Source organism: Bubalus kerabau, chromosome 23 (assembly GCF_029407905.1).
Source record: "Bubalus kerabau isolate K-KA32 ecotype Philippines breed swamp buffalo chromosome 23, PCC_UOA_SB_1v2, whole genome shotgun sequence".
NCBI lineage: Eukaryota > Metazoa > Chordata > Mammalia > Artiodactyla > Bovidae > Bubalus > Bubalus kerabau.
This window is the reverse complement of record NC_073646.1, coordinates 34,369,955-34,438,820: the sequence shown is the minus strand read 5'-3', so window position 1 is coordinate 34,438,820 and position 68,866 is coordinate 34,369,955. Positions and strand designations below refer to the sequence as shown.

The 68,866-nt window shown below is 53.3% G+C and overlaps 4 protein-coding genes and 1 long non-coding RNA gene across 5 annotated transcripts; 2 read left to right on the top strand and 3 right to left on the bottom strand.

The window, feature by feature from the left end:
* The first annotated feature begins 13,198 nt into the window (after positions 1–13,198).
* CLDN4 (claudin 4) lies at positions 13,199–15,391 on the top strand. Its single transcript, XM_055561630.1, has one exon. It carries the CDS (start codon positions 13,930–13,932, stop codon positions 14,557–14,559), a length of 630 nt encoding a protein of 209 aa, XP_055417605.1. The 5' UTR covers positions 13,199–13,929; the 3' UTR covers positions 14,560–15,391.
* An 899-nt stretch (positions 15,392–16,290) lies between these two features.
* Positions 16,291–20,657, bottom strand: METTL27 (methyltransferase like 27). The gene is given in 7 exon segments (XM_055561943.1): positions 16,291–16,538; positions 16,540–16,669; positions 18,658–18,750; positions 19,202–19,337; positions 19,550–19,678; positions 20,201–20,318; positions 20,611–20,657. Coding segments are annotated over 6 exon segments (795 nt in total). The 5' UTR covers position 20,318; positions 20,611–20,657; the 3' UTR covers positions 16,291–16,348.
* A 7,322-nt stretch (positions 20,658–27,979) lies between these two features.
* LOC129637661 (cytochrome c oxidase subunit NDUFA4-like) lies at positions 27,980–29,201 on the bottom strand. Its single transcript, XM_055561882.1, has 2 exons — positions 29,079–29,201; positions 27,980–28,123 (listed from the first exon to the last, which is right to left on the bottom strand). The coding sequence occupies exons 1-2, from the start codon at positions 29,199–29,201 to the stop codon at positions 27,980–27,982; spliced, it is 267 nt and encodes an 88-aa protein (XP_055417857.1).
* A 10,210-nt stretch (positions 29,202–39,411) lies between these two features.
* On the bottom strand, positions 39,412–56,865 carry LOC129637440 (uncharacterized). Its single transcript, XR_008707468.1, has 3 exons — positions 56,730–56,865; positions 41,895–42,088; positions 39,412–40,439 (listed from the first exon to the last, which is right to left on the bottom strand). It is a non-coding gene; the product is annotated as an uncharacterized LOC129637440 (long non-coding RNA).
* Positions 44,515–46,741, top strand: TMEM270 (transmembrane protein 270). The gene is made up of 3 exons (XM_055561597.1): positions 44,515–45,228; positions 45,867–46,286; positions 46,445–46,741. The coding sequence occupies exons 1-3, from the start codon at positions 45,157–45,159 to the stop codon at positions 46,739–46,741; spliced, it is 789 nt and encodes a 262-aa protein (XP_055417572.1). The 5' UTR covers positions 44,515–45,156.
* Positions 56,866–68,866: the final 12,001 nt, after the last annotated feature.

Below are 68,866 nucleotides of genomic sequence, written 5' to 3'. Positions count from 1 at the left end.
TCACTGAGCCCCCTCCCCTCACTGAGCCCCCTCCCCTCAGAGCCCCTCCCCTCACTGAGCCCCCTCCCCTCACCGAGCCCCCTCCCCTCACTGAGCCCCCTCCCCTCACCGAGCCCCTCCCCTCACTGAGTCCCTCCCCTCAGAGCCCCTCCCCTCACTGAGCCCCCTCCCCTCACTGAGTCCCTCCCCTCAGAGCCCCTCCCCTCACCGAGCCCCTCCCCTCACTGAGTCCCTCCCCTCAGAGCCCCTCCCCTCACTGAGCCCCCTCCCCTCACCGAGCCCCCTCCCCTCACTGAGCCCCCTCCCCTCACTGAATCCCTCCCCTCACTGAGCCCCCTCCCCTCACTGAGTCCCTCCCCTCAGAGCCCCTCCCCTCACTGAGCCCCCTCCCCTCACCGAGCCCCTCCCCTCACTGAGTCCCTCCCCTCAGAGCCCCTCCCCTCACTGAGCCCCCTCCCCTCACTGAGCCCCCTCCCCTCAGAGCCCCTCCCCTCACTGAGCCCCCTCCCCTCACCGAGCCCCCTCCCCTCACTGAGCCCCCTCCCCTCACTGAATCCCTCCCCTCACTGAGTCCCTCCCCTCAGAGCCCCTCCCCTCACTGAGCCCCCTCCCCTCACTGAGCCCCTCCCCTCACTGAGCCCCCTCCCCTCATTGAATCCCTCCCCTCACTGAGCCCCTCCCCTCACTGAGCCCCCTCCCCTCACTGAGCCCCTCCCCTCACTGAGCCCCCTCCCCTCATTGAATCCCTCCCCTCACCGAGCCCCCTCCCCTCACTGAGCGCCCTCCCGTCACTGAGTCCTCTCCCCTCAGAGGCCCTCCCCTCACTGAGCCCCCTCCCCGCACTGAGGCCTCTCTCCTCAAGAGGACCCCTTCCCTCACGAAGCCCCCTCCCCTCACGAGGACCCCTCCCCTCACGAGGACCCCTGCCCTCACGAGGACCCCTCTCCGAGTCCACTCTGCACCTCGTCTCTTCATCAAGCTCTTTTTCCCTGGGGGGCCACGGGCGTAATCGGGGGCGGGCGGGGCTCAGGGCAGCGATGGGTTGCGCCTGTGCCAGCTTGTCTTCCGTCTGGCTGGCTCTCCAACGCATCACGAACATGAGGGCCAGTGTTCCCGCCATCTTCCCAGGCCCAGGGGCTGGATGGGGAGGAGGGGAGACCAGGGGGCTGTGGCTGCCATCACCCCGGGGGGCTCCTGGACAGCCCCTGCCTCTCCTCCCCTTCTTTCTCTCTCCTCGCACAGGCACACGTTCACCTGCCTACTCGTCCTCCCCACACACACCACCCTCCTCCGTGGAGGGCCCGGGAGGAGCTCCCCTCCTCACTCCCGGGCCCCTGGTTCTCGGGTAGGTCGGAGCCTTAGTCTAGGCGCCCCTGCCCCTTCGGACCCGACAGACCCCCGCGGGGTACCTGGGCTTTCCCCGGGCACTTAGAGGCGGGCTGCAGTAACGCCCGACGCCACTGGGGGGCCCTCCTCTGCTGCTGGGGCCACAGCCGTCCATCAGGTATGGACGGTTGGACCTCACAGTCCTGCCCTGGATGGCCGCCTCTCCGACCTCTGCCTCAGGGCCTCGGCCACACTGGCTGTGCCCTCTGCAGACACCCAAGGGCGTCCACCTCAGGCCTGTCCAGCTGGGCCCTCCCTGGGGAATATGGGCCTCTGCCATGCATACAGCACTGATCAGCTTTTGTTTATCATCAGAGTGAAAAAAATCTGTAAACCCTAATGGCTCACCTTTGAGCCCTTTCCCTTCGCTGAACCCCAACTTAGGGGTACCTTGCACGGCCCCATCAGTTTTCTAATGGCCACAGCTCTTCATTCCTTCACCTTCTTTTGTGTGCATGTAGATCCAGGCGTGTCTGACTCATTGGGATCATATGGACGGTAGCCTGCCAGGCTCCTCTGTCCATGGGATTCTCCAGGCCAGAATACTGGAGTGGGTTGCCATACCCTCCTCCAGGGGATCTTCCCGACCTAGAGATCGAACCCGGGTCTTTCACATCTCCTGCATTGGCAGGTGGCTTCTTTACCACTAGTGCCACCTGGGAAGCTTACTTTGGCAGCGCGGATTTTTGAAATTCCCATCCACAGGGGGAGTATGCCTCAGAGGCTGCAGTGGCCACAAGCAAAGTCATGGGGGCGACACCTGAGAGGGCCAGACGTGGCAACAGACACACAACCATTGTGTCCCCCTCCACCCCACTACCCTCTTCTGGCATGCGGCACCACGACCAGGGCCTCTGTCTCCTGGCTGGGCATCCCAGCTCATTCTGGACAGGGGGTGGGGGGAGGGATCATTGCCTAGGACAGGCACCCTGAATTTCCACTATCCTGCTAGGTCCCCCCACTCTTTACCCCAGCCCTGCACCATCTGACCGCTCCTACGTGTCCACAGCGGGACTGGCAACCCTTGAAGACAGGGCCTGACGGTTTCTGAGTTTCTCTCCAGCTCCAGCAAGCTCCGGGTTCAGTCACATCTCGAAAACAAACAAATTTGAGCGTCTTAATGCTTGTTGCAGTGGTTACACACACTGCTGGGTTCAAATCCTGCCTCCACGAGCTGTGTGACCTGGTGGAAGTCACTTTAAATGCTCTAAGCTTTGGTTTCTACATTAGTAGACTGGGACGGTATCCCCCTCCCTTCCCTTTTTCAATGTTTATTTTTCAAAGAAAAACAGCAGCAGCCAATTGGAAACCTGTGTATTCTTCAATTCCAGTTTTGTTTAATTTAGAAATGACTTACTGATCCACTGTTTTAAACGCTCCTCTTTCCTCTTTAAATATTTATCTTTTACTTGTGTTGAATTCTTCAAAGGAGATTGTTTCAGTATATATCTCCAGGTCCTTGCTTTGCTACTTTTACCAAATACATAAAGAAAAATAAAAATGCAAAACGCAATTCCATCATGCACTCGTGCACGTTAAGGGCTCCAATCATCAAAAATAGAAAAGAGGGGACTTCTCTGGTGGTTCAGAGGCTAAGACTCTGCACCCCCAATGCAGGGGGGACCTGGGTTCCATATCTAATCAGGGAACTAGATCCTACGTGCTGTAACTAAGAGCTCACATGCTGCAACTAAAACACGGAATAACCAAATAAATAAAAGCAAAATATTTTTAAAAAATAGACAAAGGAAAACTTTTTGGAACAGCCAGTTAAGTGAATTAAAAAAAAGACTCACATGAATTTGGCTTCGTTGGGGCAGAAATCCATTCCTATTATCCATATCACAGGGTTGTGCAGGGTAACAGAGGTTGTGTGGGGCCTTCCTGGCACCTGATAGACATTTGACAAGTGATCATTATTATTTTGGGAGCAGGTCTACTGATAAATTGCGTTGGCCAAAAAGTTCAATTTGGTTTTAAGTAAAAATAAAAGACATATTTTGGGGGACTTCCCTGGTGGTGTGGTGGCTAAGACTCTGAGATCCCAATGCAGGGGGCCTGGATTCAATTCCTGGTCGAGGACCTATATCCCACGTGCCTCAACTGAGACCTGGTGCAGCCAAATAAATAAATAATACATATTAAAAAAAAAACATAATTTTCATTTTCACCAAGAGCTTTACTGAGCACTGTAAAACTGTGGTGCTAGAGAAGATTCTTGAGAGTCCTTTGGACAGCAAGGAGATCAGACCAGTCAGTTCTAAAGGAAATCTACCTTGAATATTCATTGGAAAGACTGATGCTGAGGTTGAAGGTCCAATACTTTGGCCACCTGATGGGAAGAGCCAACTCACTGGAAAAGACCCTGATGTTGGGAAAGATTGAAGGCAAGAGGAGAAGGGGGTGACAGAGAATGAGATGGCTGGATGGCAGCACTGACTCGCTGGACATGAGTTTGAGCAAACTCCAGGAGATACTGAAGGACAGGAAAACTTGGGGAAAAGAGTCGGACACAACTTAGCAAGTGAGCGACAACAGTTCACTAACTGAACGAACATTTTGGCCAACCCAATAATTCACATACTATACAATCCAATCATTTAAAGTGTATAACAAAATGGTTTTTAGTCTATTCAGAGTTTTTAGTCTATTCAGAGTTAGGCAACCATAACCACAGTCAGTTTTAGAACATTTTCATCATACCGAGGAGCAGCCCCATACCCTCTATGACCCTACCCCACGTCCTCTCCAGCCCTAAGTCACTCATCTATTTGCTGTCTCTCTAGATTTGCCTATTCTAGATGTTTCATGGAAACAGAATCATGCGCTATGTGACCTTTCTGTCTGACACTTGCGTTTAGCGTGTTTTCAAGGTTCATTCACGTTGTAGCATATATCAGCACTTCATTCCTTTTTATGGCTGAAAAATAATTCCAATGAATGAATATTGCCCACTTGGTTGATCAGTTCATCCTCTGATGGCCACTTGGGTTGTCTCCCCTTTGGCTATTGGAATTGTGCTGCTGTGAACATTCAGGTAGCTATTATTATTAATAATATAGATACTAGTATATAATACATTATCAATATATTGTATTATTATTCACATATTGTGTTATTATTAATAATATATTATTAATTAATAATAAGATAATGAGGCCTGAGCTCCCCAGACTGTCCAGAGCACAGAGAAGGGAAAGAGCCAGGGGGGTGTCATTTTGTACCAGATTTATCCCAGAGGGAAGTCCTGGGCCACAGAGTTACATGGGATGGGTGGGGGGTCCACCTCCCCATCAGCAGGGAAGCCTGGTGTATACAGATATAATTCAGGATATGAATGTGGACTAGAAGGCTGGGCCAGACTTTAGTACAGGGGAAGGATTGTTGGTGCCTGGGTTAGACTTCTGTGGGTGAGTTGGGGTTGGGAGCAAGTGGGTATGGAGGGTGAAGCCTGTAGGAGGCCAGCGAGGAGGATGAGGAAACAATGGCTGGTGTGAGTGTGTGTGAGTGATTATTGCCACATCAGTTTGCCTTTGCGCTCTCCCCTTCCCTATTCCCAGCAGCAGTAGGCTTGGGACTGGGGTGGGGCGGAAAAAGAGTCAAGGTCCCCCTGAGTTTGACCTTGAGGGAAAGGCCAAGGTCAAGAAGAGCTGGGAGTTGGTGTTCTGGACTGGGGACAGGAGGAATGGATGTGGGAGAGACTCCTCCATTGGGACACAATGACTATGGGGTGTGGGTGACTTGAGAGTGTGCCCTGTCAGGTGTCAGAGAAAGTTCCTACTGTGTGCTCCTACTGTGCATCCGCCACTGTTCACAGGATTCACCTTTTAGTTGATGACTGTAGGGTTCCTGGCCAGAGATTTCTGATGCCTGGGTGTGGCCGGGAGGTCACTGAGCCCCAGGCCCTGAAGGGGCCACCCACACTGGAGCTTGGAGGTTTCCAGGGCAACCAGGGCTTGGCCTTGACTTATGAGTCAAGAAAGCATTTCTCTCAATGTCCTGGGATGTTGAGTTTCCCTGATCAGAGATGGAGCTGCAGGAAGATCTGAGGTTGAGAACATTTGCTTCATATCGAAGAAATGTTAGCCAGCCTGGCAAAGAGCTGGAATGAGGTCGGTTAAAAGAATATTAAATACATATTAAAAATACATATTAAAACACACGGGACCCTTGGTGTACACCCGCGTGTGGGGGGGCAGCTTCATGCCGATGTGTGTGGTCTGAGTGGGCCCTGGAGGTAGACGGCTGTGGGGTGATGCTGAGGGGCAGTGACACGAAGCCAGTGGCAGCTGGCCAGCCCCCCGGGCACCTGCAGTCCCTCAGCATCATTGGAGGGAGGCAGGGAGTGGACGGCCAGAGAAGGGAGGGTGGGACCAAGGGCCTTGCGTGAGCTCTCAGGCCCATGACAGAAGCTCAAACCATGCAGGTTAAGCCCTGCTATAAAAAGCACCTTGAAAAGGAAAAAAAGTTCAAACTAACCACAAGCGTGGCTGCTCCCAGCTGATGGGGCAGGTCGGGGCCGGCTGCACCCTTCCCCAGGGCTAGACTGATCCAGAACTGGGAGCCAGCAGAGAATGAGGGCTGGGCCAGAGGGTATACCTGGCAGTGGCATAAAGATCTGCCTGATGAACTAGGCCCCAAGCGGGCCAGGGGTCAGGACCTGTGGGTGGTGTCTCCCCCATCCATGCCTGGAGGCTCTCGGACAGGAAGAAGTCTGGAGGGGCCGGAAGGCCAGGCCTGAGAGCCTTCTCACCAGAAGGAGAGCGCAATTAATATGATCTCTGAGTCACCCGGGGCTGGGGTGCCCCTTGTGATCCTTAGACTTCTGGTTTGGTCCCTGGCTTGTCACCGCTGACTCACTGGCTACCTACCTGGGAGTAGTACCCTGGCTGGCCTACTGGTTTCTGTCTTCCTTTCAGTGTGTCATGGAAGCAGAGATAGCTTTTCTGTAAGGCGGAGTCATCAGGTGTAAGCTGCCCAGGCTGCTGGGAGGGAAAACATGCTAGGTTCCAGGGTCCTCTGGGTTCTCCATGGAGTTCTCATTTCATGTTCCAGAGGTCTCCACTGGAGGGATGAGGAGGAGGTGAGTCAAGGTGACCCCAGCCCCTGGCTCTGTCCACTGAAGAGCTCAGTCTGTCTTGATCTGGGGCCAGCAGGGCTGCTGTGGGGTCAAGATGTCCCATAATGTCCTAAGGCTCCATCCATGTGTCTTCCCGTCCAGTTAAGAAGTCACAGCTAGCTGGGCCTGCCCTTGACTGTCCATGACTCCCCTGGGCCTCCAAGCTTTGAGCTGGGTACTAGTGGTTTTTCCTGATGTGCCCAACGTGCCTTTCAGACTCCACAAGCCCCCCAAAAGGCACCCCCAGTCTCCCCTGATCCTCTTTTTAGAGAACTCTCTCCTTTCCATAGACTTCCACGCTTTTACTCGCCTTTCACAGCTCTCCTCTCCCCTCTCCCTCCTCCAGGAAGTCTGCCTGGGGCCTCAAGATGCTGCTGCCTGTGGCTCCTCCAGAGACCTCACAGAGTGGCTTCTCTGGGCTAAGGAATTGTCTGTGTAGATCAGGGGGTCTCAAGGTCAGCTGTTGTTCATTTGCTAAGTTGTGTCTGACTCTGTGACCCCATGGACTGCAGCACATCGGGCTTCCCTGTCCTTCACCATCTCCCAGAGTTTGCTCAAATTCATATCCATTGACCTCAGGGTCAGGCACCAGCTCAGTTCCCCACTGTTCTCAATATTTTTGTGCCCCTGGAATGTCACCTGAGTTCTCCGAGCCTTAGTTTTCTCATCTCTGAAATGCCCTGCATGGTTTTGTAGTGAGATACGATAACTTGCGGAGAAGGCAATGGCACCCCACTCCAGTACTCTTGCCTGGAAAATCCCATGGATGGAGGAGCCTCGTAGGCTGTAGTCCGTGAGGTCGCTAAGAGTTGGACACGACTGAGTGACTTCACTTTGACTTTTCACTTTCATGCATCGGAGAAGGAAATGGCAACCCACTCCAGTGTTCTTGCCTGGAGAATCCCAGGGACGGGGGAGCCTGGTGGGCTGCCATCTATGAGGTCACACAGAGTTGGACATGACTGAAGCGACTTAGCAGCAGCAGCAGCAGCACAATAACTTGTCATAATACTAAGGCACGTAGCCTACTGCCTGGCCCAACTCTTGCTGACCAGTGGGAAGAGAGACCTGGTTGGAAGGCGGATTCTCTGGCTGGGGGGTCGAGGCAGGGAAGGTGTGGACTGGGCAGGACTGATCCCTCCAAAGGGTTATTGGCTCCTCAGGGATCCCCTGGCCTTTAGGTCCTCTTCTTCCTCTGCCTCTGGAAAACAGAAATCTTACAACCAGGAGACAGGGGTTGCTCTGAAGTGAGGTAGGGGGAGCAGGAGGGAGGGATGGGTTGGGGTAGGGGGGAAGGAGTTCTCCTGTCCCTGCAATGGACTCCTGTGAGAAGTAGGGGACAGCTTGTGAAGAGCAGACAGCAGGGTGGGACGGTGGGGATGGCTGCAGTCTTGCATAAATACAGGCTCTTTAAAACTGCCATGCAGAAGCTCAACTCAGGAGGACTAATTTAATGGAAAGTAATTAAAAACCGCTGGCTCAGCGCTAAAGAATCCACCTGCCAGGGCAGGAGATGCAGGAGGGGCAGGTTACATCCCTGGGTGGGGAAGATTCCCTGGAGGAGGAAATGGCAACCTATTGCAGTATTCTTGCCTGGGGGAATCCTATGGACAGAGGAGCCTGGCGGGTGACAGTCCATGGGGTCGAAAAACAATTAAAAACTCATTTTCACCCATCTTTCAGTCTCCTCCCCTTCACAGAACCCTTCCGCGCATCTGAGCCCCTCTCTCTCACCAAGCCCATTCAGAGCATCTGCAACCCCTACTCAGCCCCGCCTGGCCTGCGTGCGCTCTCTCTTTCTCTCTGAAGCCATCTCCACCCACACCCCACCCCTCATCCTTGTATCCTGTCCCGGGAAGTGCCGGCCTTGCCTGGACTATGGGACTGTGACCAGCAGCAAGGTCTTGCTCCTCCTCCTTGGAGATGCCACCCCACGCCCCACCTTCTCCCTCCATACACGTGGGGCCCAGCCTGGGGGCAGCAGTGGCTCAGCCAGTCCAGCCAGGCTGGGCAGCTGGGCCTCTTGTGCAACCAGGCCTGTCATTACCCCCTCCTGGGCCAACTGGGGAGGAGGGCCACCAGTGTGGGCTGTCAGGCCGCAGGCGGAAGGGCTACCCGCTCAACCGAGGGCCTGGCCTCCACTTCTGAGCCCAGAGCCCGTGGCTTTCTAGGGCCTGGGCTGGACCCTCCAGACCCTTGTCAGGGCAGCCAGAAGAATCTCAGTGGACTAAGTGGGCCTTGATTCCCTGTTTTCACGGAGCCTCCCAGTCTCAGAGGGAGATGCTGTCGTCCTCCTTGCCTGGATGAGAAAATTGGCTGAGCGAGTTTGAATCTATTGCCCAGTATCACAGAATCGGTAGTGACAGAGCTGGGACTCAACTGAAGGATGGTTGGGGTCGTCTTAGATGAGAGCCATGAAGACACCACATTCTGCTCCAGATTTCGGAAATACCAGCTGGGGACCCAGCCTTCCCAGCCAGCGCTGGGTCTTGCCTGCTGAAATCTCCATGGTTGCTAGAGCCATCAAGAGGTGGCCAGCGCACACCGGCCCGGGTTTGGACGTGAACACCCGTTTGCTGAAAGCATCTAGGAGATCCTGCTTCCGGGACAATCCAGGGAGATGGCTCACGTGATTCAGTGACACAGTCTTTACACTCACAGGGAATTAGGACGCCCCTTTGCAGATTATTTACTGAAACTTAAACAAATTTTTAACTTAATGACATTGTCTGTGGTTAAAAAACAACAGGATCTTAACTTGTGTCCGTGGGCAGAGAAGTTAATGAACTCCTGCAAAAACAAGTCATTTAGAACCAACTTTCGGCTAGACTAATTTTTCAGCTGAGAGTGAAACTGCTTCTTTTTTTCTTCAAAAAAGCCATTTGGTTTTATACTGATCAAAACGTTATGTCTGGTAGGGGAAGAATAAACTTTTTTTTTTCTTGGCTGCACTGCACAGCATGTGGGATCTTAGTTCCCTCACCAGGGATGGAAACTGCACCCCTTGCATTTGAAGCGTGGAATCTTTAACCACTGGATCACTAGGGAAGTCACAAGAAGAATGATTTTAAGCTGACACTGACTTACTGGCTTTGGAGTTCCAGGTCCCATAAGATGAGTGAAAGGGCCGAGACCTGGGTCTGCTCGACCCTCAGAGATTCTTCTGGATGCCTGGCAGGGGTCTGGTGGACCTGCACAGACCAGGGAGGGACAAAGAAGGTTCAGAAGGCAGCAGGGCGCCTCAGGGTTGGTTGAGACACTTTATCTGTCCCTTTCCCAGGGACACTCAGGGAGCTGGGTACGAGCACTGTGCGTGTGTGTGTGTGTGCTGTGATCAAAGACTTGGCTGAACCCCTGGGGCCCTGGGGACCCTGGTCTGAGAAGTCCTAGTGGAACCAGAGCTGAGGGGCTGTTGGTTTGGGACACGAACTTGGCTCTTTCCTCTTCAAGCTTTTCAGCTCACAAAGGATTTTCATATCCTCATCTTATTTCACATCTGGGAGAGGTGCTAATGCCTTCAGTTTTCAAAGAGAGGTGATGCTCAGATGTGGAGCTGGCTTCCCCCGAGGTCACAGGGCTGGTGAGAGGTTATGGGCAGGGATGGGTGATATGATCTGGTTGGGAAAGAGGGTTATCATAGATTAAAAAAACCAGCATGTGGTGGCTCAGTGGTAAAGAACCCGTCTGCCAAGGCAGGAGATGCGGGTTTGATCCCTGGGTTAGGAAGATCCCCTTGAGAAAGAAATGGCCACCCACTCGAGTATTCTTGCCTGGAAAATCCCATGGACAGAGGAGTCTGGTGGGCTATAGTGCATGGGGTCACAAAAGAGTTGGACATGACTTAGCACTTAGAAAAGTGTAAGACACAATTCTATTGGCATAAAATTAGTGTCTGTTGGGAGAAAGAAAAAGAAGTAAGTGCTAACCCTGCCCTCCCAGCCTCAAAAGCAAAAGTGATGAATGGCAGACACATTATTAAAGTGTCACAGTGAAAGGTTGTCTAAGCTGTTGGGAGGACCAGGCTTGGAGAGCCGGAGTGGGTGTAGCAGAAGTGTTCTGGCTTCGCTGGTGTTTTTCCTTTTCCTGGGAGGGACCCAGCCAGTGTCTCCTGGCATAAATGAAGCATCAACAAATAGCTCTCCAGCTCCACTCATGTGCAGAGGGTTCATGGCTCCCCCAGGACCGGCTCCTAATTATCTTTCATACCTGGGCACCTCCAGCTCTGCCTGAGCTCCCCCGCAGAGCCCCCCTACCCACCCCCCACACCTCCTCCCTTAGCTGTGGGCTTGTCCTCTGGGGCTCTCCTGCAGCTGTCCACCCCTCTAGCTCTCAGCCCCTCCCCAACCTCTGATGTGCTTGGCTGAGCTGGGAAGCACAGCTTCTTAGTCATTTCTGTTGGGCCACACATAGAAGGTTCTAGGGCCTGGCTGCTTCCCCACCCCCACTCCTGCTTCTCCAAGTGCCAGCTGACGGTGTCCCAGAACGAAAGCCGGAAGTTGGCAGGGGCTGTCGTGGGGTGAATGAAGGCCTGGCCATCTGGCCAATTCACTCCTGTAGGCAGAAACCTTACAGAAGGGCTGGGATGACCGGCCCGCCCCATGTTGGGCAAGCTCTCCCCCTCCCCAGCCCTCTCTAGGCCTCAGTTTACCCGTCTGTGCCGAGGCAGTAAGAGTCTTTGCCCGGCTCACTGATGGGCAGGCGGTGATCAGGTCATCCCAGAGAAGCACTTATCCTGCATCTCAAAGGGTAGTTATCTCTGTTGCTCAGTCCACAGCCTGTTTGCGTGCCGTTCCTCAAAGCCTTGTAAGGAAAATGCCAGGAAGGTGTGGTCCTGGCAGAAACCATCCCTGTTTGTGTTGCTGTGTGTGCTTGGGAGTGAGGCCGGGGGAGGGGAACCGGAATAATGCCTCCTGCCTTACTGAGCACCCAGTACGTGTCAAACCGGGCACTGAGCTCTGAGGCTGAATATCCTCAGGAGCCCCCAGCATCGTCCAGCCCCAGGCTTGACGCCCTGGGACGGAGGCTTTGTGTCTAATCTGACCCAGACAGCGTTCTTTGAGCTTCCTGAAAGAGAGCTTGCGTGACTTGGGTGGAAGCCTTCTGTGAGCTATCTGAAGCATGCTGATGGCCGGTGGAGCCCCCAGCCTTGTAGGGGAGACCGAAGTGTTTACAGTCAACCACAGTACAGGACTTCAGCTTCTCCATCAAGCTAGGTGATGCCCGCCAGCCCTGTGGTTCCAGGGGCCATCAGCACGCTTCAGATAGCTCACAGAAGGCTTCCACCCAAATCACGCAAGCTCTCTTTCAGGAAGCTCAAGGAACACTGTCTGGGTTGGATTATACACCCAGCTGCCCCAGGGCGTCAGGCATGGGGCTGGATGATGCTGGGGGCTCGGGGACTAATGGGAGCCCTGGCCCCTGGGATGAGCTCCCCAGCACATGGGGAGCTCTGCAGCACGTGGATCACGTGGGGTGCCCTTGATCCAGCCAGGATGAGCCCGGCCACTCTCTCTCACCTCCATAATGGCTGCTTCTTTAGGTTCCCAAAGTCCTCGGCCCTGAATCAGGCCCTTCCTGGTCCTCTGCCTGCTTTCATCTTCATTCTGTCTCCAGAGACTCCCCCTTCTTTTTTTTTTTATTTATTTTTGTATGTGGACCATTTAAAAAGTCTTTGTTGAATTCATTACAATACTGCTTCTGTTTTATGTTTTGGTTTTTTGGCCCAGGAGGCATGTGCGGTCTTAGCTCCCTGACCAGGGATCGAACCAGCATCCCCTGCGTTGGGAAGGGAAGTCTTACCCACCGGACCACCGGAGAAGTCCCCCAGAGAGCCACTCAGCCTGCATCCACTGCCTCTGTTCACAGCCCAGGGCTCCGCGGTGCCCGACACAGAGATTTCTGGCTCTTTCGCTCTGGCCCCTCCCCCACTTCCCCTGTCTCTGGTCAGACTGGATTCCTCTGAATCCGTCTGGCTCCCAGAACTGGCTGCATTTCCCCACCTCGGGCACCTTTGTCCTCACTGTCCCCTCTCTCTGTTCTCCTTCCCCTAGTCCAGCTGCCTTGCCCAACTCCAGGGGGACCCCTCCATGGAGATTTCTGTCCTCAGAGTCCTCTGCTGCACAACCCAAGAATTCAGTGCCGCCTGGAGTTGAGCCAGGCAGCTCCCCCTCCCAATCAGGCCCCCTCCCTGGCAACCCCACCTCCAACTCCATCTGATTTAACCCTCCCCTTCGAAGTCTAAGTCTCGTGGGACTTTGCTCCCACTCTGGCTTTATCGGAGGACCGCTGTGTGTATCTTCACTAAGTAAACACCTGTTTGTTGGGCTGAAGTCCCCACAGTCTGACCCATGGCTTTCTCTTGCTGACTTCCCCCACCACCTAGTTCTGGCCAAGCCAACTTAGCTCCAGCAGCAACTGGCTGAAACTTCCGAGCTTGGGGGTCCAGGGGTGGGTGGAGCAGGCTTCCTTCTCTCTTTGGCCAAAAAGGTGTCTCCTCCAACACCCATCCTCTGCAGGGCTGGGAAGCCAGGTGATGGTGGGGAGAGAGGAGGAGGGCAGGTGAGGGACCCAGGAGTCCTGGCGCCCCCCCAGCCCCTTGCTCCTTAAAACTGGACCTCACCAGGCCAATGTCCAGACCTCAGGTGAGGATGGTGGCTGGTGAGACTCTTAGCTATTAATAATTATCAGGCCAGTGATGAAGCTGATACAGACTCTTCCAACAGTAATCAAGGTGGGGCTGCTCTTCGGCATTTCCAGGACTCTATCCTCAGACCCTCTCCCTGAAGGTGGCCACACAATCCCCCACTCCCACCCCGTCCATCCATCGAAGCCTGGAATGAGGGAGCCCTGGGACGTGGGGATCCTTCTCTTCAGGTTCCCAAACCCAGCTGGGCCTGACTCCTCCTCTGGCCCCTCAGGGATGTCCAGGTGCTTGGAGGCTGTGACTCAGTGTCTGTCTCTTGGGTGACCTCAGCAGAGGCCTGGGGGCAGGGGGAAAGGGCAGTTTCCTCTGAGACTGGATCGTGACTCAGGGGCCCAGGGCTGGGACCTGAAAGTCCCTTTGTTGGCAGGCTCAGGAATCTAGAGGAACTGGTCAAGGGGCGGCTCCAGGGACTGAAACCCCTCCCTCGGCCCCCGCCCCTCCCACGGAGCACCATATAACCGCTCCAGTTTGGAGCCCGCGAGCTTGTGGCACCTGTTGGCAGGAAGAGAACTGGTCGGGTCACACTCGCTGGGTTTGTGTCTCTCTCGGGAGAGACGCCTGAAGCGGCTCCAACTGGCTTTGCCCCCGGACTTCCTCCCGGTGTAAGGCCTTGCTGCGAAGTAGCCGTCCGCGGCTCTTGGACTCCTACAGCCTCCAGAGCCGGATCCTCAGCGCCTTTTCAGGTCCTAGACGCGCCTCGCCTCTTCGCCGACGCTGAGCCATGGCTTCCATGGGGCTGCAGGTGATGGGCATCGCGCTGGCCGTGCTGGGCTGGCTGGGCGCCATCCTGAGCTGCGCGCTGCCCATGTGGCGCGTGACGGCCTTCATCGGCAGCAACATCGTCACGTCGCAGACCATCTGGGAGGGCCTGTGGATGAACTGCGTGGTGCAGAGCACCGGCCAGATGCAGTGCAAGGTGTACGACTCGCTGCTGGCGCTGCCGCAGGACCTGCAGGCGGCCCGCGCCCTCATCGTCATCTGTATCATCCTGGCCGTGTTTGGCGTGCTGTTGTCGGTGGTGGGCGGCAAGTGCACCAACTGCGTGGATGATGAGAGCTCCAAGGCCAAGATCATGATCGTGGCCGGCGTGGTGTTCCTGCTGGCCGGCCTGCTGGTGATGGTGCCCGTGTCCTGGACGGCTAACAACGTCATCCGCGACTTCTACAACCCCCTGGTGGCCTCGGGCCAGAAGCGGGAGATGGGGGCCTCGCTCTACGTGGGCTGGGCCGCCGCTGGCTTGCTGATCCTTGGGGGGGCCCTGCTCTGCTTCAACTGCCCGCCCCGCAACGACAAGCCCTACTCCGCTAAGTACTCCGCCGCCCGCTCGGCCCCAGCCAGCAACTACGTCTAAGGCACTACTGTTGACTCTTTTAAATTTTTTTTCCTTTCGTCTTTGTTTCTCCCTGGACTGAGCTCACTGCAATCTGTGACCCTAGGCGGATGGCCCAGCCATGGGCAGCGGGGGACCGGGTTAGCAGCCCCCAGAGCCTCCTGGCCCTCTCGGACACTTTCTCAAGGCCACTTCCAACACCAGCAAGGAGGAATGGAAAGAGACTCCTGGGCCACCCTCCTCTGAATGGCTGTGGATACAGGGGGCTGGCTCCTGCTGGCCAGGACAGTTCAGCCTTGACTTTGCTTGGGCTCTGCCTCTGAGTGGGTGCTCAGTGGACCATGGGGCCCACGTTGACCACCGTCCCCCTTCTTCGATCCTTCCTGCTCCCCTCTGCCAGCATTCTCTGGCTGGGCCAGTGAGCACTTAGGCTGGGTCTTGCCCATGGAAACCTGGGGTCATGAGAATGGCCGCCTTGCTCACCTACCTGCCCTTGGAGCTTAGTTGCACAGAGTGGACGGACAGGTTTAGAGGGGAGGGGTGGAGGTGCTACAAACTGGTTTGGGTAGTGGTGGGGGAGGAGGCCATAGAGGTGGCCCAAGCTGCCTGCACCCCTTCCAGCCCCCGACCGTGGCCCCCGGCCCCTTGATCCTGGCCACCTCTGGATCCTCTGCCCCTGCCAAGGTCATTGGCAGCCTGGAGAGGGCAGGGGGAATACTCTTTCTCTGGCCCTCATCCCAGGAAGTCCTGGGGCTTTCCCCTGCCTCCTATGTGGTTTCTGTTTTGTAATTTAAGCTATTTGTCACGGTAATTGCTATTATTTTCTACAATAAATGGGACCTGTGCACAGGAATTCTCTGTATTGATCTGATTTCAGTTGTGGACATGGGGCGGGGGGTGGGGTTGGAGGCCTGGGCAGGGGGTTGGTAAGGGGCAGGACCCCCATGGAGTGGCTAGGATGGGAAGACTTAACAAAACTGATATTGGGGAACTGTGAGGCATGGAAACTGGCCCTGACCTTTGTAGCCACCTTGCTCAAGCCCTCTGTTTGTCAGTGTAAAGCCCAGGATCCTCGTGAAGTGCTGGGGACCCTAGAAGGGAGGACAGAGGAGAACAGTCAGCCCTGGGGGATGGGCCATCTGCCTTCTCCCACTTTTGTTCCAGGTTTGTCTGGGCTGCCAGGCTGGTCGGCTCACCCTTCAGATCCTTTCTCCCAGCCTGTGCTCAGGCTGTCCCTGCCCTCAGCCTGGAATGTCTTTTTTCCCTCCTCCACCCTCTGAACCCTGTTAGTCTTGAAGGCCCGGCTCCACGCCTCCTCCTCCATGAAGCCTTCCTGAGGCTCCTGAATGGAGGAGTTATCATCGGCCCTGGGCACATCCCCACCTGTGCTGGTGCTGACTAGTCACCCAGGCCCTTTCACCTGCCCAGCTCTGGGGCAGCCTCCAAGCTACACTCTGAGATCCTCCACTCTGCATTCCAATCCCTTTAGAGATGAGGAAACCGAACCCAGGACACGTGAAAGTGTTTGGCCAGATGTGTGAGCACGGGTTCCTGGTCTGCGGGTTAGAGGGAGGGGGCCCTCCACGCTGGGAGGAGTCACGGAGTCGCGTCTGTGGCCCTGCGTGCCAAGGCCCAGGGACAGCCAGGGGTGGGGGCCCTCTTCGTCCTGTTTCTTCCCTCTGTCTCCCACTGGGACAGACGTCACTCTGGCGGGGGGGTGAGAAAAACCACAGCGCCAGAGTTCTGATGCCCACTTTGGGTCTCATTTAATAGGCACAGCTCTCCTGGGGGCAGGGGTGACTCACTGGTTTCATTTTACAGGCAAAGCAGAGGGTGAGGCCACAGGAGGGTTAGAGGCCAGCTGGGGGCTAGGCACCGGGCCTCCCTCCCTCAGCCTGGGCTGCCGCCTGCTTCCGGTACAGGTAGATGATACCGGAGATGAAGCCGTCGCTGTCGGAGGTGCCAGGCCCCACCTCGAGCTTGGAGGTGGCCAGTTCCCACCGGTCTACAGGCCGGGCCACCAGGCGTTCCCATGCCCCGGCCTGCTCCAGCCTGTCCAGGGTGGCCTCCAGCGCCTCTTTGTACCGCAGGTTGGATGGGTTAGTCCTGGTGGTCAGACACACCAGCCCACCTGGGGAGGGGTGGGAGAGGAGCAGGTGAGTGGGGGGAGGGCGGGAGCCAGGGACAGGGACGTTTGTCCCCTTCCCACTCACATCCTCACAGGCGGAAGTCCTCCCAGCTTTGAACGCAGGCCAGCTGTTTCCCATCTCCAAGCCTCTGGGGCTCACTGCCCCCTCCCCCAGGCATACCTTCTGCTCCCCCAGCTTGATGGCCTCCTATGTACCTTTCAAGGCTCAAGCATCCTTTCCGCTGGGAATTCTTGGCTGAATCCCCTTGACAGAGGGGGCTGCCTTCTCACTGCTCACCCAGTCTGTCTGCTGGAGGGTATGGTTGTGTCTGAACACTCATGGGCTTTGGACCTAGAGCAAGTCCCTTCACCTCTTGGCGCCTCAGTTTCCCAGCTTGCAAAGCGAGGAAGGTTACCCTGTCTCACAGGAAGGCCAGCACACTCAATAAGCACTGGCTGAATGAATGAGTGACCTCGTCCCTCCAGGTCTTCTCTAGGCACCTACTGTATGCCCAGCACGGGCTCAGATATACTCAGGAGAGATAGGGGTCTGGAAGGCTTCCTGGAGGAGGAGGTAAGGAGAAGCAGGGTGCTACTGGTGGAGAGGGGGCTTTGTAGAGGAAAGGCTCTGAAGCAGAAGAGCCTGTGACCTGTGGACAGGCAGATTGGCCAGCTAAGGGGTCTGGCAAGCCCAGGCTGGGCGAGGTGGCCTGGTCTTACTGATACAGGTAATGGAAGTTTCCTGTCCCCCTGAGCCTGATCACTACCTCTCTCTCTGACCCCAACACAATGTCCTTGCATCTGTCAGCCTCTGTGGTTCCCTGAGGGTGAAGCCTGCCCGGACCTGCCCTGATTTAACCACAGCCCCTTCTGGGCCCTGCGGGCAGGAGTAGATGAGGTTTTGCTGGGATGGGGCACCTTCGGGCTTCCAGATCCTGTGCTTCAGCCGGGTCTTAACCACAGAATCCTCATACTTCATCACCCTCCTTTCTGCCTGGGACTTTGCTTAGACTGTGCGCCTGGGTGTCACCCCCCCATACCAGAAGTGGGAGATGCCTCTCTTCCCTGAATTCTCGGAGGATTGAACACCCACATTCCTGGGGCCCACCTCCAGCCTGGTGTTTTTCCCCTGGCCCCTTCCCAGGGTGTGTGGGGTGCGTGTGTACCTTCTCTCCAGTCCAGAGGCTCCCATGGGGTAAGGCACACAGTAGGAACACAGTAACCACAATCCCCAGCTGCACACCAGCCCCGTGTGTGGAGTTTATAGAAAAGTGCTTATATCTATCAGCTCCATTTCACAGATAAGAAAACTGAGGCCTCGAAAGTGAAAGAGACTCCTCTAATGGCTGGCCCTGAGTTAGTGGGGAAGCTGGAAGATGAGGGAACTGAACTGAGCCCCTACTATGTGCCAGGATTGAAATACAGGCCTTATAGACACTGAGTGAGCAAGTGAAAATCATTCAGTCGTGTCCAACTTGTTGCGATTCCACAGACTATAGCCTGCCAGGCTCCTCTGTCCGTGGAATTCTCCAGGCAAGAATACTGGAGTAGGTAGTTAGTTATTCCCTTCTCCAGGGGATCTTCCTGATCCAGGGATCAAACCCAGGTCTCCCACATTGCAGGCAGATTCTTTACTGTCTGAGCCACCAGGGAAGCCCTGATAGACACTACTTCACCCAATTCTCACTGCAACGCTTGTGGGGAAGGGACTGTGGCATTCTGCTTATTGGTGAAGATGCAGAGGCCAAAAAGGAGTGGAGCTGTTTCCGGTTTCCCAATGGCTGAAAGGCAAGATGACCACCTGGGTCTGTTGATGGTGGCAGCTGAGGCCGAGGCTGGGCTGGAAGCTGGTGGCTGAGATGCTAGGCTGTGTGACCCCAGGCACAACCCCACCACACATCTCGCTTGGCCTGAGGGGTTCTGAGGCTTGTGTCTGTATGTGTGGAGAAGGGAAGGTGTGCGTGGGTGTGGTTGGATGGGCTGCTTCTCACCTGGCTTGGTAACTCGCAGGAGCTCAGGTATCGCGCTGCAGGGCACCTGGCCATCACTGAGGGCACCCACCATCAGCACCGCGTCAAAGGTCCCTGTGTGGGCGTGCGGATATGGTGTGGTGGTTTGGCTTCAGTGTGGCCTCAGACCACCCTGGAGGACGGTGTTCATGGTGGGGACTGGGGGGGGACCAGGCCTGCTGCTAGGGTCTGCAGGACCATGATCCCTGGAGGACGGTGTTCATGGTGGGGACTGGGGGGGGACCAGGCCTGCTGCTAGGGTCTGCAGGACCATGATCCCTGGGGCCATACGGCAGCTGTGGCTCAGTCCTGGACTGAGATAAGGTCGTGGGATGGAGGTTTCAGAGGAAGCATCTCATGCGAGATTGTCCCTCAATGAGAGATTGAGGGGCTCGGCATGGGAGGGGACTTGGGGAGGGCTAGGCAAGGGGGATGGCGTCTTGGCAAAAGGAAGGGGCTCTGTCAGCTGTCAGGTGGGCTAGGTCAGAGGGTGGGCCTTGGGCTGTCAAGGGGGGAGGGGAAGTACCTTCAGCGCTGGGTAGCGGCTCCTGGCCCAGGATGCAGAGGTTGAGGCACTGGTAGAGGCCGCGGGCCCGGGCCTGATCCAACATCCCTGGGCTTCCATCCACCCCATGCAGCTGGCGGAAGCCCCGAGCCTGCAGCTGGGGTGGGGGAACCCACTCACAGTTCACACCTGCCACCTCCCAGGTGGGTCCCCACGCCTCGAGGAGGACAGTGGGCCCCACGGTGGATGTGGCCCCAGTGTCTGGAAACAGTGAGTCTGAGCAGGCAAGTGGGGATCTGGGGCTGGGGTAGTAGGAATTTTCAGCAAGTAGGGGCTGATGGGAAGGAAGGGGATCTGGGGTGGCCTCACCTCTGCAGCCACAAGGCCAGTACCACAGGCCGCGTCCAGGATCAGGGCAGCATGGTGTGGACCCTGAAGGGCTTGCGTGAGGCAGTCAACTGCGAGGCGGGGAGCACGGTACTGCAGGGCAGCCACATCCTGGGGACAGGATGCTGAGCCAACCACCACCCCATGCTCCAGCATTTAGGGGTCCTTCTTGTGGGGTAGAGTCAACCAAGCCAAGCTGTATGTGTGTGCTGGGGGCCCAGGATCTGGTGGAACTACAGTGAGGGGAGACGCAGGTGTGAGGTACTTTTCTCTCTCAGTGGGCCCTTTCTGTGGGCCTTGGCATCGCTGTCTGCTTAATTCATTGTGATCGCTCACGGCACCTCATCCAGGCAGCTCCTCTGCCTGGACTCCTGTACCTTGGTGAGGAGGTCTTGGCTCCTAGTCTCTAGGGGCTGCCAATCTGGAAGAGGATCAGAGGGCAGGGCCACCGTGGTTGGGCTGAAGAGGAGTTGGATGGAGAGCAGACAGGGCTGGAGGTTGCACCCAGATCTTACTTCATTCTCACATTCATCTCCCTGGGATGATTCTAGGCTTACTATTCCGGCTTTACAGACAGGAAAACTGAGGCCAGGTGAGCGGAGGAGAGCAGAGGTGAGGACATGGCCGATTTACCTGGTCATAGTTCGGAGCCCATTGGTCATAGAAGTGAAGCTTGTGGGCCAGGTCAGTGATGCCATGCGAAGCCCCAACCAGCGCACGCACCTCGGGCAGGCTCCTGCCCTCCGCCATCCTGCTGTGGGGACATGGCCCACCTAAAGCTCTAACCCCCTCCCACCCTCGTGCGGAGCAGAGGAGGCTGTCAGGACGCGGCCTCTGCCCGGGGAACAATGCAATCCCATTTCACAGGAAGGAACACTGAGCACAGAGAGGGCGAGGCTGGACACCTGGGGGCTCAGGGCTGCGGAAGGGGTGTTTCTCGCGGTGGGGGAAAGGGGGATGACCTGCCCTCGTCTCCCAATCGGCCTTGGTGAGAGGGATTCCAGGGTAGAAGGGCCCTTAAGACGTAGGTGGTCAGAACTCACCGCCAATCTGACCCGCCAGGGAGGTGGGTGGGCTCCGGAACGCTGGGCGGGGCCTGTACTGCGAGCCTGGCCCCGCCCCCATCTCCCTCAATGATTGTTTTTCCGCTCAGAGAAAATGCCCAATCAGAGCAAAGCGCTGGCAACCCGTCCCTCCACCACCAGCCAATGAGTTCAAAGTTCTTGGGAACGCCTTCAGCCTGGAAAGATTCCAGGATCTTCAGAGACGCTTTGAAAGGTATCCCGGTGGAAGTATATTTCTTTTTCCTCCTGGCTCCTGAGGTCCTTTATGCTTCCCCAAAGCATCAGCTTTTAGGCAGTAGGAGCCTTAGAATTCCGGCGGGACAAAGAGGGACGTAGGATCAGCCTTCAGTTTTAGAATAGTCACCAAGATCCATGCGAGGCTGTCCAGTAGAACTGACGATGGCATTGTTTTATAATTACACGCTGTTCACATGGCTGTTGAGCACTTGAAATGCGTCTAGTGCTGCTGAAACCAAACAACTCAGATTGGGACTCGAACCCAGTTGTGCTTCAGATGGGACATGAACCCACAATCTCTGGCTATGGAGCAGGTTCCAAGCACCAGAGAAGAGTGGGTCTGTAGATGGAGGAATCTGGGCCCTAGATTGTGTGGGGCAGTGTCCTCTCTACCAACCTGCATTGCATTGTAACATGAACAACAACAAAAAAACTTTCATATTGTTAAGCCACTGAGATTTTGGAATTTGTCTACTACAGTAACTATTGTGTATGTGTTATATATGAAAGAAATGGCAACCCACTCCAGTATTCTTGCCTGGGAAATCTCATGGACAGAGGAGCCTGGCAAGCTACAGTCCAAGGGGTCACAGGAGTTGGACACGACTTAGTGACTAAACAACAACAGTAATATACACATGCTCTTTTTCACATTCTTTTTCATGATAGTTCGCCAAAGGATTTTGAATATAGTTCCCTGTGCTATACAGTAAGACCTTGTTGTTTATCCATTCTATAGATAATAGATTGTAGCTGCAAATCCCGCCCTCTCCCTTGGCAACCACCAGTTGGTTCTGTATGTCTATTTCTGTTTTGTAGATAAGTTCATTGATGTCATATTTTAGATTCCACATACAAGTGATATCCTATGGTATTTGCTTTTCCCTAATGAAACAGGGGGGAAAGGGGCCAGGGCACAACTTTTAAAAGGATGACATAAGCCATCGAGGGTATAACAAACTGGTTAGAACCCACTAGGTCCAAGATGGCAGAAGATTCAACTTCCAGCAGACCCTGAGCCTCGTTACATGCTCATTGTAATTCACTGTTGTTGTTCAGTTGTGTCCGACTCTATGTGACCCCAGGGACTGCAACACATCAGGCTTTCCTATCCTACACCATCTCCTGGAGTTTGCTCAAACTCATGTCCGTTGAGTCGGTGATGCCATCCAACAAACCCAGTCGTGCCTCACAGGGGACATGAACCCAGCTGTGCTTCAGATGGGACATGAACCCACAGTGAACTGTGTAATTCATTATGTATGTGTGAAGTAGCTCAGTCGTGTCCGACTCTTTGCGACCCTGTGGATTGTAGCCTACCAGGCTCCTCCCTCCATGGGATTCTCCAGGCAAGAATACTGGAGTGGGTTGCCATGTCCTTCTCCAGGGGATCTTCCCAACCCAGGGGTAGAACCTGGGTCTCTCGCATTGTAGGCAGACGCTTTTACCTCTGAGTGACTAGCATAGACTATATGACACACCCATCGGTGAGATGACAGGTCTGACTGAGGCTGACCATAAAAGGCCAAAAATGGACAGTGGCCTGATTCCTGGAAATCTCCTCCCCTTATCCAAAATAGTTGGAATTATCTTCCCACTCATTAGCCTATGAAGTTACCTAGCCCATAAAAACTAACCACCCCATGTATCAGGGCCTCTTGCCTTCTGAAATGGCCAACACTCTGTGGAGTGTTTCTCTCTAAATTTGTTAATTTTTTTCGGGAATAGTGCTTAGTTGTCTTTAACTTGATTGGAAACAGTTTTGTTAGACTGTGACAGCTGCTGTATCAGTGTGCATTAAAAAAACATCAAAACTGATGAATTTTTGTGTAGCCATTTTAATATTGAAGATGGAAGAAAAAAAGCCATATTTTCTTCATAAAATGCTATATTATTTCAAGAAAGGTAAAAATACAATTGAAATGCAAAAAAAAAAAAAAGATTTATGCAGTGTATGGAGAAGATGTGACCGATCAGACGCGTCAAAAGTGATTGTGAAGTTTCATGTTAGAGACTTTTTTGTTGGGTGATGCTCCACAGTCAGGTAGACTGGTTTAAGTTAATAGCAATCGATTGAGACCTTGAGAACAATCAACATTATACCATGCGGGAGACAGCCAACATACTCAAAATATCCAAATTAAGTTTGAAAATCATTTGTACCAGCTTGGTTATGCTAATCACTTTGATGTTTGGGTTCCAGATAACTTATTTGAAAAATACTTTCTTGACCATATTTCCACATGTGATTCTCTACTGAAATGTAATGAAAACCTTCTGTTTTTAAAGCAAATTATGATGGGCAATGAAAAGTGAATACTGTATAATAATGTGGATGGAAGAGATTGTGGGGCAAGTGAAATGAACCACCAGCAACCATACCAAAGCCCGGTCTTCATTCAAAGAAGGAGATGCTGTATATATGTTGGGATTGGAAGGGAGCTCCTTCTGGAAAAATCAAGCAATGACTTTCAACAAGTACTGCTCTCAGACCGATTTAAAGCAGCACTCAGTGAAAAACATCCAGAATTAGTCAATAGAAAACACATAATCTCCATTAGAATAAGGCAAGACCACACGTTTCTTTGATGATCAGGCAAAAACTGTTACATTTTGACTAGTAAGTTCTGATTCATCTGCTGTATTTGCCAAACATTGCACCTTTGGATGTCCATTTATTTTAGTCTTTACAAAATTATCTGAAAAATTTTTTTAAGTCTTTATTGAATTTTTTACAATATTGTTTCTGTTTTATATTGTTTTGGGTTTTTTTTGGTCATGAGACATGTAGGATTCTGGCTCCTCAGCCAGGGATCGAACCTGAAGCCCCTACACTGGAAGGCAAAGTCTTAACCACTGGACCACTAGGGAAGTCCCTACAAAATTCTGTTAATGGAGAAATTTTCAATTCCCTGGAAGACTGTAAGAGGCACCTGGAAGAGTTTTTTATTTTTTGCTCAAAAAGATAAAAAAGTTTTGGGAAGATGAAATGATGAAGTTGCCTGAAAAATGGCAGAAGGTAGTGGAACAAAATGGTGACTATATTGTTCAATAAAGCTCTTGGTGAAAACAAAAAATATGTCATTTATTTTTATTTAAAAAAACAGAAGGTACTTTTTGGTCAGTCAATAAATTCACTTCTTACCTATTACTTTGTCTCTCCCTGAATTCTTTCTGCAATTAGACATAAAGAACCTGAGCTTTATTAGGTCCTGAGACCAGGAGCGTGAACTCAACTAAGAGACAATGGTTTCTGGCTGAGTTTGAGTCCTGGGATGTGGGTTTAAACCCGAATCTGAGGTGCATGGTTTTATTAAGTCTCAGAAAGAAACTCTGGGACTGCGCTGGTGGTCCAGTGGTTAAGACATCATGCTTCCACAGCAGGAACACAGATTAGATCTCTGGTTGGGAAACTAAGATCTCACATGCCTCTTGGTGTGGCAAAAAAAGAAACTTTGACCTTCCCCCTAACTGCCTAAAATATTTAGATAGAGCTATGGCCATAGATATCTGCTAAGAATGTGAGCTAGGTGTGGTGGGAGGAAATTCCAGGAAGTGCCTCGAGATCAGAGTCCTCTCTCTGCCCCATTATCTCTGCTTGGCCCAGCAAGCATTTGTTTACCAAACATGTACTTTTCTGTCGATATCAATGGCTTTCTTCCTTTTTTCTTAACATGTTTGTTTATTTATTTGGCTGTGTTGGGTCTTTGCAGCACTTGGGATCTTTACGTAGCACACTCTTTTTGTGCACAGGCTGCCCAGTTGTCGCTCATAGGCTTAATTGCCCCTCAGCATGGGGGATCTTCGTTTCCCAACCAGGGATCGAACCTGAGTCCTCTGCATTGGGAAGCAGATTCTTAATCACTGGACCACTTAATCACTGGACCAAGAAAGTCCTGCATTCTTCCTTTTTGACGTTCCAGACCCCTACCCCAACATCCTCCTTTATCTTTAGCTGACGAGAGTATTTAAAGTGAGTGTTTCAGCCATTTTGTTGAGTTACTCAGTTTTCCCGGGGTCTCTTCCATGTATGTTGTTGTTGTCAGTTGCTCAGTCGTGTCCGACTCTTTGCTACCCCATGGACTGTAGCCCACAAGCCTCTGTCCATGGGATTTCCCAGGCAAGAAAACTGGAGTGGGTTGCCATTTCCTTCTCTAGGGGATCCTCCCCACAGGAATCGAACTCACGTCTCCTGCACTGGGAGGCAGATTCTTTACCACTGGAGCCACCAAAATATGTTATTAAACTTCTGTTTGATTTTCTCTTGTTAATCTCATGTCAATTTAAATCTTAGGTCAGCCAGGAGAACCTAGAAGGGTAGAGGAAAATTTCTTCCTCCTCTGAAAGAGTTCCCCTGCTGAGTTTATGATTAACCTCTATCCAAAACGTTGTTCTCTTTCTTGTCTCACACCCGCTCCCCTCAGGATTGAGGAGTACCAAAGAAAAGGGGGGAATGAAACCCTCCTGAGTACAAAAGCCTCTCTGTGTTGCCAGGTTCCTGTTTACAGAAAATGGCTTTAGTCTCCTAGGGCTGCCCTGAGTTCCAAAGAGCAGGCACAAGCATTACTAACTAGGGAAGTGAGGGAACGTGAAACAAAGGAAAAGCAGTTAAGCGAGAAAATAATGACAATAATTCAGCTATAAAACAGAGTCCTAGTTCCTCTTTAAGGGACATATGTAACCATCTGACACATATCTTGGAGCTGTTCTGCAGGAACTAAGGCCCCCACCCAGGTGAAGGATGGTGACTCCATCCTCCATGCTGAGACCAAAAGGAAGATTGCAGATTTGTCAGTTGGAAACGGGGAGGTTGAGGATGGAGCTTGATGACATTACTGGAACACCACCTCACCAACCAATCAGAAGAAAGTCATGCACTCTGCAGCCCTCTCCCCAAGTGTTGCCTTTAAGGACCCTTCCCTGAAAGCTATGAGGGAGTCTGGGTTTTTTGAGCACAAGCTGCCCATTCTTGGTGGGCTCTACAATAAATGCTATACTTTCCTTCCCCACAACCCTGTGTCAGTACCTTGACTTTACTTCATGTGGGCCAGCAAACTCAAGTTTGGTTTGGTAACACCCTGACACCAGTCTTCCCTGGGGGCTCAGTCGGTAAAGAGGCTGCCCCCAGTGTGGAAGACCCGGGTTCAATCCCTGAGTCAGAAAGATCCCCTGGAGAAGGAGATGGCAACCCACTTCAATATTCTTGCCTGGAGAATTCCATGGACAAAGGAGCCTGGTGGGCTACAGTAGATGGGGTCACAAAGAGTTGGACACGACTGAGTGACTAACACTTTCACTGACATCAGCCAAGATCCCAACCCGACCTATCTTAGCCTAGAGCTGTACTGAGAACATGTGAACCTGCTGCAAATAATAGACCCCTGAGTGGCTCGGCTGGTAAAGAATCTGCCTGCAATGCGGGAGACCTGGGTTCGATCCCTGGGTTGGGAAGATCCCCCTGGAGAAGGGTAGGGCTACCCACTCTAGTATTCTGGTCTGGTGAATCCCACGGACTACAGTCCATGGGGTCGCACGACTGAGTGAGTTTCACTTCCCTTCACTTCACCTGTGTACATGTGGCTTCAACACAGAGGGATTTACAGGTCTCAGACAGGAAGCATGGTCTGGGGCTCAGCCACACCATCAGGGACCCTGGCTTTTGTCCCCTTCTCTCTCCGCTTCCTTTTGTATGGAGGCCTTTGTCCTCATGTCTGTGGCAGCGACTATACTTCCCAATAGGACAAAGGGGAAACGGCACAGAGCCAGGCCAGCTGGGTTTATTCTGTCACCAAAGCTTTATTAGAAGCCCCACCCCATGACTTCTGCATCCTCCTATTGGCCAGAATGGGTCACATGACCACCCCTGAATCATCACTGAGTCGGGGGGAGGTGGGGCGGAGATGGCGGCTAGCTCAACCAGATGACACCTGGGCCCCATCTCTGCAGCCTCATGTGCCATTTCAGCCCATACATATTTATTGTTCACCTTCTGTTTTCCAGGTCCTGGGCAGGACACTGGAGGCTGTCACAGAGATGAGTCAGACGTAGCCCCCACTCCGCCCTGTTCTGGTGGTGGTGGTGAGGGTGGGGTGTCTTCTCCTGTCCCAGCTCTGGTCACCCACCCCCTGCATGTCCAGGACCACTGCTTTGACTGGGGGTGGATGGGCACTATGATGGAATGTCACTGTGGGGAGTGACCCTTCACGTAAGGTGCTGGCTCCGATAAAGGCAGCTCAGTTAGACCAGCAGAGGGTGGCCTTGGGTTGTTCTAGGAGAAGCCCTGGTTGGAGGGGAGGGTCCCTGGTGGGGGCTGTATGTCCCATCTGCCTGTGTAGCCCCTCAGTGGCGTCCTGCTCACCAGCCTTCACAGTTTGTGGGTACCTATATCTAAGACTCCTGCTGAAACAAGAGACTTGCCATGTAAGACGTTGTGTGTGGGGGTGCTGGTGGTCTCTGGACACCACTGTGCTCCCCTCACCCAGGCATGGCCCCAAGCCTCATGGACTTCTCCCCCTGTAACCCACTCTATTCTTTCCCCTGTTCTAGCCTAGGGTGGGGAGGCCTTTTCTCTGACAACACATTTTTATCTCCTTTGATCGTTCCATCTCAAGTTTCTAGAACCTTTGCCCAAAACAATCTTTCCTGGGGCCATGGACACCACTGGAGGAAAGGGTCACGTAACAGAAAAACAGTCTGGGGGTGAGGAGGGGGTGGTAATGATCTCTGGTGGCCTGGGCCTGCAGCGGCTGGAAGCAGGGTTTCTGGTTCCTGGCCAGAGACTGAAATCCCGCTGCGGCAGTGAGAGCGCTGAATCCTGGCCTCCAGGGCCCGGTGGTCATGACAAGGCCCGTCAGCTGTGCAGAAATGAATTTCCACATAGAAAAGGAGAGTAGTGAAACAATTAAAGTGTTTATTAGGAGGAGAAAGGGTGCGTGTGGATAGACACACGGGTGTTTATCAGAGAGTTGTGCCCTCATGGTAGTTTGACTCACTTTTTTTTTTTAAGTTTCAGACTATCTATTAATCAGTACACCAGCATGCTTTCATGCATTTAGAGAGGAAATATTTCCTGGTTAAGTGGGAAATTGTGCGGATGTCTTCTGGAAGACCTTCATTCTAGCAGCTTTATAGTGAAACGTTTCATATAGGAGTCTGGACCTTCTTTCTTCAGTTTGTTATAATCTACATTCACAGAGTAGAACTTGTACTGACCATTAGGACCCAGTTTGTTCCAGCTGGCGTTGTTGTTCAGTAGCTCAGTCATGTCTGATTCTTTGTGACCCCATGGACTGCAGCAAGCCAGGCTTCCCTGTCCTTCACCAACTCCTGGAGTTTGCACAAACTCACGTCCACTGAGTCGGAGATGCCATCCAACCATCTCATCCTCTATTTTCCCCTTCTCCTCCTGCTCTCAATCTTTCCCAGCATCAGAGTCTTTTCCAGTGAGTCAGTTCTTCGCATCAGGTGGCCAAAGTATTGGAGCTTCAGCTTCAGCATTAGTCCTTCCAATGAATATTCAGGTTGCTTTCCTTTAGGATGAACTGATTTGATCTCCTTGCTGTCCGAGGGACTCTCAAGAGTCTTCTCCAGCACCACAGTTTGCAAGCATTAATTCTTCAGTGCTCAGCCTTCTTTGGGCTTCCCTAAGAGCACTTTCATGCATTGGAGAAGGAAATGGCAACCCACTCCAGTGTTCTTGCCTGGAGAATCCCAAGGACGGGGGAGCCTGGTGAGCTGCTGTCTATGGGGTCACACAGAGTCAGACACGACTGAAGTGACTTAGCAGCAGCAGCAGCAAGAGCTCAGTTGGTAAAGAATCCACCTGAAATGCAGGTTCAATTCCTGGGTCGGGAAGATCCACTGGAGAAGGGATAGGCTATCCACTCCAGTATTCTTGGGCTTCCCTTGTGGCTCAGCTGGTAAAGAATCCGCCTGCAGTGTGGGAAACCTGGGTTCCATCTCTGGGTTGGGAAGATCCCCTGGAGAAGAGAACAGATACCCACTCCAGTATTCTGGCCTGGAGAATTCCATGGACTATATAATTCATGGGGTCGCAAAGAGTCGGACATGACTGAGCAACTTTCACTTCAGCCTTCTTTATGGTCCAACTCTCACACTCGTACATGACTACTGGAAAAACCATAACTTTGACTAGGTGTACCAGGGTTCCAGTTTGTTCTAGGGTTCTGGATTATTCTTCCTGATGTCACAGGATTGAACAAGGCCAAGCGCAAGACATACAGTGCTGCTCCAGTATCTCCTGCTCCAATAAATAGGAAGAAGGGGATCAAGCTAGGATGCTTCTTGGCCTGACCGACGGTCCGGCAGATCATGGTTGCGAAAGAGGCCTCGGGTCCAAACACAGAAAAAAATCTAACCCACAAGGCCAGGGATTAAAGTTTCTACCTGAATCATTTAAAAAAAAATTTTTTTTTAATTGAAAGATAATTGCTTTACAGTATTGTGTTGGTTTCAACATCAACATGAATCAACCACAGGTTTACCCATGTCCCCTCCCACTTGAACCTCCCTCCCATCTCCCTTCCCATCTCACCTGTCTAGGCTGGGACTGAGCCCCAGTTTGTTCCCTGAGTCATACAACAAATTCTCATTGGCTGTCTTTTTCACATATGGTAATACGTGAACTGTGAACTGCCTGATGTTCAAGCTGGTTTTAGAAAAGGCAGAGGAACCAGAGATCAAATTGCCAACATCTGCTGGATCATGGAAAAAGCAAGAGAGTTCCAGAAAAACATCTATTTCTGCTTTATTGACTATGCCAAAGCCTTTGACTGCGTGGATCACAATAAACTGTGGAAAATTCTGAAAGAGATGGGAATACCAGACCACCTGACCTGCCTCTTGAGAAACCTATATGCAGGTCAGGAAGCAACAGTTAGAACTGGACATGGAACAACAGACTGGTTCCAAATAGGAAAAGGAGTATGTCAAGGCTGTATTTTATCACTCTGCTTATTTAACTTCTATGCAGAGTACATCATGAGAAACGCTGGGCTGGAAGAAGCACAAGCTGGAATCAAGATTGCCGGGAGAAATATCAATAACGTCAGATATGCAGATGACACCATCCTTATGGCAGAAAGTGAGGAGGAACTAAAAAGCCTCTTGATGAAAGTGAAAGAGGAGAGTGAAAAAGTTGGCTTAAAGCTCAACATTCAGAAAACGAAGATCATGGCATCCGGTCCCATCACTTCATGGGAAATAGATGGGGAAACAGTGGAAACAGTGTCAGACTTTATTTTTTGGGGCTCCAAAATCACTGCAGATGGTGACTGCAGCCATGAAATTAAAAGACACTTACTCCTTGGAAGGAAAGTTATGACCAACCTAGATAGCGTATTGAAAAGCCGAGACATTACTTTGCCGACAAAGGTCCATCTAGTCAAGGCTACGGTTTTTCCCGTGGTCATGTATGGATGTGAGAGTTGGACTGTGAAGAAGGCTGAGCACCGAAAAATTGATGCTTTTGAACTGTGGTGTTGGAGAAGACTCTTGAGAGTCCCTTGGACTGCAAGGAGATCCAACCAGTCCATTCTGAAGATCAGCCCTGGGATTTCTTTGGAGGGAATGATGCTAAAGCTGAAACTCCAGTACTTTGGCCACCTCATGTGAAGAGTTGACTCATTGGAAAAGACTCTGATGCTGGGAGGGATTGGGGGCAGGAGGAGAAGGGGACGACAGAGGATGAGATGGCTGGATGGCATCACTGACTCGATGGACGTGAGTCTGAGTGAACTCCAGGAGTTGGTGATGGACAGGGAGGCCTGGCGTGCTTCGATTCATGGGGTCTCGAAGAGTTGGACACGACTGAGTGACTGAACTGAACTGAATGTGTGTTTCCATGTTACTCTCTCCATGCATCCCACCCTCTCCTTCCTGCCCCTCAGCCATGTCCATAAGTCTGTTCTTTATGTCTGTGTGTCCATTACTGCTCTTCCAACAGGTTCCTCAGCACCATCTTTCTAGATTCCATATATATGCGCTAGTATACAATATTTGTCTTTCTCTTTCTGACTTACTTCACTCTGTATAGCAGGCTCTAGGTTCATCCACCTCATTAGGACTGGCTCAAATTCCACCCAAATTACTTTCGGGGGCGTTTCTTCTGGGTTTCCCTTGGCCAGTCATTTTGGTTGCCAGGTTGGAGTTGGTGATGGACAGGGAGGCCTGGCGTGCTGCGATCCACAGGGTCGCAAAGAGTTGGACACAACTGAGCGACTGAACTGAACTGAACTGAAGGCTGTATTTGGTGTATATCTCAGGGTCCTTCTACGTGTGCATGCACATCTCTTAGTGAAGATGGATTCTAGCAAAGAGCCTCACGGGTAGGTTGACATCACTTACTATGGAGTGGTGCCCCCTCCCTTTTTGACCTTCAAGGAGACTTTCTGCGCATGTGTAGTTAGGAAGGTCTCCTTGACCTCGAGAATGAGAAATATGTGGTCTCCGTGTCTTATCTGGGCGAGGCTCGGCTCTTCTCTGGCTCCTGCTATCTCGGATCATCTGTCCACAGGGCACAGCTGACCAGCCTGGGGTCCACGTAACTCCTGCCTCAGTAACAGCAGCTGCTCATCTTTCAAAGCTATCGTCGGATCTCAGATGTACAAGCCACAGGTCAGGGGTTGCTGGTGGTGGAGGAGAGGGGCCAGAGTCATCTGTAGCCAGAGGGAGTGGGCCAGGGTGAGGGCGCGATGAAGCAAGACCTGGAGATGAGCTCTAGGGGGAAAGCCACTACTTTTTGGAGGTCAGGCATGTGAGGCCAGGTATGCACATGCGTGAACATATGGAGGTCAGCTGGATGGTGCTTTTTTTTTTTGCTTTCTCATCAATTTCATTGGTAAAATTCACACCCTGCCAGTTGGATGCTTTCTAGTCTATTCCAATCTACATAAGCATCAGCACAGTTAATTTAAGACCTTGCTCATCATCCAAACGGAAGCCCCAACCCTGCGAGCAGTCAGTCCCCAACTCCAGCTGGGATGTTTCTGAATGCAACTATCAAAACCACAAACCTGCCCGGGGTGGCGTAAGCAGTGGGTTGCAGTTTCCTCTGACAGGAAGTCCAGTGGTTAGCAAAACTAAAGCACAGCTGATTTCTCCCAGGACTCAAAGTCCGTTCTCTGGTTTGCTGGTTCGTCCTGTGCCTTTGCTCTGGGAGCCCCTTCTGGTCCCCAGACAGTGACAGCAGCTCAGGCAGTCGTGTGTCCTCACAGACAAAACCCAAGGTGGGTGGGCTACAGATGGCCTTGTCTCCTGCTCTCGCTCTTGTCCTTTGGGGAAGATGTTTTCCCAGAAACCCCAGAGACCTGGAAAGTAAAGTCTGGTACTTCCAGGCTGGGTTGTGGGAGGCAAGCAGGGTCTCCAGGGAGGAGGGAGGGGGAATGGCTGTTGGTCCAAGCTGCAGGGCCCGCTTCTTGATGTGGGAGCATTTGCGGGTGGAGTAGCTGCTGCGTGCAGAACCCAGGCCAAGGTGAGCAAGGTTACCAGGCTGAGGACTTGGTTTCTAACCTTGAATGAGTTGCAGGGAGTTACAGTGTCAGATCTGCATTTGACAAAGACGGTGAGAGCGGGGACTTACCTGGTGATCCAGTGGTGAAGACTCTGTGCTCCCAAGACAGGGGTCCTCGGGTTCGATCCCTGATCACAGAACTAGATCCTACATGCCCAAGCCGAAACTAAGAGTTCCCATGCCGCAAGTAAAGATCTTGCATACCTCAACTAAGACCTGTTTCAGTCAAAAATAAAGAGAGTGAGAGTGGACATGGTGACTGCAAGGTCCGAGGCTGTTGCTATTATGCACGCAAGAGCTGGAATCTGAGCAGCGTCAGGGACTGCCGTGGGGATTATAGGTTGTGGAGTTCGGAGAATGAGGGGAGAGGAACATTCCTTCTCTGGTGCGTTCTCCTTCCTGAGAAGCTGCTTCTTCCGGTCTCCTTTCCTGCCGCCTCCTCCTCTCCTCTCGACCATCTGTAATAGGAGGGCTGCCCCGGGCTTGTCCTGGGCCCTCTCTCTCCTCCATCAACACCCACATGGTAGGTAGTCTCTGTCATCCAGTCTCGTGGGTTTAAATGCTATTTATACGCCATATCAAATTGCCAACATCCGCTGGATCATGGAAAAAGCAAGAGAGTTCCAGAAAAACATCTATTTCTGCTTTATTGACTATGCCAAAGCCTTTGACTGTGTGCATCACAATAAACCGTGGAAAATTCTGAAAGAGGTGGGAATACCAGACCACCTGACCTGCCTCTTGAGAAACCTATAGGCAGGTCAGGAAGCAACAGTTAGAACTGGACATGGAACAACAGACTGGTTCCAAATAGGAAAAGGAGTACGTCAAGGCTGTATATTGTCACCCTGCTTATTTAACTTCTATGCAGAGTACATCATGAGAAACGCTGGGCTGGAAGAAGCACAAGCTGGAATCAAGATTGCCAGGAGAAATATCAATAACGTCAGATATGCAGATGACACCACCCTTATGGCAGAAAGTGAGGAGGAACTAAAAAGCCTCTTGATGAAAGTGAAAGAGGAGAGTGAAAAAGTTGGCTTAAAGCTCAACATTCAGAAAACGAAGATCATGGCATCCGGTCCCATCACTTCATAGGAAATAGATGGGGAAACAGTGGAAACAGTGTCAGACTTTATTTTTTGGGGCTCCAAAATCACTGCAGATGGTGACTGCAGCCATGAAATTAAAAGACACTTACTCCTTGGAAGGAAAGTTATGACCAACCTAGATAGCGTATTGAAAAGCTGAGACATTACTTTGCCGACAAAGGTCCATCTAGTCAAGGCTACGGTTTTTCCCGTGGTCATGTATGGATGTGAGAGTTGGACTGTGAAGAAGGCTGAGCACCGAAGAATTGATGCTTTTAAACTGTGGTGTTGGAGAAGACTCTTGAGAGTCCCTTGGACTGCAAGGAGATCCAACCAGTCCATTCTGAAGATCAGCCCTGGGATTTCTTTGGAAGGAATGATGCTAAAGTTGAAACTCCAGTACTTTGGCCACCTCATGTGAAGAGTTGACTCATTGGAAAAGACTCTGATGCTGGGAGGGATTGGGGGCAGGAGGAGAAGGGGACGACAGAGGATGAGATGGCTGGATGGCATCACTGACTCGATGGATGTGAGTCTGAGTGAACTCCGGGAGTTGGTGATGGACAGGGAGGCCTGGCGTGTTGCAATTCACGGGATCGCAGAGAGTCAGACACGACTGAGCGACTGAACTGAACTGAACTGAACGCGCCACATGTGCGTGCTAAGTCTCCTCAGTCGTTTTCCAACTATTTACGATCTCGTGGACTGTAGCCTGCCAGGTGCCTCTGTCCATAGAGTTCTCCAAGCAGGAATATTGGAGTAGGTTGTCATGCCCTCCTCCAGGGGATCTTCCCGACCCCGGGATCGAACCCGAAGCTCTTGTGTCTCCTGCATTGGCGGGCAGGTTCTTTACCACTAGCACCACCTGGGAAGCCCCCAGTGACTCCCAAATGGGTGACTGGCTCTGACTCTTCCCTGAACTCTGGACTTGTGTGCCTGACCTCTCCCTTCGGAGGCCACAGGCCTCTCCTGGGCCTCCTCCTGCCAAACCCCTCCCATCTTCACAGACGCCGGAACCACTAGGCATGCAAAGACTCAGCCCAGATTTTCTCTCATCCCACATTCTGTCTGTGGGCAAAGCCTGTGTCTGTTCCACTCCTCCCAGGCCCCTCCCACCTTCCCCAGACCCCTTTGGCGACCTCTAAACTGGCCTCCCTGCCTCCCCATTGTCCCCATACCCAGTCTGTTTCCCTCACAGCCAGGGGTCATAATTATTATTATTTTTAACTTCTTATGGGAAATTTCAAACACACACAAAAGAAGAGATTAAGACAATAACCTTATGTGTTTACCACTCAGTTTCAATCGTTAATAAAATATGCCCAACCAGAGTGATGTCTTTATAGTATAAGTTTGGTGAATTTCCCCTTCTGCTTAACCTCAAATCAGATTCCTTACCAACCTCATCCTTAACCTTTTTCTTCCTCACTCTGGCATTCTGGCCTCTGCTGATCCTGAAACATGGTATGGTGACCTCAGGGCCTTTGCACTGCTGGGTTTTCCTTTTTTTTTTTTGGCCTGATTACTCTTCTTTCAGATCTTTGCTCTCCTGGCTTGTTCTCAACTTCAAGCTATCCACCATTTGGAATGAACAAATGTCAGTGTTTTGTCAATATGGCTTCTGAATATTTGAAAATAGAAAAAGAGGAATGCACTGCAGGTGATGCTGAAGTTCCCTCCGAGTCTCACCCTCCTCCATCTGCTGCTCTAGGGAACCAGCTGCCATCACAAGTGGGCAGGGATCTTCTAGGTCTTTCTTTGGCCAGAACATGCAGCATGTGGGATCCTAGTTCCCCAACCAGGGATTGAACCTGAGCTCTGTGCTTCCAAGGCCTTGGAAGCACGGAGCTTAACCCCTGGACCACCAGGGAAGTCCCTAGGTCTTGTTTTTTTAAAAAATATTTTCACTCTACTTGTGTCCAGAACAGCATATAATACTACTTAATGGGTTTGAAAAAATTATACACATGCTATCATTTCACAGCTATTACTCTGTAACTTTCCCCTCTCACGTGACACTGTGTTTTCCAGACCTGTCCATGCTGACGCATATAGATCACATTCATTTTAACCACTGCTTAGTCATCCCTGAGCCTCATATACCCAGTATATTTATTCATTTTCCTAGTGATGGAAAAAATGCTGCCACACGCAGTCTCGCACGTGCTTTTTCATTCACAGATGAATGCTTCTGGAAGGAGTGCCTGTCAGGCTGGGGTGTGCAACCCTTGAGGGGGTGGTAAAAACAATCCAGCTGGTTGTGCAACAGGATGGAGAGAAAACAAAGGCGCGGTGAGGGTAATTGCTGTTTTGGAAACTTGCATTTCAGTTTCCTGTGTCTGGAGTAGTGGGTGGTTTTGTACAGGACACTTCTCGCCACTCTCAGAGTCTGAAAAACCAACAGAGAGCTGTGGGCTCAGACACAGGCAGAGGTCGATGCTCCTGTAGCCCCGTGAACTCATCCATGCCCCGTGTAGCGTCAGACTTTCTTGGTTTTTGCAAATGAGATAGTATCTCATTGTGGTTTTAATTTTGCATCTCCCTTGCTTACTAACAAAGTCGAACATCTTTTCCTACATTCTTGGCTCTTTGTTTTTTCTTCTCCTGTGACTTGCCTTTGCCTAGGTGTTCTACTGAGTCACTTGATTTTATCTTACTGATGTGTAGGCATTCCTTAGATATTTTGTGAATTCTGGCTACTTGTCCTTGGACTGTTTCACGGGTTGCACACATTTCTTCCAGGCTATCACTACCTTTTGGCTTTGCTCCAGCTCTCTCTACACCAGACCCAGCAACAAGACGTTTATCAGTGACTTGGGCCAGGCCGTGGGGAGGCGTGGGCAGAAGCCATATGGCCAGTGGCTGGTGGCTGCACACCTCTTTCAACAATATGGCTTAAATGATCAAGTGAAGGGGCAGTGAGGAACATTTTTCTTTCTTTTAATAAAAATTGTATACTTGTTTTTCTTTTTGCTGAGTCACACGGCTTGCAGGATCTCAGTTCACCAGGGACTGAACCCCGGGCCAAGGCAGTGAAAGCACCCAGTCCTAACCACTAGACCACCAGGGAACGCCCCAAATTGTATACACTTAACGTTTACAGGTTGGTGTTTTGGTGTACGTATACGTTGTGAAACAATCGCCACAGTCCGGCTAAACAACGTTTCCGTCACCTCTACAGCCAGCGTGTGTTGAGAAGATGTAATTAAACCTAGCCCCTTAGCAAGTTTCAAGTACACAAGGCAGCATTGTCAGCTGTCATCGCCATGCTGCAGGTTAGATCTTTAAACCTTACTCATCTTGTATAACTGAGACTTTGTACCCTTTGATACTGGAGTGGGTTGTCACTTCCTCCAACCCCAGCCTCTGGCCACCATCTTTACACTTTCTAAGAGTTCAGCTTTATTAGATTCTACATGGAACTGAGGTCATGCGGTCTTTCTCTTTCTGTGTCTTGCTTATTTCTCTTAGAGTAGTGTCCTCCAGCTCCATCCACGTGGTCACATCTCACACGTGGGAATGTAAATTAGTGCAGCCATTCTGGAACACAGGATGGAGTTTCCTCAGAAAATTAAACTTAGAACTACCTTAGGATCCAGAAATCCCACTCTGGGTACGGCTGCAAAGGAATTGGAATCAGGATTGTGAAGAGACCCATCTATACCCCCAAGTTCACTGCAGTGTTACTCACAGTAGAAATGGAAACACACTAAATGTCCTTTGTGAGTGTGTGTTTAGTCGCTTCAGTTGTGTCTGACTCTTTGCCACCCTATGGACTGTAGCCCACCAGGCTTCTCTATCCATGGGATTTTCCCAGCAAGAATACTGGAGTGGATTTTCACACCTTCCTCCAGGGACACTTCCTGATCCAGGAAACGAACCCACGTCTCCTCTGTCCCCTGCATTGGCAGGTGGCTCTTTACCACTGAGTCACCAGGGGAAGCCCCCTTTTGATGGACAGAAGGAGCAAGTAGGGAGAGGAGTTGTTGAGGAAGGGTAGGGAGTGGGTGGGTGTGGGAAGATCCCAGCGAGAAGTCCAGGAGAGCTGGCAGAAAACAAGACTGTGAAACACATTGGTTCTGCATAAATTAATAAATGAGTGGGTAAAAATTATATTTTCCATTGTTTTTGTACCTTGCAGTGTGACTTTACAATCTGTTGTAGGCATTGATGTGCTTTTTTTCCCCATTTATCCAAACTTTTTTTGGGTGGTGGTGGTGAATGTTTTTCAACAATGGGATGGTTTCACAACTTCATATCCTTTTAAAGAACTCTTTTTAAAGCATTTTCATTTGTGCTTGTGTGCAGTAAAGTTTTTGCATTATTTTTAAAGTAGCAATGACCCTTTTCAATATGGTCGTTTTCTTTTTTTAAAATTTTACAATCTAGTCTTGGGCTCCAAGTGAATTGCTTGAAAGTGGTTTGATTGCAGTGAATATTTCCACATATTTGTTTACAAATTAACAAAACGTGTGCCCTCAGGAGGTGATTTCTTTGTAGAAATCTGTACATATTTGAAAGCAACCTGTAGCTTATTTGTTTTTTAAAAAATCCTTGCATTCCTTCTCACCTGTGGATGCTGACTTCACTCACTCATGAGCTCCCAAGCATTGGTGCATGGCCAGGTACCGGGCAAAGCATTTCACAGACATTATTTCATCGGCTCCTCCCCAAGGCCTCACCTGGCAGATTCTATATATAAACTATGTACCAGCTTTACAGATAAAGAGACCTGGGGCGGGAGCTTAGATTTATGATCAAGTGGTAGAGGTCAGTTCAGTCGCAAGTCTGTCCTCTGATTCCAAAAACCTTTTCCCTTAGTCAGGATAGGTTCTTCAGCTTTCATCAATTTTTAACGATGACTTTTGCATTTTCAATCAAGCTATTTTTAGAAAGTAAAAAAAAAAAAAAAAAAGCAAGTCACAGTAAGTTTGAAGGCATATTTATCAATTTTTGCCTTCTTCTGAGGGGGAAAAAATGAAGATTTGAAATAAAGTGAGGTTTTCATGTTGGAATGAGGAAGAAAGACTATTCGTCCCCAACATTTCTCAGCGGTTTCGCCTCCAGCAACTCAGGCAGGATGGGACCTGCACCGGTCGAGCTCCTCGGGATGACGTAAGGTTGTTGTCGCAGGCTAAGAAGGGACAAAATCAGCCACAGAAAACTTTCCATCAATTTGCGCAGCGCGCTCAGGTGCGTTGGGCCCCTGCGCCCCAGGTGTTTGCTGCCCCCTTGCGGTCTTGCCGCCGTCCTGCACCCTCAGGGAGAGCACCTGGGAGGCCTTGGGACTGGGAGGGAGGTGACGCTTCTTGCCTCTCTCGACCTGAGTCCGGGGCTGAGGAGGCGAATCTCGATGGAGAGGGATCAGGCCCGGGGAATGGCGCCCCCTGGCGTTTGACAATGCAGCGGTCACTAATAATTGCCTTACGCCACTTGGTCCTTCCTCTGAGGAAGGGGAGATGTGGTCTAACATCACTTAGCACACTTGGCATGGCCTTGAACCTAGGTGTTAGGCGGGGAAGAGAAAGGAGGGAAGGATCCAAGGTGGGGCGGGGGCGGGCTTCTGCAGCAGCTCCTCTGCTCCTATTCCAGCCTGGCAAGTGGGGATAGCTGAGGCCATTACTCATTCATTCATTTATAAATTCAACAAATACCGGGTTGGCCAAAAACTTGGTTTGGGTTTTCCTGTGGCGTGTGCGTGCATGCGAGCTCAGTCGACTCTTCCCGACCCCATGGACTGTAGCTCACCAGGCTTCTCTGTCCATGGGATTCTCCAGGCAAGATTACTGGAGTGGGTTGCTATTTCCTTCTCCAGGTGGTCTTCCCAACCCAGGGATCAAATCCACAGCTCCCACATTGTTAGATGGATTCTTTACCACGGAGCCACCAAGGAAGCCCACATTTGAAGATCTAATTGGCTTTATTAAACAACTCATGAGTAGGGTAGCATCCCATCAAGCAATCAGAAAGGTGCTCTGAGGAGCTGTACAAAATGGAAGGTTTTTATAGACAGAAGGGGGCAGGATATGGAAGTAGACACAGTGGATGAGCTCAATTCAGTCACTTTGTCCTGTCCGACTCCTTGCGACCCCATGGACTGCAGCATGACAGGCTTCCCTGTCTATCACCAACTCCCAGAGCTTACTCAAACTCATGTCCATCGAGTCGGTGATGCCATCCAACCATCTCATGCTGTCGTCCCCTTCTCCTCCTGCCTTCAATCTTGTCCAGCATCAGGGTCTTTTCCAATGAGGCAGCTCTTCGCATCAGGTGGCCAAAGTATTGGAACTTCAGCTTCAACATCAGTCCTTCCAATGAATATTCAGGGTTGGTTTCCTTTAGGACTGACTGGTTTGATCTCCTTGGAGTCCAAGGGACTAGTTAGGCAGGGTTATCTTCCCTTAGGGGAAGTCAGGGAATCTTAGGCAGATTTCCTTACTAGTGCTCACCAAGTAATTCCAGACTGATTGGTTTAAAACACCACTCTTGAGAAAGGCTGAAATTATAATCGTTGTTGCTTTTTAGTTGCTAAGTCATGTCTGACTCTTTGTGACCCCGTGGACTGCAGCACACCAGGCTCCTCTGTCTTCCACTATCTCCTGGAGTTTGCTTAAATTCATGTCCATTGAGTCAGTGATGTCATCAGGCTAGGTAGTAAGTCTTGGTGGCGCTTAGCATAAGTGACTCCATTTTGGACCTGTTGTTTCTTTTCAACAATTCCACTTTGATCAAACTCTCAGCCTAACTGAGAAATGGGATCAGAATTTAAGGCATCAGCACCACTCACCTACTGTTCTGTAGTTCTCACCGCTTTTGCTGATGCTGCTTTGTCGCTGAATCTGTGTGCTATCCACAGGTCACCACTCCAGGCTCACCATTTTTCAGTCAATCATTTGCTTTGTTCCTCTTCTGAGGTCCAGTCTTAGGGGGATTTGCTTGGTGACTAGAGGCTGTGAATATACATTTAAAGCTTTAGAGAGAATATGCAATGTACCAGGGATATTATTTTAACTACAAGCGGGATAATTCCCAGTGTTAAGAGTGCATTTGGGAGCCATGGGTCTCCAAGACCCAAACCACTCAACATCAGATTAATCAAAGGAAGACCCCATTGAAGGAGTCACCTTTAAAAGCCAATGGTTTGCTCAGGGATCTTATGTAACTGAGTTTTGGCCTCCCCAGAAGTATTAACTCTAGGTATAGTAGGTGATGCTGGCCATAGAACCGCTCAGCTGAAAGATAATTCTGTTATCAAGAACAACTTTGGCCAGAGAGTCTAAGGATTTTGCTGGGTAGCCAGTGTCTTAGAAACAGAATCTGCAATGTTTTAAGAGTTAAGGAGAGGTTTCTGATCGCACTGCCATTGTATTTACTCCTAAGCCAGGGCTCCTTTGTGCTTCCCTGATGGCTCAGCAGGTAAAGAATCTGTCTGCAATGCCGAGGCACAGGAGGCGTGGGTTCGATCCCTGGGTCAGGGAGATCCCCTGGAGAAGGAAATGGCAACCTCTTACAGTATTCTTGCATTAAAGAGTCCCATGGACAGAGGAGCCTGGTGGGCTACAGTTCAAAGGGTCACAAAGAGTTGGACACGACTGAGCAACTGAACACCTCCCTCACCCCCCACCACACAAGGGTCATTCAGGAGTTTTAGTGCATATGGGGGAAGAAACTTCTAGCCTGAAATAAAAAATTGTTCTAAATTCCAGAGCTTAACCCCTCTAGCAATGGCCTGAGAAATATAAGTGATGTCATTATCTTTCCAGGCCAATGCCAGGGTAAAGGAGAGGAAAAAGAGAGAGTTTCATGGTGTTTTTTTGTTTGTTTTGACCAAGCTCTGTGGCATGCAGGATCTTAATTCCCCAGCCAGGGATCAAACCTGAGCCCCCTACCTTGGGAGCTCAGTCTTAACCATGGGACTGCCAGGCAAGTCGTGAGTTTCATGTAAAGTGTAAAGTCTTGATCGGTGTCTTGAGTGCAAGCAATCTACTTTGATGTCTAACTACTTCTCTTCCTAGTCAATTTGATTTGGACGTCCCCAGTGTTTAGCACAGGACCCACTGATTTTGCAGCTTTTTGGCTTCTGAGATTCCTATTAGCAGTTGTTTTTACTGGACCCTGTCCAGCTCAAGTTGGACCCAGTCCGACTCCGGCTGGTAACCACCAAGAATTCCCATGGAACTCTGGAGTGGGGGAAAAGCCTTGAACCAAAGACCTCAGCTAAGTGAAGATGGCAGCTTGATTCCAAACAAATGGGGAACTACAGTGGCTACCGCATTTCCAGATGTGGAATTTGGGGAAGGAGTTCAAAGAAATGGGAAACTGCGGACTAAATCACCAGCAATTCCCAACATGAAATCTGGGGACAACATCAAGAACTGGGGTTTCCAAGCAAAAGGGGAACTGACCAGAAAACCAATTAGACCAGGCGCTTGATGCAAAGAAAGCAGAGCTCACGAACATGATGAACTTCCTCTGGCCTCAGAAATGGTGAGAAAGGACAATCCAGTCAAAAAGGGGTTTGCCGGCACCATGCCTGTCTTTCTCATTGTCCATGAATGCAATCAGAAGGTCATCTTGGATCCCACCACTGCCACCAAATCTGTTAAAAGTCAAAATTCAATTGAATACGGGGAGGGAGATGGGAGGGAGTTTCAAAAGGGAGGGGATATATGTATACTTATGGCTGATTCATGTTGAGGTTTGACAGAAAACAGCAAAATTCTGTAAAGCAATTATCCTTCAATAAAAAATAAATTAATAAAAAGTTCAGTTGAGTACATTTGATGATCTAATTGGCTTTATTCAATAACCTTGAACAGTTTGCATCCTGCCCAGCAGGTAGAGAGGAGCTCCAAGGAGTGGAACAGCAGTACAAAAGGGAGGCTTTTATAGGCAGGAGGAGGGCGGGACAAGGAAGTTAGAGGGTGAATTATTTCAAGTCAGGTCACCTTCTCTTGCTGCTGCTGCTAAGTCACTTCAGTCGTGTCCAACTCTGTGCGACCCCATAGACGGCAGCCCACCAGGCTCCCCCGTCCCTGGGATTCTCCAGGCAAGAACACTGGAGTGGGTTGCCATTTCCTTCTCCAATGCATGAAAGTGAAAAGTCAAAGTGAAGTCGCTCAGTCGTGTCCGACTCTTCGCAACTCCATGGACTGCAGCCTACCAGGCTCCTCCATCCATGGGATTTTCTAGGCAAGAGTACTGGAGTGGGGTGCCATCCCCTTCTCCGCACCTTCTCTTAGAGGAAAGCAAAAACTCCAGATGAATTGGCTTAAAATTCCACTCCCAGGAGAGGTTGAAATTGCAATTAAGATAAATATTAAGTCCCGGGCTTCCCTTGTGCCTCAGCTGGTAAAGAATCCACGTGCAATGCAGAAGACCTGGGTTCAATCCCTGGCTTGGGAAGATCCCCTGGAGAAGGGAAAGGCTACCTGCTTGAGTATTCTGGCCTGGAGAATTCCATGGACTGTATAGACTGTGGGGAAGCAAAGAGTCGGACTCTGAGTGACTTTCACTCTCTCACTCACTCACATTAAGTCCTGGTGGGGCTTAGCACAAGTGATTCCATGTTGGGCCTGTTTCTTTTTACATTACTGACTGGGGGATTTTTGTAGAAACTAATGCCTGTGGCTAGTGATTTGTTGTTGTTCAGTCGCTCAGTCATGTCCAACTTTTTGAGACTCCATGGACTGCAGCATGCCAGGCTTCCCTGTCTTTCACCATCTCCTGGAGCTTGCTCAAACTCATTTCCATTGAGTTGGTGGTGGTGATGCTACCCATCTTGTCCTCTGTTGCCCCCTTCTCCCCCTGCCCTCAATCTTTCCCAGCATCAGGATCTTTTCCAGTGAGTCGACTCTTCCCATCAGGTGGCCAAAATATAGGAGCTTCAGCTTCAGCATCAGTCCTTCCAATGAATATTCAGGGCTGATTTCCTTTGATCCCCTTGCAGTCCAAAGGACTCTCAAGAGTCTTCTCTAGCACCATAGTTTGAAAGCATCAATTCAAATGTGGGCATTTAAATGTGGACATTTATTATTACAAAATCAACTGGTTTGATAAAAATAACCATCGTATTTTAAAATAACTTAATACAAATTAAAATAACTGTAAACTGTGATTCTTTTTAAAAAATTAATTAATTAATTTGTGCTGAGTCTTAGTTGCAGCATGTGGGATCTAGTTCCCTGACTAGGGATTGAACCCAGGCCCCCTACATTGGATGCACAGAGTTTCAGCCACTGAACCACCAGGGAAGTCCCATTGTGATTTTTTTGAGTGCCAACTGTCACCCAAAGAAGAAATAAACCTTGCATGCTCAGTCGCTCAGGTGTGCCTGACTCTTTGCGACCCCATGGACTGCAGCCGGCTAGGCTCCTCTGTCTGTGGGATTTTTCGGGCAAGAACACTGGAGTGGGTTGCCATTTCCTTCTCCAGAAGCGCATTTTATGCTCCACCCATACTGAATTGTTGGAATCATGCAGTTCCTTCTGCCCATACCACCCTTCACGCTTCCTCCTCCGGAAAGCTCCCACCCATCCTTCAAAACTTAGCTGAAGGAGGCCTTTTTGAACCCCAGCTTCCCCTCAGGGCTATAGTGTTCGGGGACTGTAGAGGGTGGTGGGGGAGGGGTAAGGGCAGCAGACGGAGCCGAGGGACTTTGCACCCTCCTCGAAGTGGACCCCAACTGTCGCCCAGGGAGAGGACACAAATGGGCGAATGGGACCCGTCCTGGGCAGGGGTCACCTCTGACCTTCCAGGGATTCTTTCTGACGGGTTGTATCCTGCACGAGGGTCCTCGCGGAGCAAGGGAGTGAGACTGCAACTGTGCCCTGCACTCACGGGCCACCAGAGGGCGCGCTTTTAAAAAATTTATAAATGGCTTGAGAGCCTCATCCTTGGAGCATCTCGGGGCACCTGCTGGGACCCAGACAGGAAAGCATTGTAGGAAAGGCTGTGATCAAGGTTCTGGATTCTCCCAGAATGCTAAGACTAACTCTGATCTTCTGAGGCTTCCAGAAACCTCTCTTCCAGGCAGCCTGTGGCCCCCAAGGGGTCTTGCGCAGCAAATTGCCCCCTTTCCCTCTCTGAATGTCTCTCTCCAAGACCCTCTGAAGCCTTTTGCAGGCACATTTTCTCTCCCCTGCCCTCCTCTGAGTCTTGGAAGCCACTGATGCATCACTCAGATCAGAGAATAAAGGTTACAGCTGACTTCTCTACTTTGTGATGAGACCAACCTTTTAGCAAAATGCAAGAAGGATGGATGGGGGTTAGGTAGGAGCTTTCAGAGTTGGGCGGCTGAGGCTTCCATCTGCCTTCAAGCGTTCTGCCACCCGCCGCCCTGGGGTGAAGATGTCTATCTCCCAGGTCTCTGATTCTTCAGGGTTTGGAAGGATGTGGGAAGGTACAGCATCTTTGTGCTGCCTTGGCTGCCTGTGCCGGGTGGACCGGAAGTTCGTGGAGGTGATGTCTCCTGGAGCAGTCTCCCATCAGGAAGGCGACAGGATGCGGAAGACAAGTACCCCAGTTCTTGTGCAGTGATGGGGCAGGAGGCAGGGAAAGGGGAGACTTTCGTGGCAACTGGGTCCCCACGGTAACTTGGTCCCCACCCTGTGGTGTCTGTGAGGTCACCCTGCTTCTTCCACTGGAGAAGGGAAAGGAGGGCCAGACATGGAGGCCATCCCTCCGGTCAGATCCAGCCTCTCGGGGTCTCTGCTGGTGGTGGTGAAGCTGTCCGCACTGGTGAGGAGGGGGTTGGAGGTTGGGGGCCAGGGGGCCAGAGGGCCAAAGCTGCTGCTAGATGCCACTGGTGAGACAAGGTGGCTGCCCCCCTCCTGGAGTAATCCCATAGCTTTCAGAAGCCCTACCTTCAAGCTGCAGAGCCACAGAATTTTCTTTAGAGCACTCCCGTGGGTTAAGCATTGACCTTCCCACCACTCTTTTTCAAACATGACCTTAGTCTGAAGGGTGGTAAATAACCATTGAAACCCAAAGGAAAGGGAATTCCCTGGTGGTCCAGTGGTTAAGGCTCTGTGCTTCCCCTGCAGGGGACACGGGTTCGATCCTTAGTCAAGGAACTAAGATCCTGCAAGTCTGCTGGTGTGACCAAAAAAAAAAAAAGAGAGAGAAAGAAAAAAACCCAGAGGAAAGAAAATCAAATATAATATGAAACACCTACTAAAGCTCCCTCCTGAGAATGGAGTCCTTCCAAGTGGACAGATAAAGATCACTCTTGGAATAGAGGAAACTGAGGCCTTGAGAAAGGGAGGGCCTGGCCCCGGGATGGCCTGGCAGCCACACCCGCACCATAAAGCCTGGGACAGGTGGGCTCCCGCGGCAAGTGAGTGGCAATGGGTGACGACATTCTCCTCTTCCTGTAGCTCGTCCAGAACCGGGCCCACCTCTATAATTTCCTGCTCCTCAAGATCTTCCTCTTCAACCACTGGCTGTCGGGGCTGACTCGGGAGGCCCAGGGGTTCCACCCATCCCCTAAGATTGCTGGCTGCCCTGTGGGCCGGGTTCTCCGGGCCGGGCTGACACTGCTAGAGGTCCCTGTGTGCCTGGCGCTGCGGGTGCCCAGGCTGGTGTGGGCAGGCCTGCTGGGCTGTGCCCGGGCCTTGGGCCTGGGCCCAAAGTGGCTGGGGGCCTGGGAGCAGCTGGGCCTGTCTGCGGCCACCTGGATGGACCTGTTTCTGTCGTGTCTGCACAGCCTGATGCTGGCTGCATTGCTGTTGCTGCTGCTGGTCTGGAGACTGTACCGGAAAGCCCAGTGCTGCAGCCTGGGCCAGCTGCCCAGGAAGGTGGGTGAGGGCGGGTGCCGGCTGGGCTGGGGAGCGCAGACCTGGGACGCTGGGCCTGGGCTGGGCTGGGGGGTTGTGGGGGGCACCTAGCAGCCAGGCAGTGTGGCACGTGAGCTCCGGACAGCCGCCTGCTCATCCACTTGCCCCCCCGCCCCCAGGCTCTGCTGCAGAACCGCGTGGTGCAGAGGTCACTGGCGCTGCTGAAGAGTCTGTACTGGTGGGTGGAGAGCACGGTAGCGCTCACCTCCTGGCACCTGGCCTACCTCGTCACCTGGACCACCTGCCTAGCCTCCCACCTGCTGCAGGCCGCTTTTGAGCACACAGACCAGCTGGCCCAGGCCCAGGAGGCTGAGCCCCAGAAGGCCTTGGGGCTCTCGTCTGAGACCCCACCCCCTGGGCCCCCAGCCCCCGGGGCCAGGCCAGTCCTGCCAGAGCCTGGAACTCCTGGAGAATAAATGTGTCCCCCTGTGCCTCCCCTGTCTGGTCTGGCCTGCGGTCTCACTCTCGGTCCCTCTTCCTTACTGGGCTGGAGGGATGTGCATGTGTGTGTTTCCTAGAATGCCTCACTTCATCTGGGTCCATGCGCCTGCTTCCTGAGACTGCTGATGCCCAAGGTTTTTAGGGACAATGGGTAGTTAGAGACTCTGGCCTCTGGGGGGTGCCAGGGCCTCACATTTCAGAGATTTAGAAAATTCCTTTAAGAAAGGAGTTATTCCTGAGCCAGTCTGCAGCTGGCCTGTGCATCCATGTATACACTTGGTCACTCATGTCCCCACTCATCCATCCATCTGTCCACTCAAACACCTATCTCTCAGCCTGTCTACCTATTCACCCACCTGTCCATCCACCCTGCCTGCCTGCCTGCCTGCTAAGCCACTTCAGTCATGTCTGACCCTTTGCAACCCGTGGACTGTAGCTCCCCAAGCTCCTCTGTCCATGGGATTCTCCAGGCAAAAATACTAGAGTGGGTTGCCATGCCCTCCTCCAGGGGCTCTTCCTGACCCAGGGATCAAACCTGCATCTCTTACGTCCCCTGCATGGGCAGGTGAGTTCTTTAGCACTATCGCCATCTGGGAAGCCCATCCATCCACCCTCTCACCCACAAGTACAACCACAGATCCATCTCCTCCAGGGAGAGGGAAACACCCAGTATCTCAGCCCTTGGCCCCAGCTGCCCAGGTCCTGCTCAAGGGGTGCGGATGCCATTGAGGCGTGCTCAGGCCGCAGTGGGTCAGATCCCCCATTCGCCACCCTTAGGGCAATGCTGTGAGAGGAGCGGAGAGATGGTTTCTTGGGAGTTAGTGATCGCTCCTTACTCATTCCCAAGCCTGGGGGCGATGAGTGTGGGAAGACATTCCCGAGAGCTCTGCTCTACATTCTTCTCCTCCATTCTGGCTCCTAGAGAAGTTAGGGCCAGATTCCTGCCTTGCCTCTCACAGAAAAACCTGCAGATGGCCAGGGGGTGGATGTGGGGTGAACTTCCAGGCCCTTCTTCTGAGTCTCAGGAGCAGACTCGTCCTGCCCCTGGCCCGATGACTCAGAAGGGCTCCCACCTGGCCAACCAGGCAGAACACCTGTGAGGGGGTCACAGCTGGGATTCTGGAACTCCCACCCAGCAGGCAGGGAAAGCCAGGCGCAGAGGTGTGTGAGCTCGGCCCCCGCTGAAGATGCGGGCTGGGGGACAGGGAGGTGGCCCCAGATCTCGCCTGGGAGCGGCCAGGGACCAAGATGGCACTTGAATGGGCTCTGGCCATGGGCCTGGGGTGCTGGGAGGGAGGGAGCAGGTGGAAAGGGGCCTCAAAGGCCAAGAAGGGAGGGGAGGTGGCAAGTAGCTGTGCCACCTGGGGAGAGAGGCCCGGATCCAGGATAGAGCTGGGAATAGGCTGGAGGCTGGGACCAGTGGTGGGGCCCATGGGCAGTAGATGGGGAGAGTTTGGTGGGGGTGATGATGGGGGTAGGGGCTATTTTTTTCCTTCTCCTAAATTTTTTTTTAATTACCACAAGTACAGAGATGTTGAGAATTCCCTGGTGGTCCAGTGGTTAAGGCTCTATGCTTTCACTGCCAGGGCCCTAGGTTCAATCCCTGGTCAGGGAACTAACATCCCACAAGCCTCATAGTGTGGCCAAAAAAAAAAAAAAAGAAAGAAAGAAAAGGGACAGAGATGTGAAGGTAAAAATGTTTCCTTCTCTCTGGTTCTAAACTTCAGAGAAACAGAGTCAGCTGTGTGTGGAATATCTTTCTAGTCTCAATATACATGCAAACCTGCGTGCGTCCACACAGAGCCCACCTACAGCCACTGATGGGGCGCCATACTGATGTACTGATGGGAATCCACTCACATAATACGTGTCGCTGGGTGGCCCCTCTGGGTCTCGGTTTCCATGTCTATGCAGTGTCAGGTGACTGGGTGATCCTGATGAAACAGCCAATGTTGGGGGGGGCCTCAATATCCTGGACACCCCAGCTGGGAGGAGGTCACCTGTACATCTGATAGGTCCTTGCTTGCTTAGTTGCTCAGTCATGTTAGACTCTTCATTACTCCACGGACTGTAGCCCGCACTCCTCTGTCCATGGGATTCTCCAGGAAAGAATACTGGGGTGGGTTGTCATTTCCTTCTCCAGGGGATCTTCCCAACCCAGGGATCGAACCCACGTCTCCTGCACTGCAGGTGGATTCTTTACCTGCTGAGCCATAGATCCTTACATGAGCTGAGATCTGGCTCCACAAATGTAAGTGCTCCTGGGCCTTCCAGGGGCCCTGATGACTCGGGTCTGGGGCTTGGGAGAAAGGGGAGAAAGGCGTGAACCTGCCCATGGCTTTTCCTCGCTGCCGCCAGCGGTGAGAAGATCAGAGGCCCCGGGGTCAGACAGGCTGCAGTTTGAACCCTGGACCTACCCCAGCCCTTCTGCGTGACCTTGGGCAAATTCCTTAACCCCATGAGCCTCAGTCTCCCCACCTGTGAACAGGTACAGCCATAGCCTTGGGCCTCACACACAGGGCTGCGCTGGGTCTGCGCACACACAGAACCCCACCAGGCCTGGTGGGTCAGTGCTGGGAAACTCTCTCTCTCTTGGGCCTGCGGCCTTCCCAGCGCCATGGGGGGCCTTGCTCTGAGGTCTGGAAGGCGGGCGGGCGGGTCCGTCTATCTCAGGCCTGAGAGTGTGGAGGGGCCCTGGCCTGCTGGAGGAAAAACAAGTTGGGGGGCGGCGGTGGTGGGGGTGTGAACAGGGTGGGGGGAGCTGGCTGCAGGGCTGGCCAGCGGCTCCACGCAATCTGTCTGCTATGCAGTCCCGGGCCTGGGCTGTATTTATTTATGCTGAGCGTGTATTTATATCAGCCCCTTTCTCATTAATAGGGCAGGAAATGGCTGGAATTGTTACATACCTGGCGGCCCAGGGGTCCCGCTCGGCCAAGACACACAGGGCCCTGGCCGCCCAGCCACGATTGTGAGGGGCCCCCTCCTCAGTCCCAGGCCTCAGTCCCTGGCCTTTTGTTGACCCTGCCCCCCCCCACCCCTGACCCCTGCACGGAGCACCCATCTAGGTCCTTGGGCTCCTAGTCACTCCCTGAGCCCACCGCCCTGGGAGTCAGGCTCCTTTTCAGGCTTCTCCTTGTCCCCAGGAGGGAGAGTGATGTTGGGGGCTGTCAAAGTGCGTCTCTGAGGATGGTGGGGAGTGTTGGTGCTGGGCAGGCCCCAGGCAGAACAGTGAGAATAGGAGAAATCAGGGTCCCCTGAGTTGGGGATGGGATCTTGGAGCCCTGGGGTGGGGGTCTGGCTGGAGGAGGAAGTGATGGACGCGAGAGGGCCCCTCCTGAGGCTTGGGGATTCTGCTGCCCAGCAAGCAGAGCTACCTGTAGGCTTGGACAGACCCTGCTGCCGAAGGGGGTGTCCCCCTGTTGGCCACCCAATGGAGGCCCGATGGGGTGGAGGCTCACCCGGGCCTTGCCTTCTGGGCTACCGTGGCTAAACGGCTTCCCTGCTCGGGGCGGGCAGCCTCCTACCCGGCCCTGCGGCTGCACGCAGAATCAGGCCAGCATCTCTCCCCAGGCCCCAGCTCTTGGGCGTGGGCCCCAGGTGGGTTAGCGCTCGCCTGATATAACCCGTTAGCGCCTCTCGCCTAGGCGGCTCCCCGCTCCGCCCGCCTCCCCGCTGACCCTCTCTGGGCTGCCTCACCAGGGCAGGGTGAGAAGGCATCTGCGGGGTGACCAGCAGCCCTCCAGGGTCTGCGGGGAGGGCCGCTGTGCCCACCCCGCTCTCCTCCGCTCGGGCCCAGAGGCAGCCTCTAGGCTGAGATTCCCAGAAGCCACTGCGGGCGGTAGGTCTGACCTCTGACCTCTACCCACTGGGGCCGCCACGCCCTCCTGGTTTAGAGGCCGGAGCCGGGGCCCCTGTGTAAACGTGAGGACTGAAGCTTAGAGGGGCTTTCCCAGGGCCCTCCATTGGCCTCCATCCTTGCCCTCTCAGCCCACTTGCAGGGTCTACGGGAAGGGGTGGGGAGGGGGCGGCTCTGGACATCGAGGAGGGGCTGCGGCAGGGGTCTGTGCTTCCCGAGGCGGTCCCACCATCGGGGCGGAAGTTATGTGTTGGAACAGGAGGCTTAGGTCTAGGGAGGCACCCCCCACCCAAGGCTTCCTTAGGAACGTTGTCCCGAGACACTGTCTTGAGCCCCGAGCCCACAGAGCCCGGCAGGCCCGGGCCAGGGGCTGGTCCCCGTGCCCCTCTGGCCCTGCCTGGCCCAGCCTGGGCGCCTCTGGGACCTGCCGTCTCTGAGATGGGGAGCCCGCACCCCGCACCGGAGCTGTGGGGAAGCGCCCTGGCTGGTAAGGGGCCTGCGCACGGCTTGCATTCACTGGTGCTCAGGGAGCAGGAGCGCCTCTTTCAGCTTGGTGGCTGAGTGCCTGGGGTCGGCCGGGGTCTTTTGCCGAGCTGAACCCCAACCCTGCCACCCCACCGTGGAGCAGCACCGTCTGCGGCAGGAGGAGGCTGGGGGGTGGGGGGGTGCTGCGTCCTCTGAGTCTCCTGGGCCTGGCCCGTGTCCCCGCCCACCCCGTGGACCCCACCTCGAAGGTCAGGGCTGCGCCTGCTCCTACCACTCCCCCAGGGATGCCCAGGTCAGCCCAATGTGTGGCTGACAGCGTCTGGGGAGAGGCTGGCCTCCAGCCCTGGAAACCGTGCCACCCACTGCCCGCCCCCAGCTGCCTGTGGTCGGAGGGACTCGAGACCCTTTGTTCCTGCCAGGGGTCCTGCATGTCTCTGGCTTGCTTGACCCTGGGCAGATCCTTGGGCTCTGTCCTTGCTCTGGAAATGAGGCCGGAGCCTCTGGGCTTGGTAGTTGCTGGGTCAGAGTTCTGTGAACCCTGAATCCCCTGAGGCCCAAGGGCTGGAGTGGTGGGTGGGCTGGAGAGGATGCGAGCAGAGAGGCCCCTTGGCCCAGCCCTCGAAGCTCTAGGCCCCTGGGCCCCCAGGGTGCTGCCGCTGAGTACTACAGTCATCCTTTGCTCAGACTGCACACATCTGGAGCTGTGTCCCATCCCCCCTCCCCACCCCAGGCCCACATCTGGAGCCCAAAGCCAGCTCGCGGGCTCAACACGGAGCATCTGGGCCCTGAGGAGACTGCTCCCAGGTTAATGCAGCCCATCTGGCCCCTGGCGGCCGCTCTGGCCCGTCTGCAGGCTGCATGTCTGGAGGTTCCGAGCCCCGTGGCCGTCCCCTCGCCCCATGCCCGGCGGGGTCTGGAGTCGGTACTCCTTGGGGTGCCCTGCCCTGAGGTAGGGTTCCTGTGTGCAGAGCCCCCCCCCACCTCTTCCTTTCTGGATGTCACAGCTCCCAGGGCTTCTCCTGGGGGCTGCCTGGGGAATAGCTGAGTTGTGACGTAATGTAGACACACGTCCCCGCCGGGCGTGCTGACAGCTGCCGCTCCGCACCAGCTCAGCCAGCGGGCTCTTGGCATCTCTTGAAAGAGTCTCCGGCCCCCCCACCCCCGGCTCGCCTGCCTGCCCAGCCCCTCCCGGGGAGCCTAGCTGGTGGTGGGACTTCACTGGGTCCCTGTCACAGAGCACACCTCACATGATGTGCCCACCTGTCGCTTCCTTTCTAACCCAGTCTCTTGCCAGTACCTGTGCTTGGCAGGATGGGCTTAGATGTCTCCCAGAGGCCCCCGACGCAGACAAGAGAGCCTGGCAAAGCAGGTGGCTGGAGGGCACTGACGCTAGTCTGCAGGAAAGACCACCTCGGGGTGAGGGGCTCCTGGGGCAGAGACGTGGCATGGAGCCATGAGGGGAGGAAGGCAGGTCTGGGTTGGAGGAAACCTTCTAGCCGTGGGAACTGCCCAGTGGTGGCCTGGACTGTTCCTCCTCAGTGTGGGGCATGGCCCTTCTGACCTCACTGGGGACGTGGGACCCTACGGAATGAAAGCAGATGGGATTCTCACGGGATTGTGGTGGTGAGCTCCCCGTCACAGGAGAGGATCCAAGCTGGCAGGGCTGCTTACCATCAGGAAGATGGCAGAGGCTGTTCTCACCAAGAGTTCAAATGCTGTGTTAGATAGTTTTCCATCACTATATTCCAACCCTGTAACTCCAGGCATCTAGGATTCTGAGACTCAGCCGCCTATGACATGAGGCACAAACAGCCATGGGTGGAGGCCAGATATTTGGCATGGAAGGCGGCGGCGGGGAAGCAGGGGAGAGAGGCGCTGGGAACGCAGAAGAGTGTTGGCAGCCTGTGCCCTAGGACTGAGGGCTTTGCTGCCTCCCCACCCTGAATGGCCTCAGTTCTGGTGGTGGCCTAGCCTTTGAGGCCTGGGGTGTGAGCCCACAGCCCGCCGATTCTGCATCCTGTGGTCAAGCTTTATCAGAGCATCACTGGCCCCAACTGAAAGGAATCCTTTATAGCTGTAGCCTCCAGCTCAGAGGCCCTGGGAGCAGCGGGCAGTTTAGACCACAGAACTTCAAGCCTTCTTCTGCACCTCCTTACCCATGGAAAATTTGAGTCAACAAACATGCAAGACAGAGACACAAATAAAAAATAATGAGGTTTAGCATTTATTGAGTGTTCACCCTGGGCCAGATACCGCCCTGAGGCCTTTCCTTGTATTAACTCATTCCAGCCTCCCTGGGATGAGGTACTGTTGTTATTACTAATCCATTTTACAGATGGGGAGCCTGAGGCTTAAGGTCCACTCAAACCACCGGGTGGTTTGCCTCCCAAGTCTGTGTCCTTCCCGCTCTCACTGCCGCTCTGCAAGTGGGGTGGGTGGAGGAGACAGAGAGCAGACTTAGAAAGGAACTGGGCAGGAGGGTGGGGCCTTGGGGCGGCCCAGGAGAAGCAGACCAGCTGATTTACAGGGGCCTGTTCCCTAGAACTGCCCCCCAGGCCTTCAGATGAGGTGTCAGGCATGCAAGGGCGGTCCCCTGCCTTGTTGAGCCTTCCAGACCGAGAGACAGGCTTTTCTAGGGTAGGAGCCAGTTCCCCTGATTCTTCTGGAAGGAGGGAATCTCAGGCTGCTGGGGCTGTGAGGGTCAGCCCTGAGCCGCCCTGCTCTGTGGCCAACGTCCTCGGGGTACCCCTGCTCCCGAGGTGGGACCGCTGTCTGGAGGGTCACCCGGAGCTTCCAGGGCTGTGGGCTGGGGGTCTCCATGGATGTGTATCTATGTGTAGGGGGAGGGTCTTCCATCAGTCCGCCTCTGCCACCATCTGACCCGCCAGAGGAAAAAGCAGAAAGAAGGAGGAAAGGACTTTCTGGGGCCAGGGGTGTCATCGCTGGACAGCCCAGACTGGCCTGCTTTGTTCCACTGATACTTTCTAACAACCTCTCCCACCCGGAGCCCTTTGCCCTTCTTGGGCGTGGACATGGCAGCCGTCCTCACTGGGTACTTCATTTGTTCCAGGTACTGCCGTGAGGACACGGACCATAATGTCATACTTCACTAAATTGCTACGACTGTGGCAGCAGGCTGTTATCCTCACTCCCATTTTACAGACGGAGAAACTGAGGCTCAGAGAAGGCAAATCCCTTCATACAACTGACAAGCTATTCAAATCAAGGCCTGTCTGACCCCCTACCCCTCACTAAGCTCCTAATTCCCACCCCTACCAAGAGGGCTGGGGAGACACCTCCCCCAAGCCCCCAGACTCCTGGGGTTGGGCCAGGCGTCCCAGAGCCTCAGCCCGACGCCCCCCTCATTCCCTAGCTGGGCTGGCTTCAATGGGCCTTAGCCTGGCCTTTGGGGACTGGCTGAGGGCCAAGAAGGAAAACAATGGGAGAGAAAGGAGTGGAAACCCTCTGGAGGTGCAGGGTAGGGGAGAGAAGCTGGGACGGCAGGGATTTTGGACACGCTGGGTCCCCGGGTCCCCGGGGCAGGGGGCAGCGGTGGGGGTCGGCGTGCCCAGACCATGCTTCCTGTGTGCATTTGAGGTATTCTGGCCAGACCCTGTGTGGGGAGACCGAGGAAGGAAGGAAGGACCCATGCGAGTCCCATCCTGTGGTCTGAGGAGCAAGCTGCTGGTTGAGCCCGGACAGCAGCTCCTCTGCCTCTGGACAGGCTGAGCATGTGGGAAGAAACGGAGGTGGGTTCAGGCTGCTGGACCCCTAGCTGATCCAGCTTTCCCCTGCTCACAAGGTGGACTTCCAGTGGCCCCTCCTGTCCCCTCCTCGCCAAACCCTGGGATGCTGCCCTTTGGCATCCCTTATGTTAACTTGGGGGAAAGCCCAGGTCAGCCTGAACCCAGGTCCCCTTTTTTTTTTTTTAATTTAATTTATTTGACTGTGCCAGGTCTTAGTTGAGACATGCAAGCCTTTTAGGTGAGGCATGTAAACCCTTAGTTGCAGCATGTGGGATCCAGTTCCCTGACCAGGGATCAACCCCTGGCCTCCTGCATTGAGAGAGCAATGTCTTAGCCACCACCCCTAGGGGAATCCCAGAAACCAGGGCCCTCTGCCACTGCTTGTCAAGTTTCCAATGTCCTGACCACGTGCTCTGTGTCCACCCTGGTCCCCAGGACTGGGTCTGTCTTAGCCTCGGCGCTCAGGATAGGAGAGTGGTTCTCAAAGTGGCCTTGGACCGCTGTGACCCTGCAGCCTCAAGCACTCAAGGCCCTCACCTTGAGCCCCAGAATGGCAGGGTTCAGCCCTGGTCCCGGCGTCCAGGTGGAGCCCAGGTTCCTATCTGCGACTCTATTCTGTCTGGTCGGCCGCCCCCAGCGGCTGGTCTGAGTGATGCTGCGGCTCTGCCTCCATCGTCTCACCTCAGGGTGTCCCTGTCTTGCCCCCCATCCCAATAGCCCCTGGCCTCAGTGCAGGTGCGTCCCTCTCCCCTGGGAGCTGCTCCCAGCCCTGGAGGAGCGGCTCTCACCATTCACATCTTGGGGGAAGGAGATACAGATGCTCAGGGCGCTGGGGGACCTGCCTGCCTCCTTGTTCTGCCCCCGGGGTCCAGCTCCCTCTCCGTTTCCTTCCTCTGAGCTGAAGTTTGGGATGAAGGGCTTTGACCACACTCTCAATCCACCCACATTCTGGGGGGATTCCTGGGTGCCCGGCAGGCTCTTGGTGCCGGGTACGTGGAGTGAACCCTGGTGATGCTGTTAACAGCTTCTGGCACTTCACCTCACTCGCTTCCTGCTTCTGGCCTCAGTTTTCCCCTCCGAGGAATGCGGTTGGGCTTGAGAGGTTGATGAGGCCCCTCCAGTTCCTGCTGGAGTGAAGCCCACCCCTCATCCTTGTGTCCAGGGTCCCCAATCCACCCACATTCCCCAGGTCACAGGGTGCCCCGTGATCAGTCCCCAGGCTGTGACGGTCCCTGGCCCAGTGTGGGCCTGGTCCCCAACAGAGAGGGTGGGTCTTCCTGCCTCACCCCCTCCCTCTCTCTGCAGGGCCAAGTGGCAGGGAATTTGTGAGGGAGCGAAGCCTCCAGACAAGACAAACCAGGCCAGTCCACAAACAGGCGACCAAAACAACAAGGCGAGATTACGAAACCCAGATTCAGGGAAAGAGGCCACTCGGAGCCTCTCTCCAGGACAGGGGGCGGTGAAATTGGGCCAGGCCTGTGGGTCAGAGCCGGCCTGGCCCGGACTATTTTTGTACTGTCTGGGGGGTGGGGGCTGATGAAATCCCAGCTGCATTTCACCAAAACACTTTCCCCTTAAGCCCAGGGCTCCATGTGGCGCAAATTCATTGTCACTTAACTCATCACTCAGGGCTCCGAGCCGCACCCCTCCCCCTCCCAAGAAAGACAAAAACACACAGTCTCTGGCCCGGGGGAGGTGGGCGTGAGGGGCTGCGACAGGCAGACTGGCTGTCTTGACCTGAGCTGCCCCCGGCAGGCAGGCAGCCGGCCCCTCCATCTTCCTGCCTCTTTCCCTCAAAGGCAGGCTGCGTGGCAGGGCAGGCCCCCCACGAGGGATTCGGGGGGAGGGTGTAGGTGGGAGCCTGGGGTCACTGACCTCTCCTTTTTGCCCCACGCAGCGGGTGCTGGAAACAGGAAACTGATGAGCTCTGCAGGCAGGAGCCCCTACATCCCCACCGGGGCGGGGGCCACCCCGTGGTGGTGTCCCGTGCAGACGCTCTGCGCCCGCCACACAGGAGATCGCAATCTGTTTTATCTCCTTGTTGCTTTGCACGTTTTGTTGACTTGTACCTGGTGTTCCGCACCTCAGGGCAAGGGAGAATCAAACCGGATGGGAAGGGCTTTCTGGAGGGGAGGTGCCTCCCGTCTTTTATCAGACCCTGCGGACGTGGCCTCTGCTTTTGCACACTGCCCTGACCCCTTGGCTTCCTGAGCTGGTGGCCACCGCCACGGTGCGTGTGGCCCTCCCTAGCCCCTCCCGCCCCCGCATTTGCCAATCCCTCGAGCCCTTATTTGAGCTGACACCATTCTGGTTTTTCTCAGGAGGAATTTCAGCTGGGACGGAGCAGGCCCCCACCTGCCATCTTATTGCATTCCGGGGGGCCTCCCTCTCTCTCTTCCTAGACCGTGGGCCTCTCCAGGGCAGAGTCGGGGGTGATCTACCCCAGATCCCCAGTGCCCGGCCTGGGGCTTGGCCCAGAACCCAACAAGCACATGCTTGTTGAATGAATTAATACATTTCTCAAGTCACATCAAAGTGCTATTTGTATTATCTTTAGGCCAGATTAATCCAGAGCCTGGGCTCTCCAGATAAATATTGACAATCTGGCTTTTGTGTATCCTGCAGTCGGGGACAGAGGTCCCTTTCTTTTTTTTTTTTTTTTTATTTGACTTCATTTTTTTCTATTTTATTTTTATTGGAGTATACTTACAAGATTGTGTAAGTTTCTGCTGGACAACCACGTGAATCAGCTATATGTATACATATACCCCCGTCCCCTCCAGCCTCTCTCCCACCCGCCACCCCCCTACCCCATCCCACCCCACAGCTCCCTTTCTGATTTGGGCAGGAAGGAAAAAACTCCAGTCCTTAGAGGGAGGTGACCCCTGAACTCTCCTCTGGCCACCTTGGGGATGCCCGTGACCCGCTTTGCTCTGGTTTCTGATCCCCAGACTGAGGGGGCCGCAGGGTGGAGCTGGAGAATTTCGCTTTCCTGGGCAGGGTCAGGCAGTTCCTGAAGCAGCGGAGTTGTTTGGGTGCAAACATTTCCCTGTATTGTCCAGCTTCAGAAGGCAGCCAAAAGTCTAGGCGGGAGGGAGGGAGCTACAGCAGAATTTTCCTCGCCTCTGCCCCTAAGAAGACAGGAGCCTCAGAAGCTCACAGGTGGGGGTTGGGAGGTTGTTTCAGGCCCTGGAGGATGCAGAGGAACAAGGAGGAAACAGAGAAGGGGGCTCTGCTGGGCAGGACAGGGAGGCAGGTGGGTTGGTCTTTGATTCGTGTCCAGCCAAACGATGAGACTGTACCTGCCCCAGAGGATGCTGGGAGATGTGGTCACTCCCTTGCAGGCTGGCTTTTCCAGATTAGCCATGGTTTTCTCTTCTGATGCAGCAGATGGCCAACCTCCCCTCTCGGCTAAGCTTGCCCCCTCCTCCTGCGGCTTCTGTTCTTTGACCTCTTTTCTGGGGTCAGTGGCTCTGGAGATGGGTCTTTCTGGAGGCAGAGACAGGGATGCCCATGCAGTATGTTATTTAGGTCTCAAAAATGCCCCAGTTACAGATGGGGAAGCTGGGGTTCAGCTAGTAGCTGGGAGGGGGAGACCCTAGAGCCTCCTGCCACTACAAGGCCCCACCACCCGCCCCTGCGGACTTCCAGGGTCCCTGCTCTCTCTGTCTCGGGGTCTTTTAATAAGAAGGCCCCCCTCTCCCCACCTCCAGCTTATGCTTTTCCTCCCAGAAATTCCAGAAAGAAGTTCCTCTGTGTCAAGATAGCAGTGGGAAATGTTGCTTTTTGCATTTTGGGTGGTTCCCAAGTGATGCTCCACAGAATGTTCTTTTGGGAGAGGTAAAAAAGGTTCTGGACCCAATAAGCTGGAGAGACACTGGATTTGACAAGTCAGACAGACTTCTCTCTCGTGGGACTTCTCAGAACCTTTGTCTATTTTGATCTATTAAGAAGGGGCTTCCCAGGTGGCTCATTGGTAAAGAATTTACCTGTCAATGCAGGAGATGCAAGAGATGCAGTTTGATCCCTGGGTTGGGAAGATCCCCTGGAGGAGGAAATGGCAACCCATTCCAGTATTCTTGCCTGGAAAGTTCCATGAACAGAGGAGCCTGGCAGGCTGCAGTCCATGAAGTCACAAAGAGTTGGACATGACTAAGCGAGTACACGCATACACCAGTATGCCGTGTTTCCCACGCTTATTTGATACTGGTGCTTTTTTCTCCATGAAATCTTTCCTAGGACAAGCAGGACATACTCTGGGCCATGGAGATTTTGAGGATATCTCTGGGCTTCTTGGTCTTCCCTGGTGGTTCAGACAGTAAGGAATCTGCCTGCCATGCTGGAGACCCAGGTTTGATCCTTGGGTCAGGAAGATCCCCTGGAGAAGGGACCCAGCAGACACGGTGGCTGTGGCTAAGGATGCTTCTTTTTTCATGTTGAGTGGGAAATGGTCAACGTTGGAGGAAGCTGGCCATGGAGGTTCTCTGGTGTCAAGCAAGTGGAGATCTGGTCACATGAATCGCCTGCTCTTCCTTGGTACTGAATGGACAAGAACTGGCAGGTGGACAGAAGAAGGAGGTAGGGACAGACCTTGTTTGTCTCGCTAATTTGTTCTGAAAATATGAGTCATGATTCGGTCAACTGTGACCAAGTTTGGGCAAGACCCAGACAGTTGGGAAGCTGGGAGGATTTCACTCATCCAGTTGGTGTGAAGTTCTGGAAAGGGCAATCCCAACTTCAGCAGATATCCATCTCCAAGACCAGATTTGGGGACAAGTTACCAGGGATCAGAAGGTAGCAGGTTCTTACCAAGTATCTCCCTGTCCCCTCCTGACAGCTAGAGACCCTAGACTCCACGGGCAGGCTCAACTCTGCCACAAGCTCTGGGGCCAGACCTGACCTCAGGGCATTTCAGAAGGAGCCATGTTTGGTGTCCAACCTTGTGTCTTAGTTCTAATAACAGAGGCTCAACTTTGCTCCCAGGGCCCCTCTTATCAATTCTTCCTTGGCGTGAGAGACTTGGACCCCAGCTGTATGCTGAGGACCTTCTTGCCTGCCGTTGGATGTTCCCAGCTCTGCCCTCCTGCTTGGTTCCCAGGTCCTAGGTTCCTGATGCTGAGTCCCATGGACCTGCTGGACCCCTTCTTCCCATCAACTCTGGCTCCCCTTTGCACCTCCTAAGTCCCAGGCCCCAGGGCCTCTGGATGGGCTTTCTGCAGGTAATGTTGTTTCAGAGCCTGCTCCACCTCAGAGGGAGTCCAGCCACTCGGCCCTCTCTTCTTCCAGTCTGCAGTTCTCTTGGACACCAGCTGGGCAAAAAGGAATCATTCTACTCAAGCCTGGGGATAAGACCAGGCCTCCTGAAACTCACTCCACTTCCTTGTTCATTCACCTGATTATGTATCATTTCTATCAACATTTGTGGACTTAAGCAAGGTCACACTCTAAAGTCAGTGGTGCTCAAGCTTGAGTGGGCAGTGTAGGCCTATGGGACTTATTAAAAAAAAAAAACAAAAACAGGCTGTTGATTTCATAGATTTGGGGTGGAGCCCAGTCATCTGTATTTCTAACAAGTTTCCAGGTGATGTTGATGCTATAAGCCTGGGGACCACAGCGAGGACAGGTCGAGCCGTTGTCAGCTATCAAAGCCCACCTGTGGACTAGCTTATTGAGCCATTGAAACCAGAAGCTTCCCCAAGAGAGGTCTGGATGGAGCAAGGCTGTGGACCTGAGAGGGGAAAGGAAGCAAAAGACAGACAGAGGCCCATAAAGCTGGTTGGGGGCACAGAGGATGAGTCTGTCTCTTTCCTTGGCTGGGCTGGACCTCGGAGCTCAGGGTCTAGGGACAGAGGGAGGCAGGCAGGCCTAGGAAGTCTGGGGCCCTACTGAGCAGAGGCTGGGATTCGGCCCGGGCCCAATGCACCTGACCCGTGGCTCTGGGAACAATGGCTGGCCCAGCCCTGCCTGGCCTGCTGCCTGGCACATCTCTGTTTTCCTTCCCAGCTCCCATCTCCCCGACCTCTCCTCGCTTGCTCTCTCTCCGGCGGGCCCATCCTGTCCGCTGGAGCCTGGACAGCACATTCCTTCGTGCTGATCTTTTCCCGGCGGCTGCAAGCGCACGTTCTCACAGCAAGGCGAGGAGAGTGGCCAGGGACTGGGGTGAGGCAGAAGGGGGCTCAGGCGGGCCTCCCTGGGGCCCTGGTTCCCACATTCAGAGACCAGGAGGCATCTGGTGGGGAGAAAGGGGTCCCCCAGGACCCAGCCAGCCCGGGGAACTTGGACTCCTTCCTCCCCAACCTTGTGTATCCTGTTATTAGATGAGGACCAGACATCGGGAGCCCCATGCATAGCACCCTCTGTCGAGAGTGGCCCTGATCCAGCTGGCCCTGGGTATGGTCTGTTCCCCCTGGAGGAAGGCTCAGTGTATGGGGGAATCATCCCTTCTGGAACAGGGCCTCCCTCAGGGCAGGCCACCATTCCTGCAAGTCCTGTATTGCCTCTCCCTTCTCCATACCTTCTCCATAAGCAATCCCAACCATTCAGAGGGAGCTGCTGTCCAGGCCAGCAGCAGAGGAGGTGGGGGCTCACGTCCTGGCCTCTCTGGAGTCTTTCCTGGGCTGTTTATGCCACGCCAGTCCTCTGCCTTGGGGCCAGGTGCAAGGTTCACTTTTGGGGTCGGGGTCAAAATCAAGGTTTAATTTGGGCTTGAGATTAAATTCCCCAAAGCTCAGTCTGGGCTGGGCTCAGGTGTCAGCCTGTATTTCAGGTTGGACTCCAGTCCAGCTGAGAGTGGAGTTGGGGTTCATTTGGATGCCAGGCTCAGTCTGGGGTCATGGGTGGGCTTAGCCTAGTATTGGGGTATTGGGGTCACTCTGGGTTTGGGGTCAAGGCTTGGACTGGCATCAGACTGGGCCCTCAGTATGAGGGCTGGACCCAGGTGTAGAGTTGACTGAGGCAAGTACGTGTTAAGAGTGACCCCTGGCGCATCCCCACCATCTCCCTCCCCCTACTGCCCACCCTCCGCAGAGCTGTTTCCTGACTCCTGAAGCCTCTAAAAGGGTCCAGAGGCAGAATGAAGGCTAGAACCCAGCTTGGTGGCTGGGGAGGGCATCCAGTCTGGCTCTTTCTTTTTTTTTTAGCAAAATGCACCCCAATGCCTGGGCGCACAGCCCCTTGTGCCTCTCTGGGCCTCAGGTTCCCTGTCGGAGGCTCAGTGTTGGGGAGCTGAGCTCCAGAAATTGGACACCTCGGGCAGCTGTGTCAAGAGGATTAGAGGGAGGAGGGCATGCCCGGGGCGGGGGGCGGGGTGGGGAACCACTTCAAAAGCACTGGCCTGGAGCGGGGCAGGGAGGGGGCTGCCCTGGGCAGGGGAGGAAGGAGGGTGGGCAAGGACAGTTCTTCCTGGGACCACACTGGGCGAGGGTCTGTGTAGTGCAGGAGGCACCTAGGGCCCCTAAGTGGCCAATAGTGCCACCTCCGTAGTCAAAGGACCTCCTCTGGGGACATGGAGCCTCCCAGGCAACAAATTTGGCTTAAATGTTAGGGCTCAGGGGTGCGGTCAGTAAGGGGTCCCAATGCTGCTGCTGACCCCCGATGCCCTGACGCCTGCCCAGTAGGTGACCCCTGCTCAGCTCATCAGCAGGGCCCCCCACCGCCCCCACAAGCTCTCTGGGCCCAGGAGGGCAGGTCAGAAGACTGGGGCTGCCCTCAGCCTCTGGTCCTTCTCTTGCCTTTTCAGCTCGGCCCCCTAATTCGGCCTCCTTCTGTCGAAGCCGCAGACACAGAAGAGCAGCCCCGATTGACGTCAGGCGAAGCGTTCACAGGGCCTCTGTCTCTCCCAGAGATTTGGCTCCGGTGCTCCATGTGGATGTCTGTGGTTTTTAAAAGGTGAAAATGGCCCCTAGCCCTGCTTCTGCGTCTCCACCAAAACCTGGCAGGGGATGGGCGGTCTGGGGGAGGATGGGCTCCAGGGTCCTGGTCCTACACCGGGGAGGGGGGATTGGACTGGTGAACCCCTTCCCCTCTCTGAGGTCCCCTCTCCCAGCCCCCATCCATCTCCCCTGTCTCCCACTCACTTGCAGACCCGGGCACCCCATGCTCCCCTGTGGGCCCCAGCAACTCCTGCCCCCTGGCCTCACCGCCCCTTCTCCTTGCCCCCAGCTCCTCTCCACACCGAGGCACTGATCCTTCCCATGCCGAGGCCCCACTGCCCAGTCTTCCTGGGCGCTACTTGGCTCATGGATCTCTGGGTGCCTGACACCCCCTTGGGGTCCAGCCCCAAGCCTGGACATAGCCGGTGCTCAGTGAGACTGCTGGCTCAGGTTGGATGAATTCCTCCTGAAACCTCCTCTGTCTTCTCTCATACTTAACCGCAATTTGATGTGGATATTTGAACCACTGATTTCTGGAAACCATTCCGTGCCCCAAGCAAGGGCTGCTGGGAGGAGCTGGGGGAACCAGATGCCTGTTGTGCCCTTGGTCAACTCGACCCAGTTCAGCCCAGGGGTGACCCCTCCATGCACAGGGCTCTGATGGCCAGGCTCCCTCGGGACCTGCACATAGTCAGCAGGCCAGTCCTGCCTCCTGATGCCAGCCCTGGGCACCACAACCCCCCTCTTAACATCGAGGGGCCCACAGTCCAGGACGTATGGGGAGTGAAGAAAAACTCAATCTCTAATTCTTGCTCAGAGCCTTCTCGACTTCTGCTGCAGCCTCAGGGCCATGGACAGCTGTACGATGACTCCTTCCGTGGGCCAATGGCCCCAGCTCCGGGGTCAAGCTGACCATGACCCTGCCTTACTTAATCCCCTTGTTCTCCTATCATTTATGGACTGTCGTCCAAGCAGCTGACGCCAGCCACCCACACCCATACTTTCTATTCCCTGTCCATTCATCGCTCCTCCGGCTCCTGCCAGGACTCTTCGTGTCTCTGAGGCTTTACCTGGTCCCTCCTCAGGCCTCATGTCCCAGCTAAGACAGGGATCATCACAGGCGCCCTGCTAGAACTGGAGGGCTCCTGAGTGTGGTCAGGATTTGGGAGCCCCAGGCTGGTCCTCAGAGCACAGCAGAGTCACTGTGTGATCCCGTTGGAGCCAGCATCCTTTGCCCTCCTTGTATTCATTCGTGAGACCACTGAGGCCTGGAGAGGGGAAGTGACCATCCCAAGGTCACACGGGCAGTACAGCTCACCTTCTGATTCTTCTTTGCGATTTTCCTTTGGTTGATCTATTGCTGTCTCCACCTGGGATCACCTGAATGGGCTTCACAGAGAACCCAACTGTGGGGGAAAGCACCTCTTCCAGGAGGCCTTCCCACGATTTCCCAACCTTCCAAGCCTCGGACCCTGCCTGCTGCCTGGCATGATACCCAGGAGCATCCTCATCGGAATCTCACCTTCACCTCTGTTGCCCTCTGACCATGGGCAAGCCTTTGTCTTTTTTTTTTTTTTTCTTTTCTGAAACCCCAGTTGACCTCTTTATAGAACCAAGATATTGAACTTGCTGATCTTTGAGGCTCTGCTGTTGGAACTAGGGTTTGATCCGGTGGGCTGGGCCTGGGGTCTCGGTGGCCTCTTGCTGTTGGGATGAAGTGTGGCAGGAAAGAATTCGGAGTGGGAGGTGGCAGTCCTGGGTGAGAACGTGCATTCACCTCTGTGTGAGACACTGTGTGGTCTCAAGCAAATTCCACTCTGGGCCCTCATTTCCGAAGAAATGGGGAAACCTGCCAGGCTTGGCTTCCTGCAGGGGTGATTAAGTGAGACCAGGGCTTTGAAGGTGTTTGCTGAATCAAAGGGCTGTGCTCAGGTGCTTGAGCAGGCTCCCCCGGCCTGCAGCGCTCCTCCCGGGGGGCCCGGCTCAGAGAGACCGGGCGGATGAGCCCCACGTGGCAGGCTGCCGAGGGAACGTGGCAGGTGTCTGGACGCTGCGTCCCCGGGCGACTTGTGCGGGCAGCCTTCCCGGCAGCTCATGCTCTGTTCCCAGCTGGTCCCACTGCTGGGCAGCTCCCTCCTCCCCACCGCCACCCCCGCCCGTGGATGGGAGGAGTGGGGGTGGGGGAGCCACCTGGCACTGGCCCAGGTTGGCCGGCCTCCCACCCCATGTTTTGTTCGCAGAGTTTGGAATGTCCTGGGACGAGGAGCCGGGCTCCCTGGGGAGACATGGGTGCCATCTCCTTGATCTCATCGCTGGACAGGTTTCTCGCTCATTCCAGCCTGGGACTCGGCAGGCTCCCAGCCCCAGCTGCTGCCAGTCCTGCTCTGTCTGTGTCTGTCCCAGCGCTGGCAGCCAGGAGCCGTGCGGCTGGGAGCCGGGGGGCTTCCCAGAAGGATCGGGGAGCGGTTCTCCCAGGCTGTCTGCCGTGGGCCCTGGGCATGCCTTGAACGGGCTCTCTGCAAACCCTTTCCAGCTGCTTTTCTTCACAAACTCCTTTGTCCATGACCCCCTGATCCTGGGGGGTCTGTTTGAAATGATGTTCTCAGGACCTAAGGAACTTGGGAAGGGGCAGAGTGGGCCCAACTGCTTTGATTTCTGGTTCCCTTGGTACAGGCTGTGCACGGAGTGAAAAGTTGTGTGTGTGTGTGTGCGCACGCACACATGCGTGTGTGAATTTGCACGTGCCCGGAGTCTTTTGGAATTCCTAGTTTTATGTATTCCTAGACTTGATTCATTGCAGGAAGAGGTTGAGGGGAAGGGCTAGGGAGGTCAGGGGTCTAGTTCAGGAAGGAGTCCGTCCTTTCCTGGACAGCAGATGCCTCTGGGTGGCTGGACACTCTGCACCCCGACTTGGGCCCACATGCTCAGGTTGGATCCACCTGGCTGGAAAGAGGAACAAGTGCAGCTGATCCTGTTGTCAGAAATGTGCAATTATGTGTGTGTGTGTTCATGCACACGCACACCCAGGTCAGGAAGGAGATTCATCATTACTTAGCCACAGGATACTCCTGGTGTGCGGAGCTCACACCTGGCTGGGTTGTGGGGCTGGGGTATCCTGGTAGTGCAAGAGGAATCCTCACTGGAGGAACAGAGCCCCGGAGGGACCCCTGCAGTCTGTCCTCAGCTTGGGCAATCCCTGGCCTGATGTAGGTCAGCACCCGCCCCAGGCTCGGGTAAATGCTCTTCTTTCCACATCATTAATGAGGAGACTAAATAAGTCAGTGCCTCTGGCAGGCCCCCGAGCCCCCCAGGCAGTCTGGCTGAAGCTATTAATATTCCCCGTGTTTATGACCCCCCTGGCCCCGCCGACGGGCTCCTCTCTCTTAGCCATTGGAATGAATTTTGTGAATCAGAAGGGGGCGGGGGTGGGGGGGGCAGCCTGTTGGAATCCAGGACCATGACATCTCCACCCACTCCTGCGGCGGGTCCCACTCACTAATTCTATAAAACAGTCACCGTGTCCAGCCCAGCCTGGGGCCGCCTGCCTGGCCAGGACTGCCTCATACCTCTGCTATGCTCTCTCCTTCCCCCACTGAGGGAGGGGGGTGGCGGGCTGGCCCGGGGCCCCAATGATTCAGGCCCCCTGACACCTTACACTGATGTCAGTGGGAACTGAGACCTCAGGCCCTGCGACCTTCTGGCCTGTTGCCTGGGCCCGCGCCCTGCACGGGGCTTGGCCCTTGCCAGTGCCTCTCGTGACCTTCCCATGGACCAGGACTGGCCGGGAGAGGGAGTCCAGGCCAGACAGCCTCTCCCTCACGCTGTCCCTTTTCTGAAAGCTGCCCGCCCTGGCGCCGGGCCGTCCCCCAGCCTCCTCGGGTTTCGAGGACTGTTCTAAAATTAATATGGGGGAATTCGGGGAATTTGCAAGCGAGTTCCCAGAGAACTGTGGCTGCCCTGGGGGCAAGGGTCGCTGCTTCTTCCCAGCCTCCCCTAATTCTCCTTTCTGATTGCCTATATGGGCAGATCCCCATGGGATCAAGCTCATTCCCTGGAGGGTGGGGTAGGTTGCCTGTGGTCTGTACCTCAGAGCAGGGTTATCCCCCTCCACACCCCGACCAGAGAGAAGTCCTTCATCCAACATACTCTTAAGTCATTTGAAATATGATTTGCAAATATTTTCTCCCATTCTGAGTCGTCTTTTCACTTTCTTGATAGTAAATTTTGAGCCACAAAAGTTATTAGTTATGGTGAAGTCCAATTTATCTATTTTTTTTCCCTTGTGCTTTTGGTGTTATATCCAAGAAACCATTGCCAAAATCAAGGTCATGAAGATTTATCTCTGTGTTTTCTTCTGTGAGTCTGATCGTTTTAGTTCTTACATTTAGGTCTTCAATCTATTTTGAGCTCATTTTTATATATGGTGTGAGGTAGGGGGTCCAACTTTATTCTTTCGCTGTGGCTCTCCAGTTGTTCCAGCACTATTTGTTGAAAAGACTGTTCTTTCCCCCACTGAATGAAGTCTTGGCATCCTTGTCAAAAATCAGTTAACCATCAACGTAATGATTTATTTCTCAATTCTGTTGCACCGGTCTCTATGTCTGTCTTCATGGCAGTACTACAAGGTCTCGATTACTGAAATCAGGAAGTGTGAGTCTTCTGACTTTCTCTTCTTTTTTAAGATTGTTTTGACTCTTTGAGATTCATTGCATTTCCATTTGGATTTAGGAAGAGTTTTTCCATTTGTGCAAAAAAAACACCATCGGGATTTTGAGAGGGCTTGCATTGAATCTATTTTTGGTAACTTTGTCATCTTAACAATATCAGGTCTTCCAATCCATAAGCATGAGATGTCTTCTCATTTATTTAGACATTTAATTTCTTTCCATGATGTTGTGTAGTTTTGGGTGTACAAGTCTTGTTCTTTTTTTGTTGAAAGTGAAAAGTGAAAGTGAAGTCACTCAGTCATGTCCGACTCTTTGCGACTCCATGGACGGTAGCCTACCAGGCTCCACCGTCCATGGGATTTTCCAGGCAAGAATACTGGAGTGGGCTGCCATTTTATTTGAACATTTTATTCTTTTTCATGCTATTATAAATGGATTTTTTTTTTTACTTAAAAAATTGTTTATTTATTTTTGGTTGCACTGGGTCTTCATTGCTGTGTGTGGGATTTCTTTAGTTGTGGCTCATGGGGGCTACTCTCTAGTTGCCATGCATGGTCTTCTCACGGTGGCAACTTCTCTTGCTGCAGAGCACAGGTTCTAGGGTGTGTGGGCTTCAATACTTGCAGCACTCCAGCTCTAGAACATGTGGGTTTCAGCAGTTGTGGCTCATGGGCTTAGTTGCCCCACAGAAGTGGAATCTTCCCAGACCAGGAATCAAACCTGTGTCCACTGCACTGGGCAGGTGGACTCTTAACCACTGGACCATCAGAGAGGTCCTGAAATTGTTTTTTTCCAATTTCATTTTTTTCTCCCTTCCCACTGACCTTTTAATTTCATTTCTGAATCAGGTCATTTAAAATAGGATTTGACATAAAGCATCAGCCTAAGCATCGTTTACCACCCAACTTGTCAAGAACTTACTTATGTAAAATGTGAGATCTACCTGTGATTTTTAAGCCTAGGTCAGTGGCTCCCTAGTGCCTGATCTAGGACCCACCAATGGGGCCCTGGCCTCTCAGGGGACATTTCATCCTCATCCTATGTCTCCCCGTCTCTGGTCTCTCACTGCGCAGGCCAGCCTTCTCCCCACTGCCTGAATGATTCTTCTAAATCTGATGCTGATAGCCCTTGTGGGTCTTCTCTACTGAGATGTCCCTGGTGCTGGAAGCCATCAGGTTCAAGGGAGGCTTGGGGATGCTACCAGATAGCTGTTCCTCCACTGTCTCCATCTCTACCTGCATCCGGTCCATCCTCCCTACTTCCCAGACACGTCCTCCTCCCCCACCTCAATTCCCTCCCTGCTGTTACCAAATCCTATAGATTTTACCTACTACGCTCTGTGTCCCTCTTCTTCATGGCCATCAAAGTTGGGCTCTATTTTGGCCTGTTCAGGTCTTTTCAGGTGGTGTTAGTGGTAAAGAACCCCTCTGCCAATACAGGAGACGTAAGAGACTTGGGTTTGATCCCTGGGTTG

Coding starts and splice junctions, on each gene's coding strand:
- CLDN4 (XM_055561630.1), top strand. CDS start 13,930: ATGGCTTCCATGGGGCTGCAGGTGATGGGCATCGCGCTGGCCGTGCTG.
- LOC129637661 (XM_055561882.1), bottom strand. CDS start 29,201: ATGATCTGCCGGACCGTCGGTCAGGCCAAGAAGCATCCTAGCTTGATC. Junction 28,124..29,078: donor GCTTGGCCTTGTTCAATCCT/GTGACATCAGGA, acceptor GACATGACTGAG/CTACTGAACAACAACGCCAG.
- TMEM270 (XM_055561597.1), top strand. CDS start 45,157: ATGGAGGCCATCCCTCCGGTCAGATCCAGCCTCTCGGGGTCTCTGCTG. Junction 45,229..45,866: donor TGGTGAAGCTGTCCGCACTG/GTGAGGAGGGGG, acceptor CTCTTCCTGTAG/CTCGTCCAGAACCGGGCCCA. Junction 46,287..46,444: donor TGGGCCAGCTGCCCAGGAAG/GTGGGTGAGGGC, acceptor CCCCGCCCCCAG/GCTCTGCTGCAGAACCGCGT.